The following is a 72,089-nucleotide window of genomic DNA, read 5'->3' as shown; positions in this document are numbered from 1 at the left end:
TAAGAAAGACTAGAAGTGATTTAGAAGAGATTTGAGTATGAAATGAGATTAAGAGTCTAGTATAGAACCATTGAGAGACTAAAAGACTAAGAGAGACTCATAACTTGCTTACTTTGATTAATTACCTGAGTTTACAATATATAGAGAGGCGACATTAGAGACTAGGGTTTAGGAAACTACACTATTACAAGGGATAAGCTTTTGCTTTAATTCAAATGATCCAATAAGCTTCCTCCTAAAGGATAAGGTTCCTTTTGCCTTTGGTTCACCGAGGTCAAGTTACCTTGCCCAATCTGTACGGCCTAGTACGGCTTCTGTACGGCCTTGCCCAATCCTCTCCTAACTCCATTTCCCTTAGCTCCTCAAGTCATCTCTTCTCATATACTGAACTCATCTTAACACTCCCCCTCAAGCTTAGCTTTGTGAAAGTCTAAGCTTGGACAGCCATGAGATCTTCCTCATTAAAAACCTCACTAAGGAAAACCCATTGGGATAAAACCTTAATGAGGGAAAAAGAATAAAGATCTCACAGCTAAGGGGATCAGCTCCTTCTCTTCCCAAGATCTATGAGTCCCAATCTAATGTGAATGGACTCCATAGTCTTTTGTCTTGCAGTCTTGGTGAACACATCAGCCAACTGATCTTCACTTCTCGTATAGCAAGGTAAGATCACTCCAAGCACAATCATCTGTCTCACCTTGTCGCAATCAACCTCAATGTGCTTGGTTCTCTCATGGAACACCGAGTTGGATGCAATGTGAATGGCAGCTTGATTGTCGCAATGCATTGTCATTGGAGTGGCTTGATCAATCTCCAAGTGCTTCAAAATGCCTTTGATCCATACCAACTCGTTTGTAAGCTTCAGCATGGCTCTATACTCAGCTTCAGTGTGGGAACCGAAATTCGCACTGTCGATTTCCGTTTAAATAAGGAAACTAGGAAAACCCTAATTTCCCGGAGGTCCCGGATCTCTGCGAGAGCCAACGACAAGTGACCAAATATATGTGGAAATCGTGAAAAGATAACAAACGAGTTTAGAGAAAACAGTAGATCTTATTTCGAATCTGCGTAAGAGCGTTGCGATCATTACAAGAGATCATAAAAGCTTTGGCCGCAAAGGCTATCAGCGAGTTACCTAGTTCTAGCAGCCTAAAAGCTCAAACCTAGTTGAGTCGCAGCTCGATAACAAAAGACGAAAAAGATATATAAAAGGTTTTTGATTGATTTCGGACTGAACCTTGTTAAAGGCTGCCTACGTACCCCTTTCGAGGATCAAGCCGAACGTAGTTCAATTGATAGAGCTGGACAAGAGATCGAACTGGCTGGGCGAGTTCGTCTAGTAATTGAGTGCCAGTCATAGAAACCGAACTTGTCGAGAATAAAGCCTAAAGTTTCTAAGTGCAGAGAATTCCGAGTCTAAAAAGCTCCCTCCTTGCTCCTCGCCTAGGACTCCTTATATACTAGCTCCAAGGTCGGTCTACGCTTTTACTCTTCTGCCCTTAAGCCGTCATAGCATAAAAATGGAGATATTCCATTTTTCCCGATCTTCACAATTATCTTCAAAACTTCCGTATTTATCCGCGGAAACTTGACATTTATCCTTCCTTGTGGACCAAGCGTAAACCAGGCTGTGGTTTACGGGCTTTTGGTTAGGAAAATCATAGGATGGGCCTCGAGTCATGTTTTAGGTCCCTTTGGGCCGTCTTCCGACTCGACACGTTTACTACGAGTTTTCTGCGGTTTCTAATCCGCGAAGTTTGATCGATGAATTAGAATGGCGGGAAACACGGACTGAGCTTGCTACGGTCTTCGGGAGATAGCATTCGAAGGTTTTGACGAGAATGCAAGAAGTGGTGTCGTATTGACGTTCGGAAAGGTTCAATCGCTACACAGCGACCGAACTTTGGCTCGAACCCGGTCGCTTCGTAGCGACCGAGCGGGACGAGCGCTCGGTCGCTACGTAGCGACCGAGCTTGGCTGAGCTCGGTCGCTACGTAGCGACCAAGCGGGACGATCGCTTGGTCGCTATGTAGCGACCGAGCTTTGGCTCGAGCTCGGTCGCTACGTAGCGACCGAGCGGGATGAACGCTCGGTCGCTACGTAGCGACCGAGCTGTGTGCATGCTTGGTCGCCGTGTATCGATCGAGCTTGGCTTGTCCGCGGCCTGATTTCCATACTCGAGCTTGTCCGCAGCCGATTTGGATTCATGTCCGTTGCCTTCGGACAATCGGTATTTAGTGGTTCGATTGAGATTTGGACGATATTTTACTGCAAGGCTGTTCGTAAAGATATCTTTACGAAGATTACTTTTCGTAAAAACGGTTATGCTGATTTTTATGGACTTTCAGACATTGATTCCGTCGTGACCGATTTTGACTCCAACAGTTAGCCCCCCAGCACGTTAGAATCATGAGCTTCTAGCGTGAGGTTCTAGCGAGTGGCTTGGCAAGTTAGGCAAGTTAGGTGAGTTAGGCGGAATTAATGGTTGAAAAGGTCTGTGGTAAGCCTTTCGTAGTTCATCGTGGAGTTAAGGTTCTTATGACTAGTTTTCCAGTAGGACCTTTATGGTCTAGTTTTTATGTAGCGGTTATAAGGCGTGTTGCTGCCGATGGTATTTTGTATGGATGTAGAAGGAAAACTACGAGTTGTCATCTCGTAATCTAACTCTGTGTGAATTGCTATACCCGTAATCTGTTTCGAGAGTTTTCCGCAGTGTGTAAACTTGCGGGATTTCTGAAGATTCTCGAATATTGGCAAAGAGACAAATTTTGGGATCTCGTATCAGGGTGTTTGATACTATGCCTAGAGATGTTAGAGACCAGTGCGCTGGGTTTAGGGCAAGACCTAGGTTTACTCCTGGTTTTAGAGGGTGCGATGACTAATTCGACTTACGTATCCCGTTTCAGTTTCATCCTGATTCCATACCGATTTAAAGTCCGCGATAGGTTCTCGGCTTATACGACTTGTATGGTTGGAATCGAGCATCTCTCCAGAGATCGGAAGTGCTGGACCAAAATTTCGGATTTCTTTTATAGCGCTATTATCCTTGTGTCGGATGTACGAGAGTCATCTCTACGAGATGGCTAAGTCTGTTTAGGACGTTGAGAGTTTGTTGTGATCAGCAACAAACTTAATGGTAAAAAATACCGTTTCGAGTCTTCGCGAAGGATATGTTTTGAGAAGATGTTAGTGCGTATGACTGTCTGGTCTTCCAAGAAAATGTTTTTATCGAGGAAGGAAATTTCGTCGAATAACGAATCTTCAGGCGTCTGCGACGTCTCGCGATGCTGAAGATTTGCTATTCTTTCGTATGCCGCGTTTCGTGCTTGAAATGTTGGCGGGCTTGAAGATATTTCGCGATGTTGCAAGGGTTTAGTCTTAGCCATGCGTTTGAAAAACATTCTAGTTTGACTAGGAATGTTCGCAGCCAAAATTGTTGTTTCATGTTTGGATGCTAATAGTTTTATTTGCGATCGAGGAATTATGACTGAGGTGTCGTGTGAATTTGTCCATGGGAACAAGCGTTTTCCTTCATAGTGCTTTGTGAAGTGTTGGCCTTCCGAGATGTATTTCGTGCATTTTTTAGGATGTTTCGTATAGCTCTAGAAGCTTTGTTACGAATTTTTCCTTACATGCCGCGTATTATGGTTAAAACGTTGCGGGCTTAAAGTGAATTGTGGAGCGTATTGAACTTGGTCAATTTTCGAAAAGTTTAGATTTTCCGTTAACCGTTTGGTTGTTAGGACTTAGTTTCGTTACGAAGAATTTATCATATGATTTCCGACTGTGGGCTATACGATAATTTATCATATCACATTACCGATTTTACGAAGGTCGTAACTCAGTGATATGTATACATATGTCAAAGTAGCATTGTTTCTGCGGGTTCTACGAGAAACGTTCCCGCTGTGATTTTGATCCTAGGTGAAAGTTGCTTGGAGTTACTCATGGAGTATTACCGAAAGTTTATTTCAATACGATCTAGTCGCGGAACGTTTTTCATAGGTTTTTCGAGAGGATTCTCATGACACATTCGTTTCTTGAACGAATTGGTCAACCAGAGGTGGATCTAGCTAACCATCGGGAGGGAAGTGATCCTTTTAATGTGCACGATGCTACATATATTCTCGAGTTTTCTTTGTCCCAAATGTTTTCGATGCTTTTCCGTGACTTACTTGGTACAACGGAAACTGAAAGAAATGCTTTGGTGATTGAAGATTTCTCGTAGAAATTTTTAAAACGAAACTGGCTTTCTGAAGCCGGAAAAGGCTTCAATATTTTGGCTAATCGTCGAGTTTCAGTTTGATATTGGTACAAGTTTTCTGTACGCATGATTGCGACAAGAAATGATGTATAGTTTTTGAGATTATGTTCATGATCGTCTGGATATGTTGCTAGCGTTTAGACGAATATTAAGATTGTCGTTTGCCTATTCTTGACGATTTGCAGAAGTTTTTTGAAGTTTGGGAGTATACGAGTATAGTATACGTACCTACTCCCCCTTTTTTTTTACGAAAGAAAACGGTTGAACCGATACTTTGAAGGGTTGTGTACGTTTCCTCTTCTGATGTTTGGAATGATCGATAATTCGGGGCGATTTATAGACGACGCTTGGACTGTGATTTGGTTGTTTCCACGTTGACGACTTGGGATATGTCGGTTCCGAGACAATTGCCAGAAACGAATCGGTTTTAAGACGACGTTCATGTCTCTAACTTTTTCTCTCTTTAGGAAGCGAGCTTGATATGCGTGGCGATCGTTTCTCGACTTTCGGAGAGTTTAGATCGGTTTGCAAGATCTGGATGAACAATTATGGAACAATATATCGAGACAGGAAAAATCGCTTAAAACTTAGTTCGCTAGACTATCCGCCTAGGTTTTACGTTCCCTAAAGTTCTATGGCAGCCTCAAAGTAATTTTCTACGAAAATTCCAAGTCTGATTTCAAAAATTTCAAGTCGGAAATACCTTAGTTCTCTCGAAGATGCAGTTTTGTCCCTTCTCAATTTTGCGTGCTCATTTCCGTTTCCTATTCTCGTGTATGTTCGCCATTTCCGATATTGGTGTTTATCCTTTGAAACTTGACATTTATCTTCCGAACTTGACTGTTATCTTCTCCTTAGATAAGACGTCGATTTTTGTGAAAAGTTCAACGTAATCATATAGTTAAGGCGGCTAAGGTGTTAAGTTAACCATTGCCGTTTTATACGATTAATCTGAATCCATGCGAGAAAATAGGTCTTTGCGGGTTTTTTTTTATATCGTAAAGTCTCAATGGTAACTTCAATCGAGGCGAAACAAGAGACGTTTCGATCGAAATTCGAAAGTGAACGCAAAGATGGAGGTAGGGTGAGCAGAAACAAGCCAAGGAGTTTAAGATGAGGTTTACTTGTTTTTGTCGTAAAATCTCAACGGAAACTCCGATTGAGACGAAACGAAAAGCGTTTCGATGAGAATTCAAAGGAGAACGCAAAGGAGGACCCCTTTGAGGCCTGACAGGACGCTATAGCGAGTGAGGATGTCATCTCGGTCGCTATAGCGAGTGGAAGGGAGCCGAGACGAGTCCCACTTGTTTTCGTCGTAAAATCTCAACGGAAACTCCGATTGAGACGAAACGAAAAGCGTTTCGAAGAGGATTCAAAGAAGAACGCAAAGGAGGAACCCTTTGAGGACTTACAGGTCGCTACGTAGCGACTGACAGTCTGACAGGTCGCTACGTAGCGAATGGAAGCAAGCCGAGAAGCGTCCTACTTGTTTTCGTCGTAAAATCTCAACGGAAACTCCGATTGAGACGAAACGAAAAGCGTTTCGACGAGGATTCAAAATACAACCCAAAGGAGGACCTTTCTGAGGCCTTACAGGTCACTACGTAGCGACTGACAGTCTGACAGGTCGCTACGTAGCGAGTGGAAGCAAGCCGAGACGAGTCCCACTTGTTTTCGTCGTAAAATCTCAACGGAAACTCCGATTGAGACGAAACGAAAAGCGTTTCGACGAGGATTCAAAATACAACCCAAAGGAGGACCTTTCTGAGGCCTTACAGGTCGCTACGTAGCGACTGACAGTCTGACAGGTCGGTACGTAGCGAGTGGAAGCAAGCCGAGACGAGTCCCACTTGTTTTCGTCGTAAAATCTCAACGGAAACTCCGATTGAGACGAAACGAAAAGCGTTTCGACGAGGATTCAAAAGAGAACCCAAAGGAGGACCTTTCTGAGGCCTTACAGGTCGCTACGTAGCGACTGACAGTCTGACAGGTCGCTACGTAGCGAGTGGAAACAAGCCGAGAAGAATCCTACTTGTTTTCGTCGTAAAATCTCAACGGAAACTCCGATTGAGACGAAACGAAAAGCGTTTCGACGAGGATTCAAAAGAGAACCCAAAGGAGGACCTTTCTGAGGCCTTACAGGTCGCTACGTAGCGACTGACAGTCTGACAGGTCACTACGTAGCGAGTGGAAGCAAGCCGAGAAGAGTCCTACTTGTTTTCGTCGTAAAATCTCAACGGAAACTCCGATTGAGACGAAACGAAAAGCGTTTCGACGAGGATTCAAAAGAGAACCCAAAGGAGGACCTTTCTGAGGCCTTACAGGTCGCTACGTAGCGACTGACAGTCTGACAGGTCGCTACGTAGCGAGTGGAAACAAGCCGAGAAGAGTCCTACTTGTTTTCGTCGTAAAATCTCAACGGAAACTCCGATTGAGACGAAACGAAAAGCGTTTCGACGAGGATTCAAAAGAGAACCCAAAGGAGGACCTTTCTGAGGCCTTACAGGTCGCTACGTAGCGACTGACAGTCTGACAGGTCGCTACGTAGCGAGTGGAAACAAGCCGAGAAGAGTCCTACTTGTTTTCGTCGTAAAATCTCAACGGAAACTCCGATTGAGACGAAACGAAAAGCGTTTCGACGAGGATTCAAAAGAGAACCCAAAGGAGGACCTTTCTGAGGCCTTACAGGTCGCTACGTAGCGACTGACAGTCTGACAGGTCACTACGTAGCGAGTGGAAGCAAGCCGAGAAGAGTCCTACTTGTTTTCGTCGTAAAATCTCAACGGAAACTCCGATTGAGATGAAACGAAAAGCGTTTCGACGAGGATTCAAAAGAGAACCCAAAGGAGGACCTTTCTGAGGCCTTACAGGTCGCTATGTAGCGAGTGGAGAGTTGGCTTGAGCTCGGTCGCTACGTGTGTGTGCTCGGTCGCTACATAGCGACCGAGCAGCGTGTGCGTGCTCGGTTGCTACGTAGCGACCGAGCAGCGTGTATGCTCGGTCGCTACGTAGCGACCGAGCAGCGTGTGTGCTCGATCGCTACGTAGCGACCCAGCAGCGTGTGTGCTCGGTCGCTACGTAGCGACCGAGCCGTGTGCGTGCTCGGTCGCTACGTAGCGACCGAGCAGCGTTTGCGTGCTCGGTCGCTACGTAGCGACCGAGCAGCGTGCGTGCTCGGTCGCTACATTGCGACCGAGCAGCGTGCGTGCTCGGTCGCTACGTAGCGACCGAGCAGCGTGTGTGCTCGGTCGCTACGTAGCGACCGAGAAACGTGTGTGCTCGGTCGCTACGTAGCGACCGAACAGCGTTTGTGCTCGGTCGCTACGTAGCGACCGAGCAGCGTGTGTGCTCAGTCGCTACGTAGCGACCGAGTCGTGTGCGTGCTCGGTCGCTACGTAGCGACCGAGCAGCGTGTGCGTGCTCGGTCGCTACGTAGCGACCGAGCAGTGTGCGTGCTCCGTCGCTACGTAGCGACCGAGCTGCGTAATCGTTTTGTTGTAGTGAGTGGAGAGTTGGCTTGAGCTCGGTCGCTACGTGTGTGTGCTCGGTCGCTACGTAGCGACCGAGCAGCGTGTGCGTGCTCGGTCGCTACGTAGCGACCGAGCAGCGTGTGCGTGCTCGGTCGCTACGTAGCGACCGAGCAGCGTGTATGCTCGGTCGCTACGTAGCGACCGAGCAGCGTGTGTGCTCGTCGCTACGTAGCGACCCAGCAGCGTGTGTGCTCGGTCGCTACGTAGCGACCCAGCAGCATGTGTGCTCGGTCGCTACGTAGCGACCGAGCCGTGTGCGTGCTCGGTCGCTACGTAGCGACCGAGCAGCGTTTGCGTGCTCGGTCGCTACGTAGCGACCCAGCAGCGTGCGTGCTCGGTCGCTACGTAGCGACCGAGCAGCGTGCATGCTCGGTCGCTACGTTGCGACCGAGCAGCGTGCGTGCTCGGTCGCTACGTAGCGACCGAGCAGCGTGCGTGCTCGGTCGCTACGTAGCGACCGAGCAGCGTGTGTGCTCGGTCGCTACGTAGCGACCGAGCAGCGTGTGTGCTCGGTCGCTACGTAGCGACCGAACAGCGTTTGTGCTCGGTCGCTACGTAGCGACCGAGCAGCGTGTGTGCTCGGTCGCTACGTAGCGACCGAGTCGTGTGCGTGCTCGGTTGCTACGTAGCGGCCGAGCACGCACACGTGCTCGGCCGCTACGTAGCGACCGAGCAGTGTGCGTGCTCCGTCGCTACGTAGCGACCGAGCTGCGTAATCGTTTTGCTGTGTTTCCTTTTTCCGCGATTAACGTAGGGGTTTTTCAGCGGTTTTTTTTGGAGAACAAGTTTTATCCTTCCGAAATGTTTTCGGAAAACGTGTTTTGGTAAAACCCTTACGCATCGAGATTTCTTTACGGGGTTTTGATAAGATTTATCGTTTCCCTTCTTGTTTACAGGGAGAAATCGCGAGCTTGTTTTAGTGCTCTTCCTGTGGCGGAAGGTCGCGACTAAGTTTTCGATTTTGTGGAAAACTACGGCGTTTGCGTAAGCGTTGGCCATAGGAGCAGTCAGTGCTGCGAGTTTGTCTTTCATATATCCAAACATCGTTTCGATCAAGCGTTTTGTGGCCATGAGTAAGAGTAATCCGTAACCCCCCCTCCTTCTAGCGCCAAACTGTGGGAACCGAAATTCGCACTGTCGATTTCCGTTTAAATAAGGAAACTAGGAAAACCCTAATTTCCCGGAGGTCCCGGATCTCTGCGAGAGCCAACGACAAGTGACCAAATATATGTGGAAATCGTGAAAAGATAACAAACGAGTTTAGAGAAAACAGTAGATCTTATTTCGAATCTGCGTAAGAGCGTTGCGATCATTACAAGAGATCATAAAAGCTTTGGCCGCAAAGGCTATCAGCGAGTTACCTAGTTCTAGCAGCCTAAAAGCTCAAACCTAGTTGAGTCGCAGCTCGATAACAAAAGCGAAAAAGATATATAAAAGGTTTTTGATTGATTTCGGACTGAACCTTGTTAAAGGCTGCCTACGTACCCCTTTCGAGGATCAAGCCGAACGTAGTTCAATTGATAGAGCTGGACAAGAGATCGAACTGGCTGGGCGAGTTCGTCTAGTAATTGAGTGCCAGTCATAGAAACCGAACTTGTCGAGAATAAAGCCTAAAGTTTCTAAGTGCAGAGAATTCCGAGTCTAAAAAGCTCCCTCCTTGCTCCTCGCCTAGGACTCCTTATATACTAGCTCCAAGGTCGGTCTACGCTTTTACTCTTCTGCCCTTAAGCCATCATAGCATAAAAATGGAGATATTCCATTTTTCCCGATCTTCACAATTATCTTCAAAACTTCCGTATTTATCCGCGGAAACTTGACATTTATCCTTCCTTGTGGACCAAGCGTAAACCAGGCTGTGGTTTACGGGCTTTTGGTTAGGAAAATCATAGGATGGGCCTCGAGTCATGTTTTAGGTCCCTTTGGGCCGTCTTCCGACTCGACACGTTTACTACGAGTTTTCCGCGGTTTCTAATCCGCGAAGTTTGATCGATGAATTAGAATGGCGGGAAACACAGACTGAGCTTGCTACGGTCTTTGGGAGATAGCATTCGAAGGTTTTGACGAGAATGCAAGAAGTGGTGTCGTATGGACGTTCGGAAAGGTTCAATCGCTACACAGCGACCGAACTTTGGCTCGAACCCGGTCGCATCGTAGCGACCGAGCGGGACGAGCGCTCGGTCGCTACGTAGCGACCGAGCTTGGCTGAGCTCGGTCGCTACGTAGCGACCGAGCGGGACGATCGCTCGGTCGCTACGTAGCGACCGAGCTTGGCTGAGCTCGGTTGCTACGTAGCGACCGAGCGGGACGATCGCTCGGTCGCTACATAGCGACCGAACGGGACGATCGCTCGGTCGCTACGTAGCGACCGAGCGGGACGATCGCTTGGTCGCTATGTAGCGACCGAGCTTTGGCTCGAGCTCGGTCGCTACGTAGCGACCGAACGGGACGAACGCTCGGTCGCTACGTAGCGACCGAGCTGTGTGCATGCTTGGTCGCCGCGTATCGATCGAGCTTGGCTTGTCCGCGGCCTGATTTCCATAATCGAGCTTGTCCGCAGCCGATTTGGATTCATGTCCGTTGCATTCGGACAATCGGTATTTAGTGGTTCTATTGAGATTTGGACGATATTTTACTGCAAGGCTGTTCGTAAAGATATCTTTACGAAGATTACTTTTCGTAAAAACGGTTATGCTGATTTTTATGGACTTTCAGACATTGATTCCGTTGTGACCGATTTTGACCCCAACATTCAGCACTTGAGCATGACACCACCTTCTGCTTCTTGCTCTTCCAAGTTACCAAGTTGCCTCCAATGAATGTGCAATAGCCGGTTGTTGATCTCCTGTCAGCTCTATCTCCTGCCCAATCAGCATCACAATAGCCCACCACTTCTGAGCTTCCATTGCACCCCATCCATACTCCTTGATCCGGCGAGCCATTCAGATACATCAACAGCCTCTCCACCATGCGCCAGTGATGTTCCTTGGGAAGCTGCATGTGTTGGCTCACCTGATTCACAGCAAAACATATATCAGTCCTTGTAATGGTAAGGTAAATCAATTTTCCAACAAGTGTTCTATAGAGTTTAGGATCATGAAATGGCTGGCTGTCTTCAATCTCCCCCTCTCTAGGTACTTTGTAGCCATCCTCCATTGGCATCCTTGCTGTCTTGCCTCCATAAGCACCTGCACCTTTCAAAAGATTAAGTGTATACTTCCTTTGGGACATGAACAAACCTTCCTTGGATCTACAAATCTCAATTCCAAGAAAGTATTTCATTTCTCCCAAGTCTTTGATTTCAAACATAGACTTTAGAAACTCCTTGGTTGCTTTGATACCTTCCTTATCACTTCCAGTGATAATGATATCATCCACATACACAAGGAGAGCAACCATACCTGAGGGTATTGTGAGTGTAAAGAGAGTGTGATCCAATTCTGACTTCTTGAAGCCTCGGCCATTCAGAGTGGTGCTCAACTTGTTATACCAAGCTCTTGGTGATTGCTTCAACCCATAAATGGCTTTCTTTAGCCTCAGTACATTCGCTCTCTTCATTAGATGTTCTAGACCTGGTGGAGGATACATATAGACTTCATCCTCAAGCTCTCCTTGCAGAAATGCATTCTATACATCCATTTGCCACAATCCCCATCCAAGGTTCACAGCCAAGCTTAAAACAATCCTAATGGTGTGTAGCTTGGCTACTGGTGCAAACGTCTCAATGTAATCCTCTCCATATGTCTGAGTGAACCCTCTTGCTACTAGTCTAGTCTTCTTCCTCTCAATCGACCCATCAGCCTTGTACTTGATTGTAAAGATCCATCTACTAGACACAGCCTTCTTCCCTTTTGGTAGTTCACTCTCATACCATGTATCATTCTTTATCATAGCTCCTGCCTCAGCTCCTACTGATTCCTTCCATTCCTTATCTTCCATTGCCTCTTCATAGCTTCTTGGAATGTGATTCTCATCTAAGTTTACCATAAATGCACAATGTGCTTCTGGATATTGAGCAAAAGAACACACGGCCTGAGTAGGATGCTTCACAGCTTGGGCATTGTAGTACACTCTTGTGTTTACCCAACTGGAAGGATCCTTTCTCAGCCTTGTACTCCTTCTCAACACTGGCCCTTCTTGCGCCATCTCTTGTTCTTCTTCTTCTTGTGGTAGCACACTTGTTTCAGATCTTTCATCTCCTAGCTGACTTGCTTCAGCTCCCTCTTCCCTTAGCTGACTCTCTTCAGCTTCTTCTTGTTGAGTATTTGATTCCACAGCTTGATCATGAGAAACAGAACTCTCTTCTCTACTTGTCTCTTCACGGTTTTGAGTTCTTGTTTCATTCCCCCCTTCATGGTCAAGATTGGGAGTCTGATGATCCGGTACTGGAGTGGTGCTTCTCCCACCTTGATTCATGTTGATTCCAAGACCCTCTAGGATGATCCTCAAGGTTTCAGCTCTATCCGAAGTAAGATCTTTCAAATCTTCTTGAATCTGCTCCTCATAGTATCCTTTTTCCTCAACAAACTTCACTTCTCTAGATACTAACACTCTCCTTGTGTTAGGATCATAGCACTTGTATCCTTTCTGACTTGATGAATATCCAATAAACATTGCCTTTGAACTCTTAGCTTCTAGCTTGTTTCTTATCTCTCCAGGCACCATCACAAAACACAAACATCCAAAGATCTTCATATGCTCTAGAGAGGGCTTGTACTGATTCAGTACCTCAAATGGTGATTGCCCTTTAAGAATCAGAGTTGGTGTCCTGTTGATGAGATAACAAGCCGTAGCAACTGCATCACTCCAAAACTTCTTAGGCACGTTGGATTGAAACATCATGGACCTGGCTACTTCCATCAAATGCCTGTTCTTCCTCTCAGCCACACCATTCTGTTGTGGGGTATAGGGACAGCTTGTTTGATGAAGGATTCCATGCTGAGATAAGTGTAACTTGAATGCTTGTCCCGTGTACTCTCCTCCATTATCTGACCTGAAAATCTTTATCTTGGCATTGTAATGGTTAGTCACATAGGATTGAAAGTTTTTAAATGCATCAAGTACCCTATCTTTGGTTGGAATTAAGGTTAACCAGGTGTATTTGGATTTTTCATCAATGAAAGTTACATAATACTTATGGTTTTCTCTAGATAGGCAAGGTGCAGTCCAAACATCAGAATGAATAAGATCAAAACACTTTTCATAAACAGTAGTAGACTTGGTAAAGACAGTTCTACAATGCTTGCCTAAAATGCAAGCTTCACAATCATTATTCTCAAAGGAAACACCTGGCAACATCAGTTTTAAAGCCTTATTATGAGGGTGTCCTAATCTAGCATGCCACAATGCATTTTTACTTAAACTAGAACCAGAAACAGAAGTAAACGAGCAGCTATATCTAGAAACAGAAGTGAGATCTTCAAGTAAATATAGCTCTCCTTTAGTCACTCCCTTTCCAATCATCTTGCTGCTTTTAATATCCTGAAACTTCACATCATTAGGACTGAATATAACATTACAATGTAAATCAGTAGCACATTTCTTAACAGATAATAAGTTTGAAGTAAATTCAGGCATATAAAAAGCTTCAGTTTCCTTGTCAAACAGTTTAAGACTTCCTATTCCTCTAATAGGAATCTTATCTCCATTAGCAATCATCACATTTCCATTCATTGGTACAATGTTCTTAATCAAGTTAGTGTCACTTATCATATGATGAGATGCACCTGAATCAATTACTAATGGCTTAATGTCATGAGAACTAGCAATATGCGCAAGGATACTAGATGGTTTGAATGCATGATCATTTCTAGCAAAGTTTGCAATCCTAGATTGATTTACCATTTCTATCAAGCTCTCATGCATCCTATCAGTTCTAGTTAGATTCTTATAGTTCTCTACCACCCTAGCACCAAAAGAATACCCAAAGATGTTACCATTCTCCTTGAGCAACTTCATGAGTGCATCAAGGTCGGATCTCCTTAGATACTCTTGATCATTGTTCCCACGGTTGCTTGGTGCCCCGGTGTAGGCTACAAGAGACTTCCCATCACCTGCCTCACGCCCATCTATCTCCTTTCCTTTGCTTGTACCAGCTCCACCCGTTCCATCTGATGCATTAGCCCTTGCCTCACGGTCCTTCATGAACTTTGCCGGCTTGAGGTGTGGGTGAAGGATCCAGCATTGGCTCTTCTTGTGGCCATGCTTCTTGCAGTGATCACAGTTCCCATAGAACCTCCTCTCCTCAAACTTCCCATGCGCAGCAGCCTTGTTTGCTTGCGGAGCTTCACTCCCCTCCTCTTGAGTTGATTGGCTTGCAAGGGAAAGGTCTCCTTTCTTTGCAAACAGCCCAATGGAGCCTTGCTTCCTTCTGAATCCGCGCACACACATCCTCAAGGTCAGGTAGAGTGTCCTCCCTAAGCAGGTGGTGGATGAGACCGTTGTATGCCGGGTTTAGGGTGAGGAGGAGCCCAAAGACCTTATCTTGCTCTCTCCTCTTGTTAAGCTCATCAGCATCCGTTGTGCTCGGCCTGAGCATCTCCATTTCGGACCAGAGACTTCTGAATCTTCCTAGATGCTTAGTGAACTCCATGTCTTCTTGTACGAGGTTGTTGATAGCTTGCTTCACTTCAAACACTCGGCTTAGGTTTGAAGTGTTGCCATACACCTTCTTCAAGGTATCCCACAGCTCTTTAGCAGACTCACAGTAGCTGTATGCATCCAGAATAGCCGGCTCAAGGGAAGCATGAAGGACAGACATCACCAGCATGTCCTCTTGATGCCACTTCTCTTCTGCCTTGCTTGCGGCTTCATCTTCAGCTTCTCCTTGAGTGATGAGCTTTGGAGCTTCTCCTGGCGTGATGTGCTTCCAAAGCCCCTTTCTTCCCACTGTGGTTCTCACCATCCGAGACCACACCAAGTAGTTGTTTCCCTTGAAACAAACCGCCACCTTCATGTTCATGTTCATCCCACTCTCCATGTTGAATGTAGAACCCTTTAGACTTCAATAACTTTCTCTTGAGGTAACTGTCTTGAGCGAACACTAGCAGCTTCACACAGCTTCAATAACACCTCAAATAACCAATAGAACTCAGAAAGACTACCCAGAACCGCTTAAGAACACAAGAACACCAAACTGTTTCTTCAAAGCTTCAATCTTGAATCTTCAAAGAACCCAACGAAACCAAGTTCTCTATGAACCTGGCTCTGATACCATATTACTTTTAGGATTGAGTAGAGTAATCTGAGTGAATAAGAAAGACTAGAAGTGATTTAGAAGAGATTTGAGTATGAAATGAGATTAAGAGTCTAGTATAGAACCATTGAGAGACTAAAAGACTAAGAGAGACTCATAACTTGCTTACTTTGATTAATGACCTGAGTTTACAATATATAGAGAGGCGACATTAGAGACTAGGGTTTAGGAAACTACACTATTACAAGGGATAAGCTTTTGCTTTAATTCAAATGATCCAATAAGCTTCCTCCTTAAGGATAAGGTTCCTTTTGTTTTATGCCAACCGCGGACAGGCTGTCATGTGCGCTCCCTTCTTCCTTTTGCAACAGTATGATCAGATAAGGATAAGCAAGGCTTCTTCTCAACACACAAAGTTACCTAAGTAACTTTGGTTCACCGAGGTCAAGTTACCTTGCCCAATCTGTACGGCCTAGTACGGCTTCTGTACGGCCTTGCCCAATCCTCTCCTAACTCCATTTCCCTTAGCTCCTCAAGTCATCTCTTCTCATATACTGAACTCATCTTAACAACGGAAAGTATGAGGATAGGAAGTTCAATGGCAATTGTGATCATTGCAAGAAGCATGGACACAAGAAGAGCCAATGCTGGATACTTCATCCCCATTTGAAGCCGGCGAAGTTCATGAAGGAAAGGGAGGCAAGGGCGCATGTATCCGATGGAGCAGGACCATCTAACCGTGGAGCTGAAGGAGAGGGACGTGAGGGTGATGGCAAGGCACTGGTGACATACTCAGCAACTCCTAACATCCGCGGCAATGATCAGGACTTCATAAGGAGATCCGAGATGGATGCACTCATCAAAATGCTCAAGGAGAATGGTAACATTCATGGGTACTCTTTTGGTGCATCAATGATAGCTAGGACTATAAATACTACTCCATACGTTACTGACATTGCTAGGATGAATAGCATTAAGAGTAGTGACAATGCTAGAGCCGAGTACACCTTTGATAGAAATGCTAGGATGTATCATGAGCTTAAAGCATTTAGATCACCTTTGAACCTTTGTCACACTGCTAGCAACATAACTAAGCCATTAATTGTTGATTCTGGTGCATCTCATCACATGATTAGTGATACAAACCTCATTAAAGATATAGAACCAACTAATGGACATGTTATTGAGATTTTAGAGAGTAGAATAGGTATTGAGAGATTAAGAGAGATTTGGTAAGAGATTAAGAGAAGTTTAGAAGGGATTGTGAAAGAAATGGGGAGATTATGTATGATCCATGATGAACAAGAGAGAGACTAGAGAGAGAGTAACATAATCCGCTTAATCTTATTAATGAGAGAGTGTTTACAATATATAGGAGTGTGATACTAGGGTTTAAGAAGAGACTAAGCATGTGAGGTCAAAAATAAGATAGCCCTTTAATTTGAACCGGACCAATGAGCCTCTCCACACGCGTGGTCACTATGCTAAAAGTGAACCTTATCCTTCCAGCTGTGCCAGCCTGTAGAGACGCTCTTCCTCTATCCATCAACGGTCATATGCCTTCTTTGGTCGAGGTAAAACATGATCCGAACGTGAACTTCTTCTCGCGGTAACACTTCTTTACCGCATGGTCGATACCGTCTGTACGGCCGTACGGCCATGGTACGGACCTGTACGGACCGGTACGGACGGTTCTCCCTAAGGCCAATCCTTCCTCTACTCAACATCACAACCTCTTCAACCCTGAACAACTCTCCTCATATTCCTCAGCTCATCTCAACACTCCCCCTCAAGCTTGACCATGTGGAACAAGTCAAGCTTGGAAGGATCATGAGCTCCCCCTCATTAAAAACCTCATCAAAGAAAACCCATTGGGACAAAACTCTGATGAGGGAAAAAGAGTAAGGACCTCATGATCAGGAGAGTGTATAGATCAGCCCTTAGGCGAAAGATCAAGGAGTCCCAACCTTATGTGAATTGACTCCATTGTCTTTTGCCTAGCCGCCTTAGTGAATACATCTGCCAACTGATCCTCACTCCTTGTGTAGCACGGCAGTATCACTCCCAAGACTATCATCTGCCTCACTTTATGACAGTCCACTTCAATATGCTTGGTTCTTTCATGGAACACCGAGTTTGTGGCTATGTGAATGGCTGCTTGATTGTCACAATGCATGGTCATTGGTGTTGCTTGCTCAATCTCCAAGTGCTTCAGTATTCCTTTAATCCATACCAACTCATTTGTGAGCTTTAGCATTGCTCTATACTCAGCCTCGGCACTTGAGCATGACACCACCTTCTGCTTCTTACTCTTCCAAGTAACCATGTTTCCACCAATGAATGTGCAATAGCCGGTTGTAGATCTTCTATCTGTTCTGTCTCCAGCCCAATCTGCATCACAATATCCCACTGCTTCAGTGCTCCCGTTACAACCCATCCATATACCAAGCCCTTGAGTTCCATTCAGATACATGAGAACTCTTTCTACCATGCGCCAGTGATGCTCTCTTGGAGCTTGCATATGCTGACTCACTTGGTTCACAGCAAAACAGATGTCTGGCCTAGTGATGGTTAGATAGATCAGCTTCCCCACAAGCTTCCTGTATAGCTTTGGATCATGAAATACCTTACTATCTTCTAGCTCCCCCTCACGTGGAGCTTTATACCCATCCTCCATGGGCATCTTGGCTGTCTTTCCTCCATACGCACCAGCCTCCTTCAACAGATCCAAGATATACTTCCTTTGTGAGATGAACAACCCTTCTTCTGATCTGCACAGCTCAATTCCAAGGAAGTACTTCATTTCTCCCAAGTCTTTGATGTCAAACACAGATTTCAGAAACTCCTTGGTCTCCTTGATTCCCACCTTATCACTGCCTGTGATAACTATGTCATCCACATATACAAGAAGCACAACAATGCCTGCAGGTGTAGTAAGAGTGAAGAGAGTGTGATCAAGCTCTGATTTCCTGAAACCTCTTCCATTTAGAGTTGTGCTCAGCTTGTGATACCATGCCCTTGGTGATTGCTTTAACCCATAGATGGCCTTCTTCAATCTCAGCACATTCCCTGGTTTCACCATCCCTTCTAGGCCCGGAGGTGGTAGCATGTAAACTTCATCTTCTAACTCTCCTTGGAGAAATGCATTCTTCACATCCATTTGCCAAAGATCCCACCCAAGGTTAGTAGCCACTGATAGGACTATTCGAATGGTGTGTAGCTTTGCAACTGGAGCAAATGTATCAATGTAGTCTTCTCCATATGTCTGAGTGAACCCTCTTGCTACCAGTCTAGTCTTCTTCCTCTCAATCGACCCATCAGCCTTGTACTTGACTGTAAAGATCCATCTACTAGACACAGCCTTCTTCCCTTTTGGTAGTTCACTCTCATACCATGTATCATTCTTTATCATAGCTCCTGCCTCAGCTCCTACTGATTCCTTCCATTCCTTATCTTCCATTGCCTCTTCATAGCTTCTTGGAATGTGATTCTCATCTAAGTTTACCATAAATGCACAATGTGCTTCTGGATATTGAGCAAAGGAACACACGGCCTGAGTAGGATGCTTCACAGCTTGGGCATTGTAGTACACTCTCGTGTTTACCCAACTGGAAGGATCCTTTCTCAGCCTTGTACTCCTTCTCAACACTGGCCCTTCTTGCGCCATCTCTTGTTCTTCTTCTACTTGTGGAGTCACTGCTTCAGTCTGTTCTTCAGCTTCAGCTCTAGCCTCTCCTTGTCTCTGATCTTCTTCATTCTGACTTTCATTCAGTTCTTCCCTTGCTGATCCTTCTCCACTTTGGACAGGAGAATCAGTTCCTCTGTTTCCTAGCTCACCGGCCTCTTCTAAGCCTTGGTCCTCTAGTTCAGAAACTGATTCACTTCCCCCCTCATGTGCAAAGTGGGATGGTTCTTCTGCTGCAGCTGGAGTAGGTTCTGGACGCCTACTCTGATCCTGGGACACTCCAATTCCGAGCCCCTCTAGAATGTTTCTCAAGCAAGCAGCTCTTTCTGATGGCTGGGATAGATCCTCCAAGTCTTCCCATGTCTGCTCATCATAGTATCCTTTGTCTTCCATGAATCTGACATCCCTTGACACTAGGACTCTCCTAGCTGTAGGATCATAGCTGTAGGATTCTGTGCATTTGTATCCCTTCTGTGAAGTAGAATACCCAATCATCATAGCCTTGGTGCTCTTTGCTTCTAGTTTGTTTCTCTGCTCGCCTGGTACAAGAACATAACACACGCATCCAAAGGTCCTCAGGTGATCCAAGACTGGCCTGCTCTTGTTAAGTACCTCAAATGGAGATTGATCTGCTAAGATCCTGGTTGGTATCCTGTTGATCAGATAGCACGCAGTCATCACAGCATCACTCCAATACCTCTTGGGAACCCCTTTGTGGAACATCATGGACCGGGACACCTCCATGAGATGTCTGTTCTTCCTTTCAGCAACTCCATTCTGCTGTGGAGTGTATGGGCAGCTAGTCTGGTGAAGAATCCCATGTTGAGCAAGGTGATCACGAAATGCATGCCCAGTATACTCCCCACCATTATCAGACCTGAAAATCTTAATCTTGGCATGATATTGGTTAGTCACATAGGCTTGAAAATTTTTAAATGCATCAAGGACCCTATCTTTAGTTTTAATCAATGTTAACCAGGTGTATTTGGATTTTTCATCAATGAATGTGACATAATACTTGTAATCATCCCTAGATAAGCAAGGTGCAGTCCAAACATCAGAGTGAATTAAATCAAAGCAGTTTGCATAAAGAGTAGATGATCTTTGAAAAACAGTCTTACAGTGTTTACCCAAAATACAAGCCTCACAATCATTATTTTTAAACATGACACCTGGTAACATAATGCTTAAAGCCCTAACATGTGGATGGCCTAGCCTAGCATGCCACAGAGCATCAGTACTTAAGGAAGAAACAGAACTAAACGAGAAACAAGAACTAGAAATAGGTGCAAGGTCTTCAATCATGTAAAGATCCCCCTTGGTTGCTCCTTGCCCAATCAACTTACTGCTCTTAATATCCTGAAACTTAACATCATTAGGACTGAAAATAACATTGCATTGAAGATCAGTAGTGCATTTCTTAACTGATAAGAGATTAGAGGTGAACTCAGGCATGTAAAAGCTTTTGAATCCTTATTAAACAAGTTCAGTTTACCAATGCCTCTAATGGGAATTCTATCTCCATTTGCAATCATAACATGACCAAGTGCAGGTTCTATGTCTTTTATCAGATTGTTATCACTAATCATGTGATGAGATGCACCAGAATCAATTATCAATGGTTTATGCAAGCTCCTAGCAGTATTGATTCTAGATGTTTCATTTTCAGCTTTCAGGCTCTTAGCTACTCCTAACAATCTATCAGTTATGCTAGTATGAGCAGTAGCAGTACATGAGGTTTTAAAAATGTCTAACAGCTTATCAGAGATACTAGGTAATGTATGAGCAGAGTATGAGTATCCAAGAGTGTTGCCTAGCATTTTACCAGACTCCTTGAGGGCTCGGATGAATGCCTCAAAGTCAGCCTTGGTGATCACCTCCTGAGAAGTTAGAGCTCTCCCTTCACTTTCACCCGCCTTGACATTTGGACTAGCCCCTGATGAGCCAGCACCACTTGCTTCAGCAGAAAGGTGAGCCTTAGCTTCTCTATCCTTGTTGAACTTGCTCGGCCTGAGGTGTGGATTTAGGATCCAGCACTGACTCTTCTTATGCCCCTGCCGCTTGCAATGCTCACAGCTTCCCTCATACTTCTCATACTTCCTTCCATCTCCACGGTACGCTGCCTTGTTTGCTTGCGCCTTTTCCGCTTTATGAGCCGTGGACATTCCCTTCTTGCCTCCAAACAACCCAAGAGAGCCTTCCTCCTTCTGAAGTTGTGCGCATACCTTCTCCATGGATGGGAGAGTAGGTGATCTCAGGATATGCTTGATCACATCCTGGTAGCTTTCATCTAGAGTCATCAATAGCCCAAACACCTGATCTTGCTCTCTCCTCTCAATGAGCGATTCCTCATCAGTTGTGTTGGGTCTAAGACTCTCAAGTTCGGACCACAAAGCTCCAAACTTCCCCATGTGCTTGGTGAGATCTTCTCCATCTTGCCTCAAGACGCTGATGGTTTGCTTCAGATCAAACACCCGACTTATGTTGGACTTGTTTCCATACCTCTTATGGAGCATGTCCCAAAGGCGCTTAGGAGTCTCAAAGTGCACGTAAGCTTCAAGTATGGGGAGCTCCAGAGAGGCATGGAGCACAGACAGCACCATCAAATCCTCTTGGACCCATCTCTTTGCTTCAGCTACCCCAAGAGTCTTCCCGTCGCCTTCTTCTTCATCTTCTTTGGCCACTGGCTCCGGACCATCATCTCTGATGTGGTTCCACAGCCCTAGCCTTCCAATGGTAGTCCTCACCAACTGGGACCACATCAAGTAGTTCGAGCCTCCCTTCAGTGCAACCGGAACTGTCACCAGTTTGCTAAAGTTGGTCGTCTCCATCTCCTCTTCTTTATCACACAAGAACAAACTCGCAAATGTAAAGAAAGGAACAAGGATCTCTCAATACCAAAGCCAACCTGGCTCTGATACGATGAGATTTTAGAGAGTAGAATAGGTATTGAGAGATTAAGAGAGATTTGGTAAGAGATTAAGAGAAGTTTAGAAGAGATTGTGAAAGAAATGGGGAGATTATGTATGATCCATGATGAACAAGAGAGAGACTAGAGAGAGAGTAACATAATCCGCTTAATCTTATTAATGAGAGAGTGTTTACAATATATAGGAGTGTGATACTAGGGTTTAAGAAGAGACTAAGCATGTGAGGTCGAAGATAAGACAGCCCTTTACTTTGAATCGAACCAATGAGCCTCTCCACACGCGTGGTCACTATTCTAAAAGTGAACCTTATCCTTCCAGCTTGTGCCAGCCTGTAGAGACGCTCTTCCTCTATCCATCAACGGTCATATGCCTTCTTTGGTCGAGGTAAAACATGATCCGAACGTGAACTTCTTCTCGCGGTAACACTTCTTTACCGCATGGTCGATACCGTCTGTACGGCCGTACGGCCATGGTACGGACCTGTACGGACCGGTACGGACGGTTCTCCCTAAGGCCAATCCTTCTCCTCTACTCAACATCACAACCTCTTCAACTTTGAAAAACTCTCCTCATATTCCTCAGCTCATCTCAACAGTTATGATTGCAAATGGAGATAAGATACCTATTAGAGGAATAGGAAACTTGAAATTGTTTGACAAAAACTCTAGAGATTTCTATATGCCTGATTTCACATCCAACTTGTTATCTGTCAAGAAGTGCACAACTGATTTGAATTGCAATGTTATATTCAGTCCTAATGATGTGAAGTTTCAGGATATTGAGAGCAGCCAAATGATTGGAAAAGGAATCACTAAAGGAGAGTTGTATTTGCTTGAAGAACTTGAACCTGTTTCCAATCACAAATGCTCATTTACTTCTGCTTCTAGTTTAAATAAAAATGCATTGTGGCATGCTAGATTAGGACATCCCCATGGTAGGGCTTTGAACTTGATGTTACCAGGTGTTTCATTTGAGAATAAGGATTGTGAAGCTTGCATTTTAGGCAAACATTGTAAAACTGTTTTTCCAAACTCTACTAGTGTTTATGATAAGTGCTTTGATCTTATACATTCTGATGTCTGGACTGCACCTTGCATATCTAGGGATAATCATAAATACTTTGTGACATTCATTGATGAAAAATCCAAATACACCTGGTTAACTTTAATCCCATCAAAAGATAGAGTGATAGATGCATTTAAGAACTTTCAAGCTTATGTGACTAACCATTATCATGCCAAGATTAAAATTTTTAGATCAGATAATGGAGGAGAGTACACAAGCTATGCGTTCAAGAGCCATCTGAATCATCATGGGATCTTGCATCAAACAAGCTGTCCTTATACTCCACAACATAATGGGGTGGCTGAGAGGAAGAACAGGCACTTGATGGAGGTAGCTAGATCACTGATGTTTCAAGCCAATGTCCCAAAGAGATTTTGGAGTGATGCGGTTGCAACTGCATGCTACTTGATCAACCGGATTCCAACTAAGGTGTTAAAGGATCAAGCACCATTTGAGGTTCTCAACAAGCACAAGCCATCAGTAGAGTACCTAAGAGTATTTGGGTGTTTATGCTATGTGCTGGTACCAGGAGAGTTGAGAAACAAGTTAGAAGCAAGAAGCAGGAAGGCAATGTTCATTGGCTACTCAACAACTCAAAAATGATACAAGTGTTATGATCCAGAAGCTAGAAGAGTACTTGTATCTAGAGATGTGAAGTTCATTGAAGAAAGAGGGTACTATGAGGAGAAGAATCAAGAGGAATTGAAGGATCTCATATCAGATAAGGCTGGAGTCTTAAGGACTATCTTAGAAGGTCTAGGCATCAGCATGAACCAGGATCAGTCTGCGAGTGGTGGAGGCCAAGGAGGAAGCTCAAGTGAACCTCTTAGAGCTACACAAAAACCTCACCTTGATCATGAGGGGGGAAGTGAACCTGAAACTCAAGAAAATGGCCAAGAAGGAGTCGCCTTGAGTGAAGAAGGAGAAGAGATCAACTCAGGTTCTCATCATCAAGGTGAGAAAAGCCAAGAAGATGAAGAACATCAGAGTGGAGTTCAAGAACCGAGTACACAAGATGAACCGGTTCAAGAACAAGAACAACCTGTATTGAGAAGAAGCACAAGGCTGAGGAAGGATCCTTCCAGTTGGGTAAACACGCGAGTGTACTACAATGCCCAAGCTGTGGAGCATCCCTCTCAAGCTGTGTGCTCCTTTGCTCAATACCCTGAAGAACATTGTGCTTTTATGGTAAACTTGGATGAGAACTACATTCCAAGAAGCTATGAAGAGGCAATAATGGATAAGGAATGGAAGGAATCAGTTGGAGCTGAGGCAGGAGCTATGATCAAGAATGATACATGGTATGAGAGTGAGTTACCAAAAGGGAAGAAGGCTGTGACTAGTAGATGGATCTTCACAATCAAGTATAAGGCTGATGGAACAGTTGAGAGGAAGAAGTCAAGACTGGTTGCAAGAGGTTTCACTCAAACTTATGGAGAGGATTACATTGAGACCTTTGCACCAGTAGCTAAACTACACACAATCCGGATTGTATTAAGCTTGGCTGTGAATCTTGGATGGGGCTTATGGCAAATGGATGTGAATAATGCATTTCTACAAGGAGAGCTGGAGGATGAAGTGTATATGCATCCACCTCCAGGCTTGGAGCACTTAGTGAAGAGAGGGAATGTGTTGAGACTGAAGAAAGCTATCTATGGACTGAAGCAATCACCAAGAGCTTGGTACAACAAGCTGAGTACAACTCTGAATGGCCGAGGCTTCAAGAAGTCTGAACTAGACCACACCCTCTTCACTCTCACCACTCCCTCAGGTATGATTGCACTCCTTGTGTATGTTGATGATATCATTATCACAGGAAGTGATAAGGAAGGTATCATAGCAACCAAGGAGTTCCTTAAATCCATGTTTAAGATTAAAGACTTGGGAGAAATGAAATACTTTCTTGGAATTGAGATATGTAGATCCAAGGAAGGTTTGTTCATGTCCCAAAGGAAGTATACACTTGATCTTTTGAAAGGTGCAGGTGCTTATGGAGGCAAGACAGCAAGGATGCCTGTGGAGGATGGCTACAAAGTCCCACGAGAGGGGGAGATTGAAGACAGCAAACCTTATCAGGATCCTAAACTCTATAGAAAGCTAGTTGGAAAATTGATTTACCTTACCATAACTAGGCCTGACATTTGTTTTGCTGTGAATCAGGTGAGTCAACACATGCAAGTGCCTAAGGAGCATCATTGGCGCATGGTGGAGGGAATCTTGATGTATCTCAACGGCTCACCTGATCAAGGAGTATGGATGGGTTGCAATGGGAGCACTGAAGTGGTTGGATACTGTGATGCGGATTGGGCTGGTGATAGAGCAGACATGAGATCAACCACAGGCTATTGCACATTCATTGGAGGCAACTTGGTTACTTGGAAGAGTAAGAAGCAGAAGGTGGTGTCTTGCTCAAGTGCAGAAGCTGAGTATAGAGCTATGCTGAAGCTGACCAACGAGCTGGTGTGGATCAAGGGTATCTTGAAGCATTTGGAGATTGATCAAGCCACACCAATGACAATGCATTGTGATAACCAAGCTGCCATCCACATTGCCTCTAACTCGGTGTTCCATGAGAGAACCAAGCACATTGAAGTGGATTGTCACAAGGTGAGGCAGATGATCATCTTAGGAGTCATCCTGCCATGCTACACAAGGAGTGAAGATCAGTTGGCTGATGTGTTCACTAAGGCTGCGAGACAGAAGACAATGGAGTCCATTCACATCAGGTTGGGCCTCATTGATCTTGGGAAGAGAAGGAGCTGATCCCCTTTGGCTGTGAGGTCTTTACTCTTTTTCCCTCATCAAGGTTTTGTCCCAATGGGTTTTCCTTGGTGAGGTTTTTAATGAGGAAGATCTCATGGCTGTCCAAGCTTAGACTTTCACAAAGCTAAGCTTGAGGGGGAGTGTTGAAGAGAAGTCTTGAGAGGTTAAGAAGGAGCTTAGGAGGAATGGAGAAGGTTGGGTAAGGTGTGTCCGTACAAGGCAAGGCCATACAAGGCCGTACTACTTGGCCGTACACACTTACCTCAGCTGAGGTTAAGTCAGGAGTTACTTGAGTGACTTACCGTGATAAGAAGAAGCACTGATCACTCACCTGAAGGATCAGACCGTTACCAAAGGAAGAAGGAGCGTGTGACAGCCTGTCTTGAGCTGGAAAGGAGAAGGCATAAAGCAAAGATGCCTCACACACGCGGTCACTCCTATTGGATAGTTCAAATGCATTCTTATCTTATCCTTTGACTCTACATGCTTGTAGTCGAAACCCTAGAGTCTCTCTCACACTATATAATGTATCCTAATCTCAATAATGAAAGTTAGACAGTTCTAATCACTAAATCTCTCTACACATTTCACAATGATTATCCATTACTCTTTCTTAATCTATCTCTTATTCTCTTATAAACTCAGATTCTACTTTACATTTCTCAAAAGTTATAGAATTGATCATGCCTAATATGTCATTTAATCACTTAAACTGTGAAGCATGCATACTAGGAAAGCATTGTAGGACTGTTTTCCCAACATCAGAGACTACCTATGAGCATTGTTTTGATCTTGTGCACTCGGATGTGTGGACAGCTCCTTGTGTGTCTAGGGATAGCCAGAAGTACTTTGTGACATTCATTGATGAGAAGTCTAAGTATACATGGCTCACCTTGCTTCCATCCAAAGATAGGGTGCTAGAAGCTTTTATAAACTTCCAAGCATATGTTACTAATCAATACAATGCTACTGTGAAGGTACTAAGATCAGATAATGGAGGTGAATACATCAGCAATGCCTTCAAGAGTCATCTAGCCAAGCATGGGATTGTACATCAGACTAGCTGCCCTTATACACCACAGCAGAATGGTGTAGCTGAGAGGAAGAACAGGCACTTGATGGAAGTTGCTAGATCGATGATGTTTCATGCAAATGTACCAAAACGCTTTTGGAGTGATGCTGTGCAGACTGCTTGCTATCTCATCAACCGGGTACCAACCAAGATATTGAAGAACCTGTCTCCATTTGAAGTGTTGAACAAGAACCGGCCACACATTGATCACCTAAGAGTTTTTGGGTGTGTGTGCTATGTCATGGTTCCAGGAGAGCAGAGAAACAAACTGGAGGCAAAGAGCACTAAGGCAATGTTTATTGGATATTCAATAACTCAAAAGGGGTACAAGTGCTATGATCCTGATGCAAGGAGAGTGTTGGTATCTAGAGAGGTGAAGTTTGTTGAGACAAAAGGGTATTATGAAGAAAAGAAGTGGGAGGATCTGAAGGATTTATCTCAAGCTCCCTCTAATAAGGCAACAATACTGAGAGTGTTGTTGGAGAAGTTAGGGATAGGTTTATCCCAGGATCAGGAACAAGGAAGGAAAGAGCCTTCTAATCAGGCAGGAGAAGCTGGAAGGACAACTCCTCTTGATCATGAGAGGGGGAATGGATCTGAATCAGGTGAGCAAGAGCAAAACCAAGAAGATTCAGGTCATCATAATCAAGAGGATGGTGCTCAGTCTAGTAGAGATGAGCAAGGACAGTCTACTGGTTCAGATGAGAGTGTGGCTCAGTCTACTGGTTCAGATGAGAGTGTGGCTCAATCTACTGGTTCAGAGGAGAGTGGAGCTCAGTCTAGTGAAGGTGTGCAGCAAGAAGCACAAGAAGAAGAACAAGCTCAGGTTTTGCGGAGAAGCACAAGGATAAAGAGGGATGCTTCCAACTGGGTAAACACGAGAGTGTACTACAATGCTCAGGCTGTGGAGCACCCTTCTCAAGCCGTGTGTTCCTTTGCAGAATATCCAGAAGAGCACATGGTGTTTATGTGTAACTTGGATGAGAATGAGATACCAAGATCTTATGAAGAAGCTATGAAGCACAAGGTGTGCAGAGATTCAGTAGGAGATGAAAGGGATGCAATGATCAGGAATGACACTTGGTATGAAAGTGAGTTACCTAGAGGAAAGAAGGCAGTTTCAAGCAGATGGATTTTCACCATCAAATATCTTGCAAATGGGGAGATAGATAGGCACAAGACCAGGCTGGTTGCAAGAGGATTTACACAGACTTATGGAGAAGATTACATTGATACTTTTGCACCAGTGGCCAAGCTTCACACAATTCGAATTGTGTTATCCATTGCAACAAACTTGGAGTGGGATTTGTGGCAGATGGATGTGAAGAATGCTTTCTTGCAAGCATTGTACTTCTTCTCAACACTGGTCCTTCTTGCGCCATCTCTTGTTCTTCTTCTTGTGGCAGCACACTTGGTTTAGATCTTTCTTCTCCTAGCTGACTTGCTTCAGCTCCTTCTTCCCTTAGCTGACTCTCTTCAGCTTCTTCTTGTTGATCATTTGATTCCACAGCTTGATCATGAGAACCAGAACTCTCTTCTCTACTTGTCTCTTCACGGTTTTGAGTTCTTGTTTCATTCCCCCCCCCCTCATGATCAAGATTGGAAGTTTGATGATCCGGTACTGAAGTAGTGCTTCTCCCACCTTGATTCATGTTGATTCCGAGACCCTCTAGGATAATCCTCAAGGTTTCAGCTCTATCAGAAGTGAGATCTTTCAAATCATCTTGAATCTGCTCCTCATAGTATCCTTTTTCTTCAACAAACTTCACTTCTCTAGATACTAACACTCTCCTTGTGTGAGGATCATAGCACTTGTATCCTTTCTGACTTGATGAATATCCAATAAACATTGCCTTTGAACTCTTAGCCTCGAGCTTGTTTATTATCTCTCCAGGCACCATCACAAAACACAAACATCCAAAGATCTTCATATGCTCTAGAGAGAGCTTGTACTGGTTCAGTACCTCAAATGGTGATTGTCCTTGGAGAATCAGAGTTGGTGTCCTGTTGATGAGAAAACAAGCCGTAGCAACTGCATCACTCCAAAACTTCTTAGGCACGTTGGATTGAAACATCATGGACCTGGATACTTCCATCAAATGCCTGTTCTTCCTTTCGGCCACACCATTCTGCTGTGGAGTATAAGGACAGCTTGTCTGATGAAGGATTCCATGCTGAGATAGGTGTAGTTTGAATGCTTGTCCCGTGTACTCTCCTCCATTATCTGACCTGAAAATCTTTATCTTGGCATTGTAATGGTTAGTCACATAGGATTGAAAGTTTTTAAATGCATCAAGTATGACTTTTAGGAATGTAAAGGATTATCTGAGTTTAGAAAGGATTAGAGAAGGAGAATAAGAGATTAAGAGACAACTTAGAGACTAATGGAGAATCATAGTGAAATGAGTAAAGAGAAAGATTGTTTAGAACTGTCTAATCTTTCATTAAGGACATGAGTTACAATATATAGTGTGAGCATACAAGGGTTTTCGAAATCAAGAGAAGACTGAAGCATGTGAGGTCAATCAGGAGAGGATAAGCTCATTTGGACTAGCCAATTAGCTTCTCAACATGCGCGGAGTATCTAGCATCTTGGACCGAGATGCTCTTGCCTTTCCAGCTGTTCCAGCCTGTCAAGGCGCGCTCTACCTTATCCCTCAACGGTCTGATGCATCAAGGTAAGTTCCTTCCCTTCACCTAAGTTACCACAAGTAACTTCTTTACCCTTGTCAAGGTTTTACCCATCTTCATGTGTACGGTCATGTACGGACTGTACGGACTTGTACGGACCTTACCCAAACCTTCCCAAGCTTCAACTCATCTCCTTAGTCTCAACTCCTCACTTGCTCCACACTTATACTCAACTCAACTCAACACTCCCCCTCAAGCTTAGCTTTGTGAAAGTCTAAGCTTGGATAGCTATGAGATCTTCCCCATTAAAAACCTTACCAAGGAAAACCCATTGGGATAAAACCTTGATAAGGGAAAAAGAGTAAAGACCTCACAGCCAAGGGGATCAGCTCCTTCTCTTCCCAAGATCAATGAGGCCCAACCGTATGTGAATGGACTCCATTGTCTTCTGTCTTGCAGCCTTGGTGAACACATCCGCTAACTGATCTTCACTTCTTGTGTAGCATGGCAAGATGACTCCTAAGATGATCATCTGCCTCACCTTGTGGCAATCAACTTCAATGTGCTTGGTTCTCTCATGGAACACCAAGTTGGAGGCAATGTGGATGGCGGCTTGGTAATCACAATGCATGGTCATTGGCGTGGCTTGATCAATCTCCAAATGCTTCAAGATGCCTTTGATCCACACTAACTCATTGGTGAGCTTCAGCATAGCTCTATACTCAGCTTCTGCACTTGAGCAAGACACCACCTTCTGCTTCTTACTCTTCCAAGTCACCAAGTTGCCTCCAATGAATGTGCAATAGCCTGTGGTTGATCTCCTGTCTGCTCTATCACCAGCCCAATCCGCATCACAGTATCCCACCGCTTCAGTGCTTCCATTGCAGCCCATCCATACTCCTTGATCAGGTGAGCCGTTGAGATACATCAAGATCCTCTCTACCATGCGCCAGTGATGCTCCTTAGGCACTTGCATGTGTTGACTCACCTGATTCACAGCAAAACAAATGTCAGGTCTAGTTATGGTAAGATAAATCAATTTGCCAACTAGTTTTCTATAGAGTTTAGGATCCTGATAAGGTTTGCTGTCTTCAATCTCCCCCTCTCGTGGGACTTTGTAGCCATCCTCCATAGGCATCCTTGCTGTCTTGCCTCCATAAGCACCTGCACCTTTCAAAAGATCAAGTGTATACTTCCTTTTGGACATGAACAAACCTTCCTTGGATCTACATATCTCAATTCCAAGAAAGTATTTCATTTCTCCCAAGTCTTTAATCTCAAACATGGATTTAAGGAACTCCTTGGTTGCTATGATACCCTCCTTATCACTTCCTGTGATAATGATATCATCAACATACACAAGGAGTGCAATCATACCTGAGGGGGTGGTGAGTGTGAAGAGAGTGTGATCTAGTTCAGACTTCTTGAAGCCTCGGCCATTGAGAGTAGTGCTCAGCTTGTTGTACCAACCTCTTGGTGATTGCTTCAGTCCATAGATAGCTTTCTTCAATCTCAACACATTCCCTCTCTTCACTAAGTGTTCAAGACCTGGAGGTGGATGCATATACACTTCATCCTCAAGTTCCCCTTGTAGAAAGGCATTCTTCACATCCATTTGCCATAACCCCCATCCAAGATTCACAGCCAAGCTTAACACAATCCGGATTGTATGTAGTTTAGCTACTGGTGCAAAGGTTTCTATGTAATCTTCTCCATAAGTTTGAGTGAAACCTCTTGCAACTAGCCTTGACTTCTTCCACTCAATCTTTCCATCCGCCTTATACTTGATTGTGAATATCCATCTACTAGTCACAGCCTTCTTCCCTTTTGGTAACTCACTTTCATACCATGTATCATTCTTGATCATAGCTCCTGCCTCAGCTCCAACTGACTCCTTCCATTCTTTATCCATGATTGCTTCTTCATAGCTTCTTGGGATGTAATTATCATCCAAGTTAACCATGAAGGCACAATGTTCTTCAGGGTATTGGGCAAATGAACACACGACTTGAGAAGGATGCTCCACAGCTTGGGCATTGTAGTACACTCGCGTGTTTACCCAAGAGGAAGGATCCTTTCTCAGCCTTGTGCTTCTCCTCAATACTGGTTGTTCTTGCTCTTGAACCGACTCATCTTGTGTATGCGGTTCTTGTGCTTCACTCTGATGTTCTTCCTCTCCTTGGTCTTGCTCACCTTGATGATGAGAACCTGAGTTGATCTCTCCTTCTTCCTCACTCAAGCCGACTCCTTCTTGGCCATTTTCTTGATTTTCAGGTTCACTTCCCCCCTCATGATAAAGGTGAGGTGTTTGAGCAGCTCCACTTGGTGCAGCTGAGCTCTCTTCTTGTCTTCCACTTCTTGTGGATTGATCCTGGTTCATCTTGATACCGAGACCTTCCAAAATGATTCTTAAGACTCCAGCCTTATCTGATGTGAGATCCTTCAAATCTTCTTGATTCTTCTCCTCATAGTATCCTCTTTCTTCAATGAACTTCACATCTCTAGATACAAGCACCCTTCTAGCTTCTGGATCATAACACTTATATCCTTTTTGAGTTGTTGAGTAGCCAATGAACATTGCCTTTCTGCTTCTTGCTTCTAGCTTGTTCCTCAACTCTCCTGGTACTAGAACATAGCATAAGAATCCAAACACTCTCATGTATTCCAAGGATGGCTTGCGCTTGTTCAGAACTTCAAATGGTGCTTGATCCTTCAACACCTTTGTAGGCATCCTGTTGATTAGATAGCACGCAGTGGATACAGCATCACTCCAGAATCTTTTAGGTACATTAGCTTGGAACATCAGTGACCGAGCCACTTCCATCAAGTGCCTGTTCTTCCTCTCAGCTACACCATTCTGTTGTGGTGTGTAGGGACAGCTTGTTTGATGAAGGATTCCATGGTGATCTAGATGACTCTTGAACACATAGCTTGTGTACTCTCCTCCATTATCTGATCTCAAAATTTTAATCCTAGCATGATAATGGTTAGTCACATAAGCTTGAAAGTTCTTGAATGCATCTATCACCCTATCATTTGATGGAATGAGTGTTAACCAGGTGTATTTAGATTTTTCATCAATGAATGTGACAAAATACTTATGATTATCTCTAGAAAAACTAGGTGCAGTCCACACATCAGTATGAATCAAATCAAAGCAATTTTCATAAACAGTAGATGTTCTTGGAAACACATTCTTACAATGCTTGCCTAAAATGCAAGCCTCACACTTATTATTTTCAAAAACCACACCTGGTAACATCAAGTTTAAAGCCCTCTCATGGGGATGACCTAATCTAGCATGCCACAATGCATTTTTATTCAAACTAGAAGCAGAAGTAAATGAGCAGTTATAATTGGAAACAGGATCAAGCTTCTCAAGCATGTATAAGTCTCCCTTTGTAACTCCTTTTCCAATCAATTGGCTGCTCTCAATATCCTGAAACTTCACATCATTAGTGATATGATCATGGACCAGCCAGCGGATGGAGATAGAGATGGAGAGTTTAGAGATGAACCAGCTGAAGAAGATGAGGTCTTAACCATTCCTAAAGGTCGCATAACTCGAGCCAGAGCTAGGAAACTCAAAGAAGCTATTGGAGGACTAATCAGGAAGTCCTTGGAGCAAGAAGAATGTCTTGGAGGAAGCTTGATACTTCAAGATACACTTATCACCATTCAAGCCATCTTACCATCAAGCTGAGTATCATCTAGGCTAGCAAGCTATGTGTGCTCTTTTCCTATCATTGTTTTTGTCCCATTGGGTTTTGCAATGATAGGTTTTTAACGAGGCCATAGTCTTGCTATCATATCACCTAGTTGATACTCTCGGACCAACCCTCATGAAGAACCTTATGTTATCTTTTATTTCTAAGTACTTATGTCTTTTATTTCGAAAACTCTATCTAAGTTATGTCTTTGTTTCTACATTAATTGGAGGAGCCTGTTCCTTTAATTTCGAAATGCTTGGAGCCTGTTCCAAGCCTTTCACTATATATATGTGTGTGACGGCAACCCTAGCAGCTATCAAGTTTTCTTTCACTTAAACCTTTGTGTTTTCTTCTCCCTTGCTTTCACGAGTTAAGAGAGTGTCTGGTGTGTAGTATCCAGTCTGTTGGTGTGTAATATCCAACGCCCAAGGGCTTTAGAAAGGTGTGTTATATCCGATCTAAGCCTAGGAGTATCAAAAAGCCTCTCCGCAGCCTCTTGTGTCACCATTCGATCCACAACCTTGATAAACTTGAGTCTTTGATTCGTTTGTGCAAGGATCTATCCAAAACCATCCAGAGAAGAATCCTAGGATCTCATTAAGTGGTATCAGAGCACTCTGGAAGGGGAGTTTCGATTTCTCTTTTGTTTGTTCATAAGATCTACTCTTTATCGTTTCATATCTTTGATCATTCGGTTCTTGTGTGTTTATTCTCACTTGATCTGTTTGTTTCATTATCAGGATTGTTAGATCTGATTGTTTCGTGTATCATATTGCTAGATCTAAGAATTTCGATCAAGTTTTAAACAAAAAACCTTTCACATTCTTGTCGTTTACGTTATCGGTTTGCTTGATCCAAAAGTTTCTTGTGTTTGTGTGACTCGATTTGTTGTTTGAATCATAGATCAGGATTTGTTAATCTCATTTCATCATCCGTTGAATCTGATCTGTGATTGTATCCATTTAATGAGTGAACAAGAATTCAAATCGTTGCGTGTTGTTCAAGTATTGATTGCCGCCTTGTTTAAATCTCTCTGTTGCCTTATTTGAATCCTTGTTGTGTGTCAATTCCTTTGAACTACTTACTGGTTCAAATCTTATGTCTGTCAGGAAGCAATGGGATCTGAGGAGGACGATGAAACTTTTATGAGAAGGAACAAAATGTTACAAGAAGCAATCACCAAACAAGTAATGGATGCGATGGTGAAGTTGCTGGAAGAGAAGTATGATCAGAGACCAATTGATGGGCAAGGACAAGCATCTGGCCAGAGACGTGAGTAAAGAAGAAACAGACAAGGTCAGCGTGAGCATGCTGGATCAGAAGAAACTGATAACTTCTATGAGAGAAGTAGCCATAGCTCCGGTTCGAGACATAGCAGTAGAAGATCTCGACATGATCATGAGGGCCAAAGGCATAGACGCAATGAGCTATCAGGATTGAAGCTTAAGATCCCTCCTTTCCATGGTAAAGCTGATCCAGATGCCTATCTTGAGTGGGAGAAGAAGATCGAACTCGTTTTCAACTGTCAGCATTACTCAGAGACTAAGAAGATTCAAGTAGCTGCTACCGAGTTCAATGATTATGCATTGAGCTGGTGGGATCAGTTGGTTACAAACAAGAGGCGCAATGGTGAATTCCCCATTGAAACATGGGCAGAGATGAAAGCTGTGATGCGCAAGAGGTTTGTACCAAGTCATTATCACCGTGATCTTCATCAAAAGCTGAGACTGCTCACACAAGGATCAAAGTCTGTAGAGGAATACTTTCAAGAGATGGAATTGCTTATGCTAAGAGCTTGTGTATCTGAGGACAGTGAAGCTACTATGGCACGTTTTCTTGGTGGACTCAACCGTGAGATACAAGATAGAGTGGAGATGCAACACTACTTGGAGATCGAGGAGATGTTACACAAAGCTATCTTGGTGGAGCAGCAAGTTAAGAGAAGAAGTTATGCGCGTGGCAGCTATGGTTCCAGTAGATACCAGACCTCTAAGGAAGATAAACCAAGCTATCAAAAGGAGAGCAAGCCACAGCCAAAAGAATAATCTAAGTCTAGTAGCATCTACAACAAAGATAAGGGTAAAGTGGAAGCTACAAGCTCGCGTGCAAGAGATGTGAAGTGTTTTAAGTGCCAAGGGCGTGGGCACTATGCTAATGAGTGTACTAACAAGAGAGTTATGATTCTTCTGGAGAATGGAGAGTTTGAATCTGAAGATGAGAAACTAAAGACTGATCAAGAACTATCAGAAGCTGAGTATGAGGAGGAACCAGTTCAAGGTAGACTTTTGGTTGCAAGAAGAACTCTCAGTTTGCAAAACAAAACTGAGGAGCAAGAACAAAGAGAGAACTTGTTCTACACACGTTGTCTGGTGCAAGGAAAGGTCTGCAGCCTGATCATCGACGGTGGAAGCTGTGTTAATGTTGCTAGCGAGACAATGGTGAAGAAGCTTGGTTTGAAAGCTCAAAAGCATCCTAAACCTTACCGGCTGCAGTGGCTTAATGAAGAGGGCGAGATAAGGGTATCTACTCAGGTTTCTATACCCTTGTCCATTGGGAGGTATGAAGATGACATTCTCTGTGATGTGATACCCATGGAAGCCAGCCACATATTACTGGGAAGGCCTTGGCAGTTTGATAGGCGTGTCATCCATGATGGCTTCACCAACAAACATTCTTTTGAGTTCAACGGCAAGCGAACTGTCTTGGTACCTCTAACTCCTAAAGAAGTGCATGAAGATCAGCTTCAGCTTCAGAAAAAGAAAGAGATTGATCTCAAACCAGATAAGCAACACAACTTCTATGCTAAAGCTAGTGAAATCAAAAGATCTCTTTAGTCTCATCAATCGGTTCTCTTATTTATTTTTAAAGAATCTCTTTTGTCTCTAACTTATTGTACACCGGTGTATCCGAGTGAGATGTCAGCTCTTTTACAGGAATACCAGGATGTATTTCCAGAAGATAATCCCATAGGTTTGCCACCTATTCGAGGGATTGAGCATCAGATTGATTTTGTACCAGGAGCTACTCTTCCCAACAGACCAGCATACAGAACTAATCCTGTGGAAACCAAGGAGCTACAAAGACAGGTTGAGGAACTGATGGAGAAAGGCCATATCCGTGAGAGTATGAGCCCATGTGCTGTGCCTGTGCTCCTTGTGCCTAAGAAAGATGGGAGCTGGCGCATGTGTGTTGATTGTAGAGCAATCAACAATATAACAGTGAAGTATCGCCACCCTATTCCTAGATTAGATGATATGCTTGATGAATTGCATGGTTCTAGTGTCTTTTCTAAGATAGATTTGAAGAGTGGATATCATCAAATAAGAATGAAAGAGGGAGATGAGTGGAAAACAGCCTTTAAGACTAAGCATGGGTTGTATGAGTGGTTAGTCATGCCTTTTGGATTAACCAATGCTCCTAGCACTTTTATGAGATTGATGAACCATGTGCTTAGATCTTTCATAGGTTTGTTTGTGGTAGTATACTTTGATGATATCCTTGTTTACAGTAAGAACCTAGGAGAGCATATAGATCATCTTAAGTATGTTCTTGATGTGTTGAGAAAAGAAAAACTGTTTGCTAACCTTAAGAAATGCACTTTTTGTACGGATAACTTGGTCTTCCTAGGCTTTGTTGTGAGTGCAGATGGAGTAAAGATGGATCAGGAGAAGGTGAGAGCAATTCAAGAATGGCCAATTCCTAAGACTATAAGTGAAGTGAGGAGTATAACTTTTGAGAAATGTAAAGTAGAATCTGAGTTTATAAGAGAATAAGAGATAGATTAAGAAAGAGTAAGAGATTATGAGACTAATGGATAATCATTGTGAAATGTGTAGAGAGATTTAGTGATTAGAACTGTCTAACTTTCATTAATGAGATTAGGATACATTATATAGTGTGAGAGAGACTCTAGGGTTTCGACTACAAGCATGTAGAGTCAAAGGATAAGATAAGAATGCATTTGAACTATCCAATAGGAGTGACCGCGTGTGTGAGGCATCTTTGCTTTATGCCTTCTCCTTTCCAGCTCAAGACAGGCTGTCACACGCTCCTTCTTCCTTTGGTAACGGTCTGATCCTTCAGGTGAGTGATCAGTGCTTCTTCTTATCACGGTAAGTCACTCAAGTAACTCCTGACTTAACTGCAGCTGAGGAAAATGTGTACGGCCAAGTAGTACGGCCTTGTACGGCCTTGCCTTGTACGGACACACCTTACCCAACCTTCTCCATTCCTCCTAAGCTCCTTCTTAACCTCTCAAGACTTCCCTTCAACACTCCCCCTCAAGCTTAGCTTTGTGAAAGTCTAAGCTTGGACAGCCATGAGATCTTCCTCATTAAAAACCTCACCAAGAAAAATCCATTGGGACAAAACCTTGATGAGGGAAAAAGAGTAAAGACCTCACAGCCAAAGGGGATCAGCTCCTTCTCTTCCCAAGATCAATGAGGCCCAACCTGATGTGAATGGACTCCATTGTCTTCTGTCTCGCAGCCTTAGTGAACACATCAGCCAACTGATCTTCACTCCTTGTATAGCATGGCAGGATGACTCCTAAGATGATCATCTGCCTTACCTTGTGACAATCCACTTCAATGTGCTTGGTTCTCTCATGGAACACCGAGTTAGAGGCAATGTGGATGGCAGCTTGGTTATCACAATGCATTGTCATTGGGGTGGCTTGATCAATCTCCAAATGCTTCAAGATACCCTTGATCCACACCAGCTCGTTGGTCAGCTTCAGCATAGCTCTATACTCAGCTTCTGCACTTGAGCAAGGCACCACCTTCTGCTTCTTACTCTTACAAGTAACCAAGTTGCCTCCAATGAATGTGCAATAGCCTGTGGTTGATCTCCTGTCTGCTCTATCACCAGCCCAATCCGCATCACAGTATCCAACCACTTCAGTGCTCCCATTGCAACCCATCCATACTCCTTGATCAGGTGAGCCGTTGAGATACATCAAGATTCTCTCCACCATGCGCCAATGATGCTCCTTAGGCACTTGCATGTGTTGACTCACCTGATTCACAGCAAAACAAATGTCAGGCCTAGTTATGGTAAGGTAAATCAATTTTCCAACTAGCTTTCTATAGAGTTTAGGATCCTGATAAGGTTTGCTGTCTTCAATCTCCCCCTCTCGTGGGACTTTGTAGCCATCCTCCATAGGCATCCTTGCTGTCTTGCCTCCATAAGCACCTGCACCCTTCAAAAGATCAAGTATATACTTCCTTTGGGACATGAACAAACCTTCCTTGGATCTACATATCTCAATTCCAAGAAAGTATTTCATTTCTCCCAAGTCTTTAATCTCAAAGATGGATTTAAGGAACTCCTTGGTTGCTATGATACCTTCCTTATCACTTCCTGTGATAATGATATCATCAACATACACAAGGAGTGCAATCATACCTGAGGGAGTGGTGAGAGTGAAGAGGGTGTGGTCTAGTTCAGACTTCTTGAAGCCTCGGCCATTCAGAGTAGTACTCAGCTTGTTGTACCAAGCTCTTGGTGATTGCTTCAGTCCATAGATAGCTTTCTTCAGTCTCAACACATTCCCTCTCTTCACTAAGTGCTCCAAGCCTGGAGTGGATGCATATACACTTCATCCTCCAGCTCTCCTTGTAGAAATGCATTCTTCACATCCATTTGTCATAAGCCCCATCCAAGATTCACAGCCAAGCTTAATACAATCCGGATTGTGTGTAGTTTAGCTACTGGTGCAAAGGTCTCAATGTAATCCTCTCCATAAGTTTGAGTGAAACCTCTTGCAACCAGTCTTGACTTCTTCCTCTCAACTGTTCCATCAGCCTTATACTTGATTGTGAAGATCCATCTACTAGTCACAGCCTTCTTCCCTTTTGGTAACTCACTCTCATACCATGTATCATTCTTGATCATAGCTCCTGCCTCAGCTCCAACTGATTCCTTCCATTCCTTATCCATTATTGCTTCTTCATAGCTTCTTGGAATGTAGTTCTCATCCAAGTTTACCATAAAAGCACAATGTTCTTCAGGGTATTGAGCAAAGGAGCACACAGCTTGAGAGGGATGCTCCACAGCTTGGGCATTGTAGTACACTCGCGTGTTTACCCAACTGGAAGAATCCTTCCTCAGCCTTGTGCTTCTTCTCAATACAGGTTGTTCTTGTTCTTGAACCGGTTCATCTTGTGTACTCGGTTCTTGAACTCCACTCTGATGTTCTTCATCTTCTTGGCTTTGCTCACCTTGATGATGAGAACCTGAGTTGATCTCTTCTCCTTCTTCACTCAAGGCGACTCCTTCTTGGCCATTTTCTTGAGTTTCAGGTTCACTTCCCCCCTCATGATCAAGGTGAGGTGTTTGTGTATCTCTAAGAGGTTCACTTGAGCTTCCTCCTTGGCCTCCACCACTCGCAGACTGATCCTGGTTCATGCTGATGCCTAGACCTTCTAAGATAGTCCTTAAGACTCCAGCCTTATCTGATGTGAGATCCTTCAATTCCTCTTGATTCTTCTCCTCATAGTACCCTCTTTATTCAATGAACTTCACATCTCTAGATACAAGTACTCTTCTAGCTTCTGGATCATAACACTTGTATCCTTTTTGAGTTGTTGAGTAGCCAATGAACATTGCCTTCCTGCTTCTTGCTTCTAACTTGTTTCTCAACTCTCCTGGTACCAGCACATAGCATAAACACCCAAATACTCTTAGGTACTCTACTGATGGCTTGTGCTTGTTGAGAACCTCAAATGGTGCTTGATCCTTTAACACCTTAGTTGGAATCCGGTTGATCAAGTAGCATGCAGTTGCAACCGCATCACTCCAAAATCTCTTTGGGACATTGGCTTGAAACATCAGTGATCTAGCTACCTCCATCAAGTGCCTGTTCTTCCTCTCAGCCACCCCATTCTGTTGTGGAGTATAAGGACAGCTTGTTTGATGCAAGATCCCATGATGATTCAGATGGCTCTTGAACGCATAGCTTGTGTACTCTCCTCCATTATCTGATCTAAAAAATTTAATCTTGGCATGATAATGGTTAGTCACATAAGCTTGAAAGTTCTTAAATGCATCTATCACTCTATCTTTTGATGGGATTAAAGTTAACCAGGTGTATTTGGATTTTTCATCAATGAATGTCACAAAGTATTTATGATTATCCCTAGATATGCAAGGTGCAGTCCAGACATCAGAATGTATAAGATCAAAGCACTTATCATAAACACTAGTAGAGTTTGGAAAAACAGTTTTACAATGTTTGCCTAAAATGCAAGCTTCACAATCCTTATTCTCAAATGAAACACCTGGTAACATCAAGTTCAAAGCCCTACCATGGGGATGTCCTAATCTAGCATGCCACAATGCATTTTTATTTAAACTAGAAGCAGAAGTAAATGAGCATTTGTGATTGGAAACAGGTTCAAGTTCTTCAAGCAAATACAACTCTCCTTTAGTGATTCCTTTTCCAATCATTTGGCTGCTCTCAATATCCTGAAACTTCACATCATTAGGACTGAATATAACATTGCAATTCAAATCAGTTGTGCACTTCTTGACAGATAACAAGTTGGATGTGAAATCAGGCATATAGAAAGCTCTAGAGTTTTTGTCAAACAATTTCAAGTTTCCTATTCCTCTAATAGGTATCTTATCTCCATTTGCAATCATAACATGTTCATTAGTTGGTTCTATATCTTTAATGAGGTTTGTATCACTAATCATGTGATGAGATGCACCAGAATCAACAATTAATGGCTTAGTTATGTTTCTAGCAGTGTGACAAAGGTTCAAAGGTGATCTAAATGCTTTAAGCTCATGATACATCCTAGCATTTCTATCAAAGGTGTACTCGGCTCTAGCATTGTCACTACTCTTAATGCTATTCATCCTAGCAATGTCAGTAACGTATGGAGTAGTATTTATAGTCCTAGCTATCATTGATGCACCAAAAGAGTACCCATGAATGTTACCATTCTCCTTGAGCATTTTGATGAGTGCATCCATCTCGGATCTCCTTATGAAGTCCTGATCATTGCCGCGGATGTTAGGAGTTGCTGAGTATGTCACCAGTGCCTTGCCATCACCCTCACGTCCCTCTCCTTCAGTTCCACGGTTAGATGGTCCTGCTCCATCAGATACATGCGCCCTTGCCTCCCTTTCCTTCATGAACTTCGCCGGCTTCAAATGGGGATGAAGTATCCAGCATTGGCTCTTCTTGTGTCCATGCTTCTTGCAATGATCACAATTGCCATTGAACTTCCTATCCTCATACTTGCCGTGAGCTGCTTTGTTGGCTTGTGGAGTCTCTTCATGATCAGATTGCACAGCATTTGCAAGAGACAGCTCCCCCTTGCCTCCAAACAAGCCAATGGAGCCTTGCTCCTTTTGTATCTGAGCACACGCCTCCTCTAGATCAGGTAGCTTCTCGGACCTCAACATGTGCTGGATTAGACCAGTGTAGCTTGGATTCAGCGTGAGTAGGAGCCCAAAGACCTTGTCCTGCTCACGCCTCTCATTTAGGAGCTCTGGATCAAGGGTACTTGGCCTTAGCATCTCCAACTCAGACCACAGTGACCGGAACCTTCCCAAATGCTTGGTAAACTCCATGTCTTCTTGAGACAACCCATTGATTGCCTTCTTAACTTCAAACACACGGCTCAGATTGGAGGTGTTTCCATACACCTTCTTCAGTGTGTCCCACAGCTCTTTGGCTGTCTCACAGTAGCTATAAGCATCCAGTATAGCTGGCTCCAACGAGGCATGAAGAACTGACATCACCATCATGTCTTCTTGCTGCCACTTCTCAGCTTCACTCTCCGAGACACTCTCCTTGTCTCCTTCTTGGGTAATCAGCTTAGGGGCCTCACCGGACGTGATGTGCTTCCATAAACCCTTGCTTCCCACAGCAGTCTTCACCATCCTAGACCATACTAGGTAGTTACTTCCCTTGAAAGTCACCGCAACCTTCATCTTCATCCCGCTTTCCATCTTCAACAGCTTCACTTCAATAGCTTGCAAAAGACTTGATCTTGGACCTCAGATCCGCAACACCAGCTCCCCACCTTGTATCTTGTCTTGTATCTTCAAAGAACCTCCAAAGAACCAGAAAAGATCTCCCAAAAAGTAGCTGAAACCTTTGTGATGTCGAATCTCTCAAGAACCCTCCAAACACACTCACTTGATCTCTTAAAGCTTCAAGTTTGAATCTTTAAGAGAAACACCAAAGAACTCAGATTGAAATCAACCTGGCTCTGATACCATATAACTTTTGAGAAATGTAAAGTAGAATCTGAGTTTATAAGAGAATAAGAGATAGATTAAGAAAGAGTAAGAGATTATGAGACTAATGGATAATCATTGTGAAATGTGTAGAGAGATTTAGTGATTAGAGCTGTCTAACTTTCATTAATGAGATTATGATACATTATATAGTGTGAGATAGACTCTAGGGTTTCGACTACAAGCATGTAGAGTCAAAGGATAAGATAAGAATGCATTTGAACTATCCAATAGGAGTGACCGCGTGTGTGAGGCATCTTTGCTTTATGCCTTCTCCTTTCCAGCTCAAGACAGGCTGTCACACGCTCCTTCTTCCTTTGGTAACGGTCTGATCCTTCAGGTGAGTGATCAGTGCTTCTTCTTATCACGGTAAGTCACTCAAGTAACTCCTGACTTAACCGCAGCTGAGGTAAGTGTGTACGGCCAAGTAGTACGGCCTTGTACGGCCTTGCCTTGTACGGACACACCTTACCCAACCTTCTCCATTCCTCCTAAGCTCCTTCTTAACCTCTCAAGACTTCTCTTCAACAAGGAGCTTCCACGGGCTTGCTGGTTTCTACAGGCGGTTTGTTAAAGACTTTAGCACTATAGCAGCTCCCTTGACTGAAGTGATAAAGAAATAAGTCGGATTCAAGTGGGGAGATGCACAAGAGACTGCCTTCCAATGCCTTAAAGAGAAGCTCACTCACGCCCCTCTTCTTATACTTCCAGATTTTAATAAAACCTTTGAGATTGAATGTGATGCTTCTAGTATTGGAGTGGGTGCTGTTTTGATGCAGGAAAAGAGGCCCATAGCTTATTTCAGTGAGAAGCTTGGAGGCGCCACTATCAACTATGCAACTTATGATAAGGAATTGTATGCCTTGGTGAGAGCTTTGCAGACGTGGCAGCACTACTTGTGGCCTAAGGAGTTTGTGATACACACTGATCATGAGTCTCTCAAGTACTTGAAAGGACAGAACAAGCTCAGCAAGAGACACGCAAGATGGGTAGAATTCATAGAAACCTTTCCTTATGTCATCAAGTACAAACAAGGTAAAGAAAATATAGTTGCTGATGCACTATCTCGAAGGTATGTTCTCTTAAACACTCTTGATGCTAAGTTGTTAGGTTTTGAGCAGATTAAAGATATGTATGAATCTGATCCAGATTTTAAAGAAGCTTATAACTCTTGTGAGAAATTTGCTGCTGGACATTACTTTGGACATGATGGATTCCTCTTTTATGATAATAGACTGTGTGTGCCTAATTGCTCTTTGAGAGATTTGTTTGTTAGGGAATATTATGGAGGAAGTCTCATGGGTCACTTTGGTATTGCAAAGACATTTAAAACTTTGCAGGATCATTTCTTTTGGCCCCGGATGAAAAGTGATGTGGAGAAACTATGTGAGAGATGTGCAACTTGCAAGCAAGCTAAGTCTAAGGTTCAGTCTCACGGTTTGTACACTCCTCTCCCTATTCCTTATCATCCTTGGAATGACATATCTATGGATTTCATTGTTGGATTGCCTAGAACTAGGACTGGGAAGGATTCTATCTTTGTTGTTGTTGACAGGTTCTCAAAAATGGCACATTTTATAGCATGTCACAAAACTGATGATGCATTACATGTAGCTAATCTGTTCTTTAAGGAGATCGTGCGTTTACATGGCATGCCTAGGACCATAGTTTCTGATAGAGATACTAAGTTTCTTAGTTATTTTTGGAAAACTCTTTGGTCTAAGCTAGGCACTAAGTTGTTGTTCTCCACTACTTGTCATCCGCAAACTGATGGACAGACTGAAGTAGTTAATAGAACTCTAGGAACACTCTTGCGTGCATTCATTAAAAAGAATCTGAAATCTTGGGAAGACTATCTGCCACATTGTGAATTTGCATATAATCATGCTGTGCATTCTGCTTCTAAGTTTTTATACACTTTTGTGTATTAGAGCATGATTCAACCAATCAGGGATAATCAGATGAAAAGATTAAAGAGATTAAGAGATTTTAGAGAGAAAATAAAGAGAGAGAGACTCAAAACTCCATTAATTAATAACTGATGAGGTTTACAAGTATTAATAGAGAGAGGAACAAGGAAATTCGAAATGGATAAGCATGTGTAGTCAAAGGACAGGCTGGAACTCCTTTTGAATCACTTGGCTGTGCTTTCTCACATGCTTGCACTAGTATAAAGGCAACTTCTCCTTTCCAGCATCATACAGCCTGTCAAAGTGATCCCTTATCCTTCCTTATCTTCCCTTATCCTCTTTGGTCGAGTTTCCTCTCTTCTCTTCACTAAGTTACCTTCTCATCCCATCAGATAACTTCCCCAAGTAGTTACTGTGGTTAAAATAAAGTTACCACAGTAAAACTCTAAAGTCACTGTCTCAGCCTCCTTGGTCTTCATCTCAATACTCCCCCTCAAGCTTGACCATGTAGAACAAGTCAAGCTTGGAAACCATGAAGACCTCCCTCATTAAAAACCTCACCAAGTAAAACCCATTGGGATAAAACCTTGATGAGGGAAAAAGAGTGGAGACTCCATGGTTAAGGGGCTCAGCTCCTAGGAGTCAGATCAATGAGTCCAAGCCTTGACAGTATGGACTCCATTGTCTTCAATCCCGCTGCCTTAGTAAACACATCTGCAAGCTGATCTTCACTTCTTGTATAACATGGCAGAATCACTCCTAAGATGATCATCTGCCTCACCTTATGACAATCCACCTCTATGTGCTTTGTTCTCCCATGAAACACTGAGTTAGAGGCAATGTGGATAGCTGCTTGATTGTCACAATGCATAGTCATAGGGGTACTCTGCTCAATCTCTAGATGCTTCAAGATCCCCTTGATCCACACCAACTCGTTTGTCAGCTTCAGCATGGCTCTATACTCAGCTTCAGCACTTGAACAAGAGATAACCTTCTGCTTCTTACTCTTCCAAGTAACCAAGTTTCCTCCAATGAATGTACAATACCCAGTAGTTGATCTCCTGTCCACTCTATCTCCTGCCCAATCAGCATCACAATACCCAACCACTTCTGTACTCCCATTACAACCCATCCAAACTCCTTGTCCAGCCGTCCCACTCAGATACCTCAGTATCCTATCAACCATCTTCCAGTGATGGACCTTTGGCGCCTGCATATGCTGACTCACTTGGTTCACAGCAAAATATATATCTGGTCTGGTGATGGTCAAGTAGATCAGCTTGCCAACCATCTTCCTGTATAGCTTAGGATCTTCAAACAGCTGCTTCTCTTCAACCTCCCCCTCACGCAGAACTTTATATCCCTCCTCAAGGGGTGTTTTAGCTATCTTTCCTCCAAGCACATCAGTCTCCTTCAACATATCCATAGTATACTTCCTTTGAGACATAAACAAACCCTCCTTTGATCTGCATATCTCAATGCCCAGAAAATACTTCATCTCTCCCAAATCCTTGATGTCAAACACAGATTTGAGAAACTCCTTAGTAGCCTGAATCCCTGCCTTATCACTTCCTGTGATAATCAAATCATCCACATACACTAGAATCACAATACTCCCTGAAGGTCCTGTCAAGGTGAAGAGAGTGTGATCTAGTTCAGACTTCCTAAAGCCTCTCCCATTGAGTGTTGTACTCAGCTTCCTGTACCAAGCTCTAGGTGACTGTTTCAACCCATATATTGCTTTCTTCAATCTCAAAACATTCCCTGGCTTTACTAGATGCTCAAGACCAGGAGGTGGATGCATGTATACTTCATCTTCAAGTTCACCTTGCAAGAAAGCATTCTTCACATCCATTTGCCACAAATCCCACTCCAAGTTTGTTGCAATAGATAACACAATTCGAATTGTGTGAAGCTTGGCCACTGGTGCAAAAGTATCAATGTAATCTTCCCCATAAGTCTGTGTAAATCCTCTTGCAACCAGCCTAGTCTTGCGCCTATCTATCTCCCCATTTGCAAGGTACTTGATGGTGAAGATCCATCTGCTTGAAACTGCCTTCTTCCCTTTAGGTAACTCACTCTCATACCAAGTATCATTCCGGATCATTGCATCCCTTTCATCTCCTACTGAATCTCTCCAAACCTTGTGCTTCATAGCTTCTTCATAAGATCTTGGTATCTCATTCTCATCCAAGTTACACAAAAACACCATGTGCTCTTCTGGAAACTCAGCAAAGGAACACACGGCTTGAGAGGGATGCTCCACAGCCTGGGCATTGTAATACACTCTCGTGTTTACCCAGTTGGAAGGATCCCTCCTTATCCTTGTGCTCCTCCGCAAGGTCTCAACCTGTTCTTCAGCCTGAACATTCTCTTGTGCTTCCTCTCTTAAACCAGTAGGTTCTCCCTGCTCATTTCCACCTGACTGAGCTCCACTCTCTACTTCCTGTGTCTCCTCCTGATCATGCTGACCTGAATCCTCTTGGTTATGCTCCTGCTCCCCTGATTCAGATCCATTCCCCCTCTCATGATCAAGAGGAGTTGTTCCTCCAGCTTCTCCAGCTTGATTAGAAGGTTCTGTTCTTCCTGGTTCCTGATCTTGGGATATTCCTATCCCTAGCCTCTCCAACAACACCCTCAATGTTGTTGCCTTCTCTGATGGAGCTCGGGACAGATCCTCTAGGTCTTCCCATTTCTTCTCCTCATAATACCCTTTAGACTCAACAAACTTCACTTCTCTAGATACCATAACCCTCCTAGTTATTGGATCATAACATTTGTAGCCTTTCTGAGTGATTGAGTACCCAATGAACATAGCTTTAGTACTCTTTGCTTCTAGCTTGTTCCTTCTTTCTCCGGGAATCATCACATAACATAAGCACCCAAAGACTCTCAAATGATCAATGTGTGGCTTGGCCTTGTTTAATACTTCAAAGGGAGACAGTTTCTTCAAGACACGGGTTGGCACTCTATTGATGAGATAGCAAGCAGTCTGAACAGCATCACTCCAAAACCTCTTAGGGACATTCATGTGGAACATTATTGATCTCGCAACCTCCATCAAATGTCTGTTCTTCCTCTCAGCCACCCCATTTTGTTGTGGTGTGTAAGGACAGCTAGTTTGTTGCACAATCCCATGCTTTGCAAGATGACTCTTGAAAGCATTGCTAGTGTATTCTCCTCCATTATCAGACCTCAGAATCTTCACAGTGGCATTGTACTGGTTAGTAACATATGCTTGGAAGTTCATGAAGGCTTCCAGGACTCTGTCTTTGGAGGGAATCATGGTGATCCATGTGTACTTGGACTTCTCATCAATGAAAGTCACAAAGTACTTATGGCTGTCTCTAGACATACAGGGAGCTGTCCACACGTCTGAATGCACCAGATCAAAGCAATTCTCATATCTGGTTTCTGATGTTGGGAAGACAGTTCTACAGTGCTTTCCAAGTATACAAGCTTCACACTCCAAGTGATTGAACGCCATACTTGGTAGAATCAGTTCAATTGCCTTGGCATGAGGATGTCCCAGCCTTGCATGCCATGTGAGATTATCACACCTATCCGTTGTGCTGCTTAAACACACAGACTCCACAGGACTAGGCGCCTCAGTTGTTTGGAGATGATAGAGCTGATGCTTGCTGTCTCCTCTGCCAATAACTCTTCCAGTCTTCAAATCCTGGAACTCAACTTCATTTGGTCTGAAAACCACTTGACAATCCAGATCAACTGTAGCCTTCTTAACTGAGATTAGATTGGATGTAAACTGAGGTAGGTAGAAGGCAGTGGAGTTCTTCTCAAACAGCTTGAGATTTCCCACTCCTTCTATTGGGATCCTGGTACCATTGGCTATCATGACACTCCCTGTTGCTGCTTTAACCTCACTGATTAGTCTCTTGTCACTGATCATGTGGTGTGTTGCTCCAGAGTCAATGATGATGGGTTTAGATGTGGATGCTTTGGCAGGAGCACCCAGACTCCGGGTCGTAGCCAAAGCATACACATGCTTAACCAACTCATCCCATTCCTTCTTTGTCACACACTCATCTGCCCTCTTGGTATCCATTCCTCTCATATCCGCACTGTCTCCTACTGTTTCTCCCATGTAAGCTGAGTATGAACACTCTCCTATAACCATCTGCTGAAGTTCATCCTTGATTCTCTTCAAGATTACACTCATCCTGTCACTTAAGTGCTCAGAATCGCTATCCTTTCTCCATGCCCTTCTCTTCATTAACCACTCCTTAGAAAGTTTTCTCAACCTTCCCCTCTTACAGCTTGTACCTCCCTTCCATCTTTCTGGCTTCCTGTTCATTTCCCACACATCACAAGTATATTTAACAAGCTCACATACCTCTTCCATAAGGAAGCTGAAGATCACATCTTGCTTCCTCCTTTCTTGACAACATCTCGGATTTGATGTGTGTGTCTTCACCACATCTAGCTCTGACCATACTTCTCTCAGCCTTCCCACAAGCTGAAAACACTCATCCTTTCCTTGTCTCAAGCCGCGGATCACCCCTCTGTCCTCAACGACTCTCACAAGATTGGACTTGCCTAAAGTTGCTTCAATCTCACTCTTTGTAGTGTTTCCTTGAACAACTTCATTTCCCAGCTTCAGACCTCTTGTCTGACCTTCTTCAGTAGCCATTTCCATGAAAGGTTTCCCCTTTCCATGACTACTCCATAACCCACAGCTTTCCAAAGCTCTCTTTGCCCATCTCGACCAATCGCCATCCCTCTCTTCTTCAAGCTCCATGGTTGTACTAGATCTGTGCTTCATTTCCATGTTGAGATAGTTTGAATCCATCAGAATATCTCACACCACTCAGATAATAAAGACCAGATCTCAAGAACACCAAGAACACTCAAGAACACTCAAGAACACCCAGATTTTTATGAAAAACGAAATCACACTCTCCCCTTTTTAGCAACCTGGCTCTGATACCATATACACTTTTGTGTATTAGAGCATGATTTAACCAATCAGGGATAATCAGATGAAAAGATTAAAGAGATTAAGAGATTTTAGAGAGAGAATAAAGAGAGAGAGACTCAAAACTCCATTAATTAATAACTGATGAGGTTTACTATGAGATTAAGAGATCCTTAGAGTAATCAGAATAAAAGAGAGAGTTTAAGAAGTGATTAAGAGAAGTTTGTGAAAGATTAAGTGACTAGAGAGCCGTTTAGTGTCTAAGAGAGAATCATTGTCTTGAGAGATTTGAGAGACTCAGAACTGCTTAATCTTATTAATGAGTGAGGTTACATATTTATATGGAAAGCATAAGGGTTTACAAGAGTCGAAATGGGCACTATTGAAGCATGTAGAGTCAAGGTTGCTTTCCGGATGATTGGATGATAAGGCTCACACGCTTTGCCTCTTTACAGCCTGTTCCAGCCTGGCACGCTCTTCCCTTATCCACTCAACGGTCTGATCCCTTCTCCTTAAGTCCCCAAGGTAACATTTCCTTGTTACCGTTTCACTTGGTCGAGGTTGGGTAAGTTTTGGTCGAGACATTTGGTACGGACGGTACGGCCATGTACGGCCTTGTACGGACGTCCGTACCATCCACTCCCAAACTCCCTAAGCTTCTCCATCTCTTCTTCTCTTCAACTCCTCTTCTCTCCATACTCATATACTCAACTCAACTCAACACTCCCCCTCAAGCTTAGCTTTGTGAAAGTCTAAGCTTGGAAAGCTACAAGATCTTCCTCATTAAAAAACCTCACCAAAGAAAACCCAATGGGATAAAACTTTGATGAGGGAAAAAGAGTGAAGACCTTGCAGCTAAGGGGATTAGCTCCTTCTCTTCCCAAGATCTATGAGTCCCAATCTGATGTGAATGGACTCCATAGTCTTTTGCCTTGCAGCCTTGGTGAACACATCCGCTAGCTGATCTTCACTCCTTGTATAGCATGGCAAGATCACCCCTAGCACAATCATCTGTCTCACCTTGTGGCAATCAACTTCAATGTGCTTGGTCCTCTCATTAAACACCGAGTTGGATGCAATGTGGATGGCAGCTTGATTGTCACAATGCATTGTCATTGGAGTTGCTTGATCAATCTCCAAGTGCTTCAAGATGCCTTTGATCCATACCAACTCGTTGGTAAGCTTCAGCATGGCTCTATACTCGGCTTCTGCACTTGAACATGACACTACCTTCTGCTTCTTGCTCTTCCAAGTCACCAAGTTGCCTCCAATGAATGTGCAATAGCCTGTGGTTGATCTCCTGTCTGCTCTATCACCAGCCCAATCCGCATCACAATATCCCACCACTTCAGTGCTTCCATTGCAGCCCATCCATACTCCTTGATCAGGTGAGCCGTTGAGATACATCAAGATCCTCTCCACCATGCGCCAGTGATGCTCCTTAGGCACTTGCATGTGTTGACTCACCTGATTCACAGCAAAACAGATGTCAGGTCTAGTTATAGTAAGATAAATCAATTTGCCAACTAGTTTTCTATAGAGTTTAGGATCCTGATAAGGTTTGCTGTCTTCAATCTCCCCCTCTCGTGGGACTTTGTAGCCATCCTCCATAGGCATCCTTGCTGTCTTGCCTCCATAAGCACCTGCACCTTTCAAAAGATCAAGTGTATATTTCCTTTGGGACATGAACAAACCTTCCTTGGATCTACATATCTCAATTCCAAGGAAGTATTTCATTTCTCCCAAGTCTTTAATCTCAAACATGGATTTAAGAAACTCCTTGGTTGCTATGATACCTTCCTTATCACTCCCTGTGATAATGATATCATCAACATACACAAGGAGTGCAATCATACCTGAGGGAGTCGTGAGAGTGAAGAGAGTGTGATCTAGTTCAGACTTCTTGAAGCCTCGGCCATTTAGAGTAGTGCTCAACTTGTTGTACCAAGCTCTTGGTGATTGCTTCAGTCCATAGATGGCTTTCTTCAATCTCAACACATTCCCACTCTTTACTAAGTGTTCAAGGCCTGGAGGTGGATGCATATACACTTCATCCTCAAGTTCCCCTTGTAGGAACGCATTCTTCACATCCATTTGCCATAACCCCCATCCAAGATTCACAGCCAAGCTTAATACAATCCGGATTGTGTGTAGTTTAGCTACTGGTGCAAAGGTTTCTATGTAATCTTCTCCATAAGTTTGAGTGAAACCTCTTGCAACTAGCCTTGACTTCTTCCTCTCAATCTTTCCATCCGCTTTGTACTTGATTGTGAATATCCATCTACTAGTCACAGCCCTCTTCCCTTTTGGTAACTCACTCTCATACCATGTATCATTCTTGATCATAGCTCCTGCCTCAGCTCCAACTGACTCCTTCCATTCTTTATCCATGATTGCTTCTTCATAGCTTCTTGGGATGTAGTTCTCATCCAAGTTAACCATGAAGGCACAATGTTCTTCTGGATATTGAGCAAAGGAGCACACGGCTTGAGAAGGATGCTCCACAGCTTGGGCATTGTAGTACACTCTCGTGTTTACCCAGCTAGAAGGATCCTTCCTTATCCTTGTACTCCTTCTTAGTGGCTGCACAACCGGTTCTTCTTCCTGTTTTCTTCTACCACTTCATCTTGAGAAGGTGTTTGTCTCACACCATGATCATGACCATGACCATCAGAGCCTATGCTCTCTTCTCCTTCATTCTCTACTCCTCCTTCATCCTGATTAGCCTCTTGCATAGGCTCCTCATGCTCCTCTCCTCCCTCATGATCAAGGTGGGATGGTGAATCAACTTCAGGAGGTGTAGTTGCGTGATTCCTCGGATCCTGGGATGTACTGATTCCAAGACCTTTAAGGATGATCCGCAAGGTGGTGGCCTTGTCTGATGTTAAGTCCTTCAGGTCTTCTTGGTTCTTTTCTTCATAGTATCCTCTATCTTCCAAGAACTTCACATCTCTAGATACAAGAACTCTCCTTGCTATAGGATCATAGCATTTGTATCCTTTCTGTGTAGCTGAGTATCCTATGAACACAGCCATAGTAATCCTTGCTTCTAGCTTGTTGATCATCTCTCCTGGTTTGAGCACAAAGCATAGGCACCCAAAGACTCGCAAGTAATCAAGTGCTGGTTTGTACCTGTTTAGAACTTCAAATGGAGCCTTCTCATTCAGAACCTTGGTTGGAGTTCTGTTGATCAAGTAACAAGCAGTGGCAACCGCATCACTCCAAAATCTCTTTGGAACATTACTCTGAAACATAAGAGACCTTGCCACTTCCATGAGGTGCCTATTCTTCCTCTCAGCCACTCCATTTTGCTGTGGAGTATACGGACAGCTTGTTTGATGTAGGATCCCATGTTGTGATAAGTGTTGCTTGAATGCATGACTTGTGTACTCTCCTCCATTATCTGATCTCAAAATTTTAATCTTAGCATGATAATGGTTAGTTACATAAGTTTGAAAGTTCCTAAATGCATCAAGTACCCTATCTTTGGTCTGAATTAAGGTTAACCAAGTGTATTTGGATTTTTCATCAATGAATGTGACAAAATACTTATAACTATCTCTAGATAAGCAAGGGGCAGTCCACACATCTGAATGAATTAGATCAAAGCAATTATCATAAACGGTAGTAGACTTTTGAAACACAGTTCTACAATGCTTGCCTAAAATACAAGCTTCACAATCTTTGTTCTCAAACACAACACCTGGTACCATTAAGTTCAAAGCTTTAACATGAGGGTGTCCTACTCTAGCATGCCACAATGCATTTTTATTCAACAAAGAAGCAGAAGTAAACGAGCAACTATAATCAGGAACAGAAGTGAGTTCTTCAAGCATATAGAGATCTCCCTTAGTCACCCCTTTCCCAATCAATCTGCTGCTCTCAATATCCTGAAACTTCACATCATTAGGACTAAAGATAACATTGCATTGTAAATCATTAGTACATTTCTTCACAGATAATAGGTTTGATGTGAATTCAGGCATGTAAAAAGGTCTAGATTCTTTGTTAAACAACTTAAGCTTTCCTATTCCTCTAATAGGTATCTTATCCCCATTTGCTATCATCACATGCCCATGCGTAGGTTCTATATCCTTAATCAAGTTCTCATCACTTATCATATGATGTGATGCACCAGAATCAACAATCAATGGTTTACCTACTCGTTTAGCATTATGACATAGATTACTAAGTAATGGATGCATCCTATCAGTTCTAGCAATGTGAGCATTTCTATACTCATTCCTAGCTTCTAACCGTTCTACTAGTTCTCTAATCAAGTGATCATCCTTATATGCAATCATAGAAGCTCCAAAGGAATAACCATAAGTGTTACCGTTTTCCTTTAGCATTTTGAAGAGATCATCAAGGTCTGATCTCTTGATGTAGTCATCATTGCTGCGTGAGCTTGAGGCGCCCGTGTAAGCCACCAGAGACTTCCCATTCCCATCATTGCCTCCAAGCCCATCCACTTCACTCGTCATGCTGGTGCCAGCTCCACTTGAACCTTCAGTCACATTTGCCCTTCCCTCACGCTCCTTCATGAACTTGGCCGGCTTGAGGTGTGGGTGTAGTATCCAGCATTGGCTCTTCTTATGACCATGCTTCTTGCAATGATCACAGTTGCCATTGAACTTCCTGTCCTCGTACTTCCCGTGAGATGCCTTGTTTGCTTGTGGAGCCTCGGTTGAGTCCTCATGAGCTGCTTGATTGGCAAGAGAGAGCTCCCCCTTTCCTCCAAACAACCCCATAGATCCCTGCTCCCTTTGGATTTGCGCACACACCTCCTCAAGGTCCGGAAGCTTGTCTGACCTCAACATGTGCTGGATGAGTTGAGTGTAGGCCGGGTTCAGTGTGAGAAGCAACCCAAAGACCTTGTCTTGCTCGCGCCTCTCATTCAACTGATCTGGATCAGTTGTGCTCGGCCTCAGCATCTCCAGCTCTGACCATAAGGACCTGAACCTCCCCAAGTGCTTAGTGAACTCCATGTCCTCTTGTGCAAGACGGTTGATCGCTAGCTTCACTTCAAACACACGGCTGAGGTTGGAAGTGTTCCCATACACCTTCTTCAGCGTGTCCCACAGCTCTTTGGCTGATTCACAGTAGCTGTAGGCATCCAAGATAGCTGGGTCCAAGGATGCGTGTACAACCGTCATCACCAGCATGTCTTCTTGTTGCCATTTCTCCACAGCCGCTTCATTGGAGACCTCTTCTGATCTCCTCCCTGAGTAATGAGTTTCGGGGCCTACCCTGTTGTGATGTGCCCCCACAAACCCTTACTTCCCACCGCAGTCTTCACCATCCGAGACCACACAAGGTAGTTGCTACCTTTGAAAGTAACCGCTACCTTCATCCTCATGTTCATCCCATGTTCCATCTTTGCTTGACTTGAAAACTTGAATCTTGAATCTCGTACACACCAACCTTGAGTCTAGAATCACGCAAACACACAGAACGTAGCACAGCTTCAACACCTTCAAAACTACTCGCGTGTAGCTTCAAAGCCGTTAGCTTGTAACTCTCTAAAGATCAAACCCCAGATTCAAATGAACCTGGCTCTGATACCATATGAGATTAAGAGATCCTTAGAGTAATCAGAATAAAAGAGAGAGTTTAAGAAGTGATTAAGAGAAGTTTGTGAAAGATTAAGTGACTAGAGAGCCGTTTAGTGTCTAAGAGAGAATCATTGTCTTGAGAGATTTGAGAGACTCAGAACTGCTTAATCTTATTAATGAGTGAGGTTACATATTTATATGGAAAGCATAAGGGTTTACAAGAGTCGAAATGGGCACTATTGAAGCATGTAGAGTCAAGGTTGCTTTCCGGATGATTGGATGATAAGGCTCACACGCTTTGCCTCTTTACAGCCTGTTCCAGCCTGGCACGCTCTTCCCTTATCCACTCAACAGTCTGATCCCTTCTCCTTAAGTCCCCAAGGTAACATTTCCTTGTTACCGTTTCACTTGGTCGAGGTTGGGTAAGTTTTGGTCGAGACATTTGGTACGGACGGTACGGCCATGTACGGCCTTGTACGGACGTCCGTACCATCCACTCCCAAACTCCCTAAGCTTCTCCATCTCTTCTTCTCTTCAACTCCTCTTCTCTCCATACTCATATACTCAACTCAACTCAACATTTACAAGTATTAATAGAGAGAGCAACAAGGAAATTCGAAATGGATAAGCATGTGTAGTCAAAGGACAGGCTGGAACTCCTTTTGAATCACTTGGCTGTGCTTTCTCACATGCTTGCACTAGTATAAAGGCAACTTCTCCTTTCCAGCATCATACAGCCTGTCAAAGTGATCCCTTATCCTTCCTTATCTTCCCTTATCCTCTTTGGTCGAGTTTCCTCTCTTCTCTTCACTAAGTTACCTTCTCATCCCATCAGATAACTTCCCCAAGTAGTTACTGTGGTTAAAATAATGTTACCACAGTAAAACTCTAAAGTCACTGTCTCAGCCTCCTTGGTCTTCATCTCAATAGTTTTCACCCTTTGAAATTGTTTATGGGTTCAACCCCACCTCTCCTTTGGATTTAATCCCTTTACCTGAGTGTGAAAGGGTCAGTTTGGATGGCAAAAAGAAGGCAGAGATGGTGAAACAACTGTTGAGATGAGGAGTAGTTATGGAGGGTTGAAGATACTTGGGTGGAGAAAGTTACCACAGTAAATATTAGTTACTGTGGTAAAAAGGGTTAAAAGGAAGTTACCTTAGTGAAAGGAGTTACTTGAGAGTGAAATGGGTAAAGGGAAACTTACCAGGAAGAGAGGAGTGTGCGCTGAGGTTAGGATAAGGTTGTGGATAAGGTGGAGAGCCTTGACAGGCTGTGACAGGCTGGAAAGGCAAAGCATCTCAGTCCAAGATGCCTCACACACGATCACCCTCTCATTGGCTGAGTTTGAAATGAGGAGCCTCTTCCCTTGACTCCACATGCTTAGAATAGTGATCAAATGGAAACCCTTGTATCTGATCTCTCTCTATATATATTGTAACCTCATCATTAATAAGATTACGCAAGTTATGAGTCTCTCTTAGTCTCTCTCAAAGTTTTCTCTCTAAGACTCTTAATCTCATTTTATACTTTAATCTTCTCTAAACTTATTCTAATCTTCTCTAAACACTCAGATTACTCTTAACATCACTAAAAGTGATATGGTATCAGAGCCAGGTTAGTGAGAGCCTGAGGTCGTGTGAGATTCTTTGAAGTTTCAAGGTTGAAGCTTTGAAGAAACTCTTGTGTGTTCTTGTGTGTTTGAGAGTTTCTGGGTACTTTTCAAGTTCAAGACTGGTTGTGGTGTGTCATCTGAAGCTGTGTGGGTTGGAGATCGAGGCTGTGAAGGTTCTACAAGTCATTCAACTCAAGATAAAGTTTCTGAAGCTTAGAGAGTTCATCATTCAACATGGAGAGTGGGATGAACATGAACATGAAGGTAGCTGTGTGTTTCAAGGGAACTAACTAATTGGTGTGGTCTCGGATGGTGAGAACCACGGTGGGAAGCAAAGGGTTGTGGAAGCATATCACACCCGGAGAAGCTCCAAAACTCATCACTCAAGGAGAGGATGATGGTGAGGCTGCAAGCAACGCGGCTGAGAAGTGGCATCAAGAGGACATGCTGGTGATGTCAGTGCTTCACGCATCTCTTGAGCCAGCAATCTTAGATGCCTACAGCTACTGTGAGTCTGCTAAGGAGCTGTGGGACACACTGAAGAAGGTGTATGGGAATACATCAAACTTGAGCAGGGTGTTTGAGGTGAAGCAAGCAATCAACAACTTGGTACAAGAGGATATGGAGTTCACTAAGCATCTTGGGAGGTTCAGATCACTGTGGTCCGAGATGGAGATGTTAAGGCCAAGCACTACTGATGCAGATGAGCTCAACAAGAGAAGAGAGCAAGACAAGGTCTTTGGCTTACTTCTCACCCTTAACCCGGCGTATAATGGTCTCATCCAGCACCTGCTTAGAGAAGACACTCTACCTGATCTTAAGGATGTGTGTGCGCGGATTCAGAAGGAGCAAGGCTCCATTGGGTTGTTTGCAAAGAAAGGAGACCTTTCCCTTGCAAGCCAAGCAACTCAAGAGGAAGGTAGTGAAGCTCCACAAGCAAACCAGGCTGCTGCTGCGCATGGGAAGTTTGAGGAGAGGAGGTTCAATGGGAACTGTGATCACTGCAAGAAGCATGGCCACAAGAACAGTCAATGCTGGATCCTTCACCCACACCTCAAGCCAGCAAAGTTCATGAAGGATCGTGAGGCAAGGGCTAATGCATCAGATGGAACGAGTGGAGCTGGTACAAGCAAAGGAAATGAGATTGAGGGGCGTGAAGGAGGTGATGGGAAGTCTCTTGTAGCCTACACTGGAGCACCAAGCAACCGTGGGAACAATGATCAGGAATATCTAAGGAGATCTGATCTTGATGCCCTCATCAAGCTATTCAAGGAGAATGGTAACACCTTTGGGTATTCTTTTGGTGCTAGGGCTATAGAGAACCATAAGGATCTAACTAGAACTGATAGGATGCATGAGAGCTTGATAGACATGGTAAATCAATCTAGGATTGCAAACCTTGCTAGAAATGATCTTGCATTCAAACCATCTAGTATCCTTGCGCATATGGCTAGTAATCACAACATTAAGCCATTAGTAGTTGACTCTGGTGCATCTCATCACATGATAAGTGATACTAGCTTGATTAAGAACATTGTACCAATGAATGGAAATGTGATGATAGCTAATGGAGATAGAATACCAATTAGAGGCATATGAAGTCTTAAACTGTTTAACAAGGAAACTAAAGCCTTTTACATGCCTGAATTCACTTCAAATTTGCTATCTGTTAAGAAGTGTGCTACTGATCTACAATGCAATGTTATATTCAGTCCTAATGATGTGAAGTTTCAGGATATTAAAAGCAGCAAGATGATTGGAAAGGGAGTAACTAAAGGAGAACTATATTTGCTTGAAGACCTTGCTCCTGTTTCTAGTTATAGCTGCTCGTTTACTTCTGTTTCTGGTTCTAGTTTAAGTAAAAATGCATTGTGGCATGCTAGATTAGGACACCCTCATAATAAGGCTTTAAAACTGATGTTGCCAGGTGTTTCCTTTGAGAATAATGAGTGTGAAGCTTGCATTTTAGGCAAGCATTGTAGAACTGTCTTTACCAAGTCTACTACTGTTTATGAAAAGTGTTTTGATCTTATTCATTCTGATGTTTGGACTGCACCTTGCTTATCTAGAGAAAACCATAAGTATTATGTAACTTTCATTGATGAAAAATCCAAATACACCTGGTTAACCTTAATTCCAACCAAAGATAGGGTACTTGATGCATTTAAAAACTTTCAATCCTATGTAACTAACCATTACAATGCCAAGATAAAGATTTTCAGGTCAGATAATGGAGGAGAATACACGGGACAAGCATTTAAGCTACACCTATTTCAGCATGGAATCCTTCATCAGACAAGCTGTCCCTATACACCACAACAGAATGGTGTGGCTGAAAGGAAGAACAGGCACTTGATGGAAGTGGCCAGGTCCATGATGTTTCAATCCAATGTGCCTAAGAAGTTTTGGAGTGATGCAGTTGCTACAGCTTGTTATCTCATCAACAGGACACCAACTCTGATCCTTCAAGGACAATCACCATTTGAGGTACTGAATCAGTACAAGCCTTCCCTAGAGCATATCAAGATCTTTGGGTGTTTGTGTTTTGTGATGGTGCCTGGAGAGATAAGAAACAAGCTAGAAGCTAAGAGTTCAAAGGCAATGTTCATTGGATACTCATCAAGTCAGAAAGGATACAAGTGCTATGATCCTAACACAAGGAGAGTGTTAGTATCTAGAGAAGTGAAGTTTGTTGAAGAAAAAGGATATTATGAGGAACAGATTCAAGAAGATTTGAAGGATCTTACATCTGATAGAGCTGAAACCTTGAGGATTATCCTAGAAGGGCTTGGAATCAACATGAATCAAGGACATCAGGGGGGGAGAAGCACTACTCCAGCACCGGATCATCAGACTTCCAACCTTGAGCATGAAGGGGGGAATGAAACAAGAACTCCAAACCGTGAAGAGACAAGTAGAGAAGAGAGTTCTGGCTCTCATGATCAAGCTGTGGAATCAAATGATCAACAAGAAGAAGCTGAAGACAGTCAGCTAAGGGAAGAAGGAGCTGAAGCAAGTCAGCTAGGAGAAGAAAGATCTGAAACAAGTGTGTTGCCACAAGAAGAAGAACAAGAGATGGTGCAAGAAGGGCCAATGTTGAGAAGAAGTACAAGGCTGAGAAAGGATCCTTCCAGTTGGGTAAACACAAGAGTGTACTACAATGCCCAAGCTGTGGAGCATCCTACTCAGGCCGTGTGTTCTTTTGCTCAATATCCAGAAGCACATTGCGCATTCATGGTAAACTTGGATGAGAATCACATTCCAAGAAGCTATGAAGAGGCAATGGAGGATAAGGAGTGGAAGGAATCAGTAGGAGCTGAGGCAGGAGCTATGATAAAGAATGATACATGGTATGAGAGTGAACTACCAAAAGGGAAGAAGGCTGTGTCTAGTAGATGGATCTTTACAATCAAGTACAAGGCTGATGGGTCGATTGAGAGGAAGAAGACTAGACTAGTAGCAAGAGGGTTCACTCAGACATATGGAGAGGATTACATTGAGACATTTGCACCAGTAGCCAAGCTACACACCATTAGGATTGTTTTAAGCTTGGCTGTGAACCTTGGATGGGGATTGTGGCAAATGGATGTAAAGAATGCATTTCTACAAGGAGAGCTTGAGGATGAAGTCTATATGTATCCTCCACCAGGTCTGGAACATCTAGTGAAGAGAGGGAATGTACTGAGGCTAAAGAAAGCCATTTATGGGTTGAAGCAATCACCAAGAGCTTGGTATAACAAGTTGAGCACAACTCTGAATGGCCGAGGCTTCAAGAAGTCAGAATTGGATCACACTCTCTTTACACTCACGACACCCTCAGGTATGGTTGCTCTCCTTGTGTATGTGGATGATATCATTATCACTGGGAGTGATAAGGAAGGTATCAAAGCAACCAAGGAGTTTCTAAAGTCTATGTTTGAAATCAAAGACTTGGGAGAAATGAAATACTTTCTTGGAATTGAGATTTGTAGATCCAAGGAAGGTTTGTTCATGTCCCAAAGGAAGTATACACTTGATCTTTTGAAAGGTGCAGGTGCTTATGGAGGCAAGACAGCAAGGATGCCAATGGAGGATGGCTACAAAGTACCAAGAGAGGGGGAGATTGAAGACAGCAAGCCATTTCATGATCCTAAACTCTATAGAACACTTGTTGGCAAATTGATTTACCTTACCATCACAAGGCCTGATATATGTTTTGCTGTGAATCAGGTGAGTCAACACATGCAGCTTCCCAAGGAACATCATTGGCGTATGGTAGAGAGGCTGCTGATGTATCTGAATGGCTCGCCGGATCAAGGGGTTTGGATGGGATGCAATGGAAGCACAGAAGTGGTGGGGTATTGTGATGCTGATTGGGCAGGAGATAGAGCTGACAGGAGATCAACTACCGGCTATTGCACATTCATTGGAGGCAACTTGGTGACTTGGAAGAGCAAGAAGCAGAAGGTGGTGTCATGTTCAAGTGCTGAAGCTGAGTATAGAGCCATGCTGAAGCTTACAAACGAGTTGGTGTGGATCAAAGGCATCTTGAAGCACTTGGAGATTGATCAAACCACTCCAATGACAATGCATTGTGACAATCAAGCTGCTATTCACATTGCATCCAACTCGGTGTTCCATGAGAGAACCAAGCACATTGAGGTTGATTGCCACAAAGTGAGACAGATGATTGTGCTAGGAGTGATCTTGCCCTGCTATACTAGAAGTGAAGATCAGTTGGCTGATGTGTTCACCAAGGCTGCGAGACAAAAGACTATGGAGTCCATTCACATCAGATTGGGACTCATAGATCTTGGGAAGAGAAGGAGCTGATCCCCTTAGCTGTGAGATCTTTACTCTTTTTCCCTCATTAAGGTTTTGTCCCAATGGGTTTTCCTTAGTGAGGTTTTTAATGAGGAAGATCTCATGGCTGTCCAAGCTTAGACTTTCACAAAGCTAAGCTTGAGGGGGAGTGTTGAGATGAGGAGTAGTTATGGAGGGTTGAAGATACTTGGGTGGAGAAAGTTACCACAGTAAATATTAGTTACTGTGGTAAAAAGGGTTAAAAGGAAGTTACCTTATTGAAAGGAGTTACTTGAGAGTGAAATGGGTAAAGGGAAACTTACCAGGAAGAGAGGAGTGTGCGCTGAGGTTAGGATAAGGTTGTGGATAAGGTGGAGAGCCTTGACAGGCTGTGACAGGCTGGAAAGGCAAAGCATCTCAGTCCAAGATGCCTCACACACGATCACCCTCTCATTGGCTGAGTTTGAAATGAGGAGCCTCTTCCCTTGACTCCACATGCTTAGAATAGTGATCAAATGGAAACCCTTGTATCTGATCTCTCTCTATATATATTGTAACCTCATCATTAATAAGATTAAGCAAGTTATGAGTCTCTCTTAGTCTCTCTCAAAGTTTTCTCTCTAAGACTCTTAATCTCATTTTATACTTTAATCTTCTCTAAACTTATTCTAATCTTTTCTAAACACTCAGATTACTCTTAACATCACTAAAAGTGATAACAACTCCACGAGCAAGCTAGGCTCAACATTGAAGAGAAAACTAAGCAGTATGTCAAGCATGCCAACAAGATTCATTCTAGAACTCAATTTTAATAAGTAAGTAATCCATCTCTCAATGCAATTACTAATCAGATGTCTAAGTCTCTGTTCCAGCATTCGCATGCGAACAAGAACTGAGTGTCTATCGATTTTATGGTCTAAGCATTGATCGATACTTCCTCAAACAAGCATTAACGACCTAATCGATTATGTTCAACAAGATTCTTAGACCAAATTCTCATATGCGCCTAAGTATCTAAACCAGCAGGATTCGGGTTCCGTTAATTGACTGCACTTTAGTGCATCTCAATTGTCCTATGATTCTAGGTTCAAACAATCACTCACACTTTCATGTGAATAAAACTATTCCAGATCCTAGTATTACAAATCACCCTGGTGTAGAAGTTCTATAGATAACCTAGCAATCCTAATTGATTATAAGTTTGACATTAAGCTCATAAAATCCCTAAACCTAACAAGATGAATTACTCAGACATGATAGAAGAAACACAAATCATAGTCTGAATAATATAATAGAATAGAAAACAATAATAAAATCAATGGAGTTCCAATCAATCTCTGAAGGAGAATTGATCTTCTCTCCAACCCTCAAACAAGAATAATGGAGTCAAGAAAAGTGTAAAGAAAATGTAGCCGTCAACAATGGATTAGATATGACATAAGTAGGGTTTCTGGTCGTCCAAAGGCATTCTAGTAATTTGTGATCACTTCTGGGCTTCACGCAGTCATAAAATATACAAGGCCCACGATCTGGGATCTCCATCGATCGACGTGCAGAGTGCTGCATCGATCGACGAGGCTTCCTCTTCTCGGCAGCTTCCTCTCGCGAGGCAGACTGACCACTCTTCAGTAAAACGGGCATAAATTATGCTACAGGATTTTGATTGCCTGATACCGGTGGAATTGGAAAGCTAACTCAAAGCTCTATCTTGTGTCAAAATATGGGCTCAATCTAACGGTCGGAAGGTCTCCATCCATAGCTAAACATCTGACGCGTCTGTGCAACTCTGCACCTCCAAAGGCTCCAAAAGACTCCAAAATCACCATATTTCTCCTAAACATCCCTGAACCTGTAAAATACTCTAGATAGACTCCAAAACATAATAATTGTACCTTAAAACACTTTAAAACACTTATAGACCATGATTAAAAATGGGTAAAATATATGGTCTATCATAAAACAGTTAATTGCAAGCAATATTCATTAGGAATTGATTCAGATGGAGAAGAAACTAACTCCTTATGTTCACAAGATTTCAAACCTGCCATTGGCTCATGTGTGTAGTCATCGAAAATTGGCAATGGGTCTGAAAATTCTTCCTTTTCTGGCTCGGTTTTAACGTTCTCACTCTCCAAAGTCACCAACGGTTCCTGGTTTTGGCACTTGTTAGCATAATGACCGATCCTATGGCATTTGAAGCACCTGGTAGAATGAGCTTTGCTTGTGGGTTTCACAGCTTTGCTTTATCAGAAGACAACACATTAGTTTTCAAATCAGAATTTGAAAGAGAAGAAAAATTACTTTGCTGTTTAGGTGAAGTGTTGGTGTTTCCCTTCTTTTTGAGTTGCCGGATAGCATGAATTGCCTTATGCAACATCTTTTCCAAGCTGGCATAAGTCTGAAGCTCATTCTGATCAAACACATCACGGTTGCTTCTCTTGGCTTTGGTGAAGGGACGATCACCACTTTTGACCCACTTCTCATCATCATCGAACATGTTTTGTCTCTTCTTTTGGTTTCTTTGTTTCTGCACAAAATCAAACCTCCAAAAATCAATTGCTTTTTTTCAAGCACAGTTTTAAAAGGATAATAAACATCTTGTTGTAGTTTTAAAGCCTGATTTGATTTCTTGTGAAGTCCAAACATCCTGAAAACACTTAACAAAAGAGTTAGCAAATAGAAATCCTCACACTCTCAAAGTTTTTAGCTCACAATTTTTAAGTGATCACTCAGAGTTCTTTTCACTGGTTCAAAGGATGATAGGCAGTCAAAATTCAGCAATCAAAACCCAAAACAAACTTTTGCGGGAAAAGAAAAGAGAAAGAAAAATGAAGAGATTTTTGTGTGGATCCGCCTTAACTGTCCTAAGGCTGGGTTTCTCTTCAGTCAGCAAGGTTTCTCTTCCACCATTCCCCTTGGATTTCTCTTCAGAAGTGATTCAAGCCAAAACTTTTACTTTTTTTTTATCGATTTTTTTTTCTCTTTTTTTTTTAATAACTGGTGATCACAAGGGAGTAAAGGAACAGCCCAGATCCAACAAGAAATAAGAAAATAAAATCGTGGAGAGATGAGAAGATGAAAAGATGAAATGAAAACAAACCAGCCAAAGTGGCTCTGATACCACTTGATACGCCCTAAATTGGGAAGGATCACTTTAGCTGGGTGTTGGATATGATCCGAGAAGGCAAACAACACTTCTGGAAATGATATGGATTGATAGGATCGTCAAGAGATGCGGAATGGCTTTTGATATACCCACGATCTAAGGCTAACCACCTAAGAAAGAATGTAGTGCGTTGGCTAACCACCAAACAACACACAAAGATGAATTGGCTGACCACCAAATCAACAAGCCGGTTCACACCAATGAACTAGCTAAAGAACTCTCTCTCTCACTCAGAGAAAAGAAGAAAACAAAAATAAACTCAAACTTAGACTGCTTTTATTATGAGAAATGGTTACATATTTATACTACTATGAGTCAAAGAGAAACTTACGAGTTTTGTGAAAAATCACACCTAGAAAATTAAAACAAAGACTAAAAAAATTATAAAGTGAGTCAAAGACTCTTGGTTTTTGGATATGGACGAAAATGACTCTTCAGCTGGTGTCCAGGATCATTCTTGTCGTTTTGGTCCAAGGCAGTAAGGATCTAGACGAGGGCTGGATGATCTATACGGCCCAAATTCGCGAGAACTGAAAATCATCTGATTTGTAATGTGCATAACTCCCACTTCTGAACTCCGTTTGATCTGATTCTTCTTTGAGGAGCTTTTGAATAGAGTTGAGCACATTCTACAAGTGATTTCATGCGTAGAAGCCTCGTGGTTTCGAAGATATGAGTCAAACAATGATCATGTATCATTACTGCTTCCCATACTCAAGGGAGCATCAGATTGGGTAAGGCCTTGGGCCTCTGTCCGACCCAAACCCATTTGGTATTGGCGATGGGATGCATGCGGCCGAGAGGGTGCAACCCTTGGCTGATTGTGCCCATCCGCTGGCCAGTCATGCCTGTTCGTGGGGCAAGGCTTACCCACTCATTTTCTATAAATATGGGGTCCTCTCTGTCAATTTCATTCATCCAATTCCAGAGTAAAATACTGAGGGAAATAGCAGAGAGAGAGAAAGAAAGAGAGAGAGAGTTTCCGGCCAAAGAAAGGCCGATTGTGTGGTGGTTACGTTTCCGGCGATCTGATCTTTTGTGAAGCAACCTCCAATCAAGTATAGGAGACCGAGAGCAGGAGAAGAACATGTAGAACCCTGACACGGTTCAGAAGGTACGTGGTGGGCTATGGCCGCATCAAACCGAACGGACTGACCTTGTGGTCGCACCGCGGCTCTGGACGGTTCTTTAGACCTAGCCGCTTCTCCTATACTTGTTTCTAGCCGGTCCTTTCTCTTCTTTCTGATTATACACGAAGGGTTGTGTTGGTTCAGTCCAAGGGACACGTCCCTAGACTTGGCCGGTCATAACCAAACCGCTAACCTAGACACGGGTCGGTTAGACGGTCGGTTCGAATCGCACCATGTACTGGGCGGTTGGGCTAAACGGTTGGCCATGTCCCAAAAGGCACGAGTTGCCAAAGGCCACGAGTTACCAAGGGTTGTGAGTTACCAAGGGTCACGAGTTACCAAAGGTTGTGAGTTGCCAAAGGGTGTAAGTGACCAAGGGTTACGAACATCAAGAGGTACGAGGACCAAGAGGTACCAAGGATCAAAGGGGTGCGTGTTCCAAACGGTGCCTATTGAGACAGGTCGTGTCCATTCCTTAGGGAATAGTCCATGTCTTGTCCGTTTAAGACAAGTACACGGTTCGTCTAAGATGGGGTAGGAGTCGCAAGGTCGGGTCGGTCGCTTAGCCTACCGGACTGGGCTTGTGGCTTACTTGGCCGTTGGATCCAGGCCCAAGGCCGGATCAGGTAAGGAAGTCCGTTGGGCCATTGAGCAGGACTTCAACTAGGCCGGTCGCACCTAGATTCCATCCGGTTAGACGGATTGGTCTTTGGGACGATCCTGACTGTTCGTGTGTTATGTTTATCTATTTTGGACTGTCTATATGATTCTAAGTCAAGGGGTGGTTGGTTGAATGACTTAGGATACAGTAGGCAGGTTCATATCTTTTTATAAGTATAACCGCTTCTATTCTCGGTTATACTTAATGCTTATTGGGTTGTGTTTTCAGGAACTAAGGATGGTTCTGGTCAAGCCAAGGAGCCGTGAAGGCTCGGTCAGTGAGAGGCTCTGTAACGTGTAGTTAGATAATGCTAGGGATGAACTAGTAATTGTCTATGAAACGATTAAGAAGTTGTGTGTTGGATCTCATCTTTCTAAGTAATACATTTATATACCGCTGTGCTATCTGTTCAATTGTTTTAAAACCTCAGATTCGAACATGACTTAGTAAATAAAAGACTTAAAATGAATCAATAAAGCAAAGAAATTGATTAAGTAGTAAATGGGTCCAGTTTTGTCGAGAGGCCGGATTTGAGCGTTACACACAGGACGTTCGTGGCTGTCAGTGTGTGTCTGTGTGTGTCCGTCGGTGCATGCAGGACGTCCGTGGCTGTCCATCAGTACACATATCAGCAAATTGGTCCTTGGACTCAGCACGCTGACCCTTCCCGTGGACTGTTCGGGTGATTTTGGCCCACGTGGGCTGTCTGTTCAGTACACACAGGACGTCCGTGGGTGTCCGCCAGCACACACAGGACGTCTGTGGCTGTCCGTGTGTGTCCGTGTGTGTCCATCTGTGTCCGTCAGCACACACACGACGTCCGTGCTGTTCATCAATACACATATCAGCACGTTGGTCCTTGGACTCAGCACGCTGGCCCTTCCCGTGGACTGTTTGGGTTATTTTGGCCCACGTGGGCTGTCTGTTCAGTACAAACAGGATGTCCGTGGGAGTCTGCCAGCACACACAGGACGTCCGTGGCTGTCCGTCAGCACACACATGACGTCTGTGGCTGTCCGTGTGTGTCCGTGTGTGACCATCAGCACACACAGGACGTCCGTGGGTGTCCATCAGCACACACAGATGTCTGTGTTTGTTCGTCAACACACACAAGACGTCCGTGGCTGTTCATCAGTACACATATCAGAACTTTGGTCCTTGGACTCAGCACGCTGGCCCTTCCCGTGGACTGTTTGGGTGATTTTGGCCCACGTGGGCTGTATGTTCAGTACACACAAGACGTCCGTGGGTTTCCACCAGCACACACAGGACGTCCGTGGCTGTCCGTGGCTGTCCGTGTGTGTCCGTATGTGTTCGTCAGTACACACATTACGTCTGTGGATGTCCATCAGTACATATATCTTGACGTTTGTCATTGGACTCAGCACGCTGGCCCTTCCCGTGGACTGTTTGGGTTATTTTGGCTCATGTGGGCTCTCTGTTCAGTACACACAGGACGTATGTGGGTGTCCGCCAGCACACACAGGACGTCCGTGGCTGTCCGTCAGAACACACAGGACGTCCGTGGCTGTCCGTGTGTGTCCGTGTGTGTCCGTCAGCACACACAGGACATCCGTGTGTATCCGTCAGCACACACAGGACGTCTGTGGCTGTCCGTGTGTGTCCGTGTGTGACCATCAGCACACACAAGACGTCCGTGGGTGTCCATCAGCACACACAGATGTCTGTGTTTGTTCGTCAACACACACAAGACGTCCGTGGCTGTTCATCAGTACACATATCAGAACTTTGGTCCTTGGACTCAGCACGCTGGCCCTTCCCGTGGACTGTTTGGGTGATTTTGGCCCAAATGGGCTGTATGTTCAGTACACACAAGACGTCTGTGGGTTTCCACCAGCACACACAGGACGTCCGTGGCTGTCCGTGGCTGTCCGTGTGTGTCCGTACGTGTTCGTCAGTACACACATTACGTCTGTGGATGTCCATCAGTACATATATCTTGACGTTGGTCATTGGACTCAGCACGCTGGCCCTTCCCGTGGACTGTTTGGGTTATTTTGGCCCATGTGGGCTGTCTGTTCAGTACACACAGGACGTATGTGGGTGTCCGCCAGCACACACAGGACGTCCGTGGCTGTCCGTCAGAACACACAGGACGTCTGTGCCTGTCCGTGTGTGTCCGTGTGTGTCCGTCAGCACACACAGGACGTCCGTGGGTGTCCGTCAGCACACACAGATGTCTGTGTTTGTTCGTCAACACACACAAGACGTCCGTGGCTGTTCATCAGTACACATATCAGAACTTTAGTCCTTGGACTCAGCACGCTGGCCCTTCCCGTGGACTGTTTGGGTGATTTTGGCCCACATGGGCTGTATGTTCAGTACACACAAGACGTCCGTGGGTTTCCACCAGCACACACAGGACGTCGTGGCTGTCCGTGGCTGTCCGTGTGTGTCCGTATGTGTTCGTCAGTACACACATTACGTCTGTGGATGTCCATCAGTACATATATCTTGACGTTGGTCATTGGACTCAGCACGCTGGCCCTTCCCGTGGACTGTTTGGGTTATTTTGGCCCATGTGGGCTGTCTGTTCAGTACACACAGGACATATGTGGGTGTCCGCCAGCACACACAGGACGTCCGTGGCTGTCCGTCAGAACACACAGGACGTCCCTGGCTGTCCGTGTGTGTCCGAGTGTGTCCGTCAGCGCACACAGGACGTCCGTGGGTATCCGTCAGCACACACAGGACATCCGTGTGTATCCGTCAGCACACACAGGACGTCCGTGGCTGTCCGTGTGTGTCCGTGTGTGTCCGAGTGTGTCCGAGTGTGTCCGTGTGTGTCCATCAGCACACACAGGACGTCCGTAACTGTCCATCAGTACACATATCAGCATGCTGGTCCTTGGATTCAGCACGCTGGCCCTTCCCGTGGACTGTTCGGGTGATTTTGGCCCACGTGGGCTGTCTGTTCAGTACACACAGGACGTCCGTGGGTGTCCATCAGCTCACACAGGACGTCTGTGCTGTTCATCAATACACATGTCAGCACGTTGGTCGTTGGACTCAGCACGCTGGCCCTTCCCGTGGACTGTTTGGGAGATTTTGGGCCACGTGGGCTGTCTGTTCAGTACAAACAGGATGTCTGTGGGAGTCAGCCAGCATACACAGGACGTCCGTGGCTGTCCGTCAGCACACACAGGACGTCTGTGGCTTTCCGTGTGTGTCCTTGTGTGACTATCAGCACACACAGGTCGTCCGTGGGTGTCCGTCAGCACACACAGACGTCTGTTTTTGTTCGTCAACACACACAAGACGTCCGTGGCTGTCCATCAGTACACTTATCAGAACTTTGGTCTTTGGATTCAGCACGCTGACCCTTCCCGTGGACTGTTTGGGTGATTTTGGCCCACGTGGGCTGTATGTTTAGTACACACAGGACGTCCGTGGGTGTCCAGCAGCACACACAGGACGTCCATGGCTGTCCGTGTGTGTCCGTGTGTGTCCGTATGTGTCCGTCAGCACACACATTACGTCCGTGGCTGTCCATCAGAACATATATCTGGACGTTGGTCCTTGGACTCAACACGCTGGCCCTTCCCGGGGACTATTTGGGTTATTTTGGCCCATGTGGGCTGTCTGTTCAGTACACACAGGACGTTCGTGGGTGTCCGCCAGACACACAGGACGTCCATGGCTCTCCGTCATAACACACAGGACGTCCGTGGCTGTCCGTGTGTGTCCGTCAGCACACACAGGAAGTCCGTGGGTGTCTGTCAGCACACACAGGACGTCCGTGTGTGTCCGTCAGCACCCACAGGACATTCGTGGCTGTCCGTTTGTGTTCATGTGTGTCCAACAGCACACACAGGACGTCCGTAACTGTCCACCAGTACACATATCAGCACGCTGGTCCTTGGATTCAGCACGCTGGCCCTTCCCGTGGACTGTTCGGGCGATTTTGGCCCACGTGGGCTGTCTTTTCAGTACACACAGGACGTCTGTTGGTGTCCGTCAGCACACACAGGACGTCCGTGGGTGTCCGTCAGCACGCACAGGACATCCGTGGCTGTCCGCATGTGTCCGTCTGCACACACAGGCTTCCCGTGGCTGTCCATCAATACACATATCAGCACGTTGGTCATTGGACTCAGCACGCTGACCCTTCCCGTGTACTGTTCGGGTGATTTTGGCCCATGTGGGCTGTCTGTTCAGTACACACAGGACGTCCGTGGGTGTCCGTCAGCACACACATGATATCCGTGTGTGTCCGTCAGCACACACAAGACGTCCGTGGCTGTCCGTGTGTGTCCGTCAGCACACACAGGACATCCGTGGGTGTCCGCCAGCACAAACACGACGTCTGTGGCTGTCCGTGTGTGTCCGTCTGTGTCCGTCAGCACACACAGGACGTCTGTGGCTGTTCATCAATACACATATCAGCACGTTGGTCCTTGTACTCAGCACGCTGGCCCTTCCCGTGGACTATTTGGGTGATTTTGGCCCACGTGGGCTGTCTGTTCAGTACAAACAGGATGTCCGTGGGAGTCCGCCAGCAAACACAGGACGTCTGTGGCTGTCCGTCAGCACACACAGAACGTCTATGGCTGTCCGTGTGTGTCCATGTGTGACCATCAGCACACATAGGACGTCTGTGGCTGTCCGTCAGCACACACAAGACGTCTATGGCTGTCCGTGTGTGTCCGTGTGTGACCATCAGCACACACAGGACGTCTGTGGGTGTCCGTTAGCACACAGATACGTCTGTGTTTGTCCGTCAACACACACAAGACGTCTGTGGCTGTCCATCAGTACATATATTAGAACTTTGGTTCTTGGACTCAGCACGCTGGCCCTTCCCGTGGACTGTTTGGGTGATTTTGGCCCACGTGGGCTGTATGTTCAGTACACACAGGACGTCTGTGGGAGTCTGCCATCACACACAGGACGTCCGTGGCTGTCTTTGTGTGTCCGTCTGTGTCCGTCAGCACACACATTACGTCCATGGCTGTCCATCAGTACATATATCTAGACGTTGGTCCTTGGACTTAGCACGCTGGCCCTTCCCGTTGACTGTTTGGGTTATTTTGGCCCATGTGGGCTGTCTGTTCGGTACACACAGGACGTCTGTGGGTGACCGTCAGCATACACAGGTCATCTGTGTGTGTCCGTCAGCACACACAGGACGTTTGTGGCTGTCCATCAGTACACATATCAGCACGTTGGTCCTTGGACTCAGCACGCTGACCCTTCCCGTGGACTGTTCGGGTGATTTTGGCCAACGTGGGCTGTCTGTTCAGTACACACAGGACGTCCGTGGTTGTCCGCCAGCACACACAGGGCGTCTGTGGCTGTCCGTGTGTGTCCGTGTGTGTCCGTCTGTCTCCGTCAGCACACACAAGACGTCTGTGGCTGTCCATCAGTACACATACGTTGGTCCTTGGACTCAGCACGCTAGCCCTTCCCGTGGACTGTTTGGGTGATTTTGGCCCACGTGGGCTGTTTGTTCAGAACACACCGGACGTCCGTGGGTGTCCACCAGCACACACAGAACGTCAGTGGCTGTCTGTGGCTCTCCGTCAGAACACACAGGACGTCCGTGGCTGTCCGTGTGTGTCTGTCAGCACACACAGGACGTTCGTGGCTGTCTATCAGTACACATATCAGCACGCTGGTCCTTGGACTCAGCATGCTGCCCTTCCCGTGGACTGTTCGGGTGATTTTGGCCCACTTGGGCTGTCTGTTCAGTATACATATGACGTCCGTGGGTGTCTGCCAGCACACACAGGACGTCCGTGGCTGTCCGTGTGTGTCCGTGTGTGTCCGTCAGCACCCACAGGACTTCCGTGGCTGTCTATCAGTACACATATCAGCACGGTGGTCCTTGGACTCAGTACGCTGCCCTTCCCGTGGACTGTTCAGGTGATTTTGGTCCACGTGGACTGTCTGTTCAGTACACACAGGACGTCCGTGGGTTTCCGCCAGCACACATAGGACGTCTGTGGCTGTCTGTGGCTGTCCGTCAACACACACAGGATGGTTTTTCTATTAACTTGGTGATTAAGGGTTCTCTTTACAATGGACGTCTAGGAGCTTATATAATGCTCAGAGACAAAGGTCCTAACGTTCTAAAACAAATAGAAAAGGAAACAAATCAAAACTAAGAAAGAAATCGAAAACTAGCCGTTGGAGCCTTTTGTGGGATTTTGGCTCCAAGTAAAGAATCTGATCTTTCTTTAACCTGGATGGTTTAAGGGGATAAGAAAGCTTCCTGGG

General features: G+C 44.3%; 1 protein-coding gene across 1 annotated transcript; it reads left to right on the top strand.

Moving 5' to 3' along the window:
• Positions 1-15,355: 15,355 nt before the first annotated feature.
• LOC117129858 lies at positions 15,356-34,122 on the top strand. Its single transcript, XM_033283078.1, has 5 exons — positions 15,356-16,166; positions 22,197-22,564; positions 26,824-26,998; positions 27,107-27,327; positions 33,952-34,122. Exons 1-5 carry the CDS (start codon positions 15,671-15,673, stop codon positions 34,120-34,122), a joined length of 1,431 nt encoding a protein of 476 aa, XP_033138969.1. The 5' UTR covers positions 15,356-15,670.
• The last annotated feature ends 37,967 nt before the right edge of the window (positions 34,123-72,089 follow it).

The sequence above is a fragment of the Brassica rapa genome, unplaced genomic scaffold (assembly GCF_000309985.2).
Source record: "Brassica rapa cultivar Chiifu-401-42 unplaced genomic scaffold, CAAS_Brap_v3.01 Scaffold0207, whole genome shotgun sequence".
Classification (NCBI taxonomy): Eukaryota; Viridiplantae; Streptophyta; class Magnoliopsida; order Brassicales; family Brassicaceae; genus Brassica; species Brassica rapa.
Note: the sequence above shows the minus strand (reverse complement) of the source record. Positions and strands in the feature narration are given on the sequence as shown.

Coding starts and splice junctions, on each gene's coding strand:
- LOC117129858 (XM_033283078.1), top strand. CDS start 15,671: ATGAAGGAAAGGGAGGCAAGGGCGCATGTATCCGATGGAGCAGGACCA. Junction 22,565..26,823: donor TGAACTTGATGTTACCAGGT/GTTTCATTTGAG, acceptor ATAACTCAAAAG/GGGTACAAGTGCTATGATCC. Junction 26,999..27,106: donor GTTGGAGAAGTTAGGGATAG/GTTTATCCCAGG, acceptor GATCTGAATCAG/GTGAGCAAGAGCAAAACCAA.